This window comes from Vipera ursinii (assembly GCF_947247035.1).
Source record: "Vipera ursinii genome assembly, chromosome: 8".
Lineage (NCBI taxonomy): Eukaryota > Metazoa > Chordata > Lepidosauria > Squamata > Viperidae > Vipera > Vipera ursinii.
In genome coordinates, this window is record NC_139519.1 from 4,030,134 (window position 1) to 4,101,120 (window position 70,987).

The 70,987-nt window shown below is 47.2% G+C and overlaps 1 protein-coding gene across 2 annotated transcripts; it reads left to right on the top strand.

Annotated features, from left to right (window-relative positions):
* The first annotated feature begins 1,496 nt into the window (after nt 1-1,496).
* RASSF2 (Ras association domain family member 2) lies at nt 1,497-41,914 on the top strand. Of its 2 annotated transcripts, none has more exons than XM_083368352.1 (11): nt 1,497-1,542; nt 17,438-17,523; nt 19,496-19,571; nt 20,046-20,197; nt 23,740-23,828; nt 34,828-34,988; nt 35,776-35,877; nt 37,494-37,545; nt 39,328-39,449; nt 40,752-40,849; nt 41,457-41,914. In XM_083368352.1, exons 2-11 carry the CDS (start codon nt 17,465-17,467, stop codon nt 41,524-41,526), a joined length of 981 nt encoding a protein of 326 aa, XP_083224478.1. In that variant the 5' UTR covers nt 1,497-1,542; nt 17,438-17,464; the 3' UTR covers nt 41,527-41,914. The 2 variants fall into 2 exon arrangements, with proteins under 2 accessions (XP_083224478.1, XP_083224477.1); XM_083368351.1 differs by lacking the exon at nt 1,497-1,542 and adding an exon at nt 16,229-16,375.
* Nucleotides 41,915-70,987: the final 29,073 nt, after the last annotated feature.

A 70,987-nucleotide genomic window follows, 5' to 3' on the forward strand; every position in this document is an offset into this window, starting at 1 on the left:
TGCATCTGGCTTCCCCATTGACTTTGCTTGCCAGAAGGTCACAAAAGGTGAACGTGTGACCTCTGCAACCGTCGTAAGTACCTGACAGTGGCCAAGTGTCCAAATCTGATCATGTGACCATGGGGATGCTGCAAGTCATAAGTCACTTTTTTCAGTGCCGTTGTAACTTTGAACAGTCACTAAACAAATGCTTGTTAAGTCGAGGGCTTCCTGTATATCCTGCCTCTTTGTCAAGAGCAAAAGGCAGCACACGCAAGTTCTTCCTGTCTTCATCCTTTAGAACAGGGTTAGGCAACCTTGGCTCTTTTATGACTCGTGGACTTCAACTCCCAGAATTCCTGAGCCAGCCATGCTGAGGGGAAAGGGAGAGGTTTCCAAGCTGAGCCATGCCGGCTCAGGGATTCTGGGAGTTGAAGTCCACGAGTCATAAAAGCCAAGGTTGCCTACCCCTGGCCTAGGCCGCTTTATGACTCATGGACTTCAACTCCCAGAATTCCTGAGCCAGCCATGCTGAGGGGAAAGGGAGAGGTTTCCAAGCTGAGCCATGCTGGCTCAGGAATTCTGGGAATTGAAGTCCACGAGTCATGAGGGGGCCATAGTTCCACCATGCTGGCTCAGGGATTCTGGGAGTTGAAGTCCACGAGTCATAAAAGAGCCAAGGTTGCCTACCTCTGCTTTAGAACACGGACAAGAGAGCGACTACCTCTCCGCCTACCTAGGTTTCATTTTAACTACATTTTAACTTCAGACGCTATGCGAAGCTGATCCCCGTCATTCATTTCTTGTCATCGGTTTTTGCCTCATTTGCTTTTTCACTCTCTTCGCTGCACCTCAACCCAGAGCCGGGCTTGCCAGAGAGAAATTTGCTAAATGGGTAAAGGCATCAGCGGCCTTTCTATCTTACGTCCTGAAAACGGCTGGCGGAATTGAGTAAAAAACGGGACACTCGCAGACTTGCAAGTCCGAGGATCGGCCTCCCCAGGTAGGCTGGGCAAGGAACGGAGCGAATGAGCTCCCACTCCCCGACCGCACAGCCGCCTTCCCGGAATCGGGGACGGCTCCGTTTCCTTCACAAAGGGAGGACCGGGACCGGTGTGCGTGTGTGTGTGGGGGGGGGGGGTGTCAGCCGATGGCCAAGCGCCTCCGAAGGCCGGCCGAGAGAAGCGCGGGGCGCGGGCCAGCCCCGGAGCGGCAGGCGCGGCTGGCGGAGGGCCTCCCCCCGAAACGAAACGGCCGGAGCCCCGGGGGGAGCCTGCAGGTCCCGGGCGGGAGGAGGGAGGACCCCCCCCTCGCCAGCCGGCCGCTCTTTCCCCCCCCCCCGCCGGCAGAACAGCGGAGCCCGCGCCCCCCCGCCCCCCCCCGACCGCGCCGGCGCCAATCAGCGAGCGGGAGGCCGAGGGGGCGCGCGGCCATTGGCGGGCCGGGCGCGGAGGAGGGGCGCGAGGCCATCGGGGGCCGCCCCGCCGCCTTATCGGCCTCGGCCGCCGCCCGCGCCGGACCGCATCGCGGAGCGCAGCCCGGAGCCGGATCGCTCGCCTCCCGGTAAGCGCTCGCTCGGTGCCGGCCGCTCGCCGCTCTCCCGCGCCTGGGCGGAGCCGCTGCCTGTGGCCCCTGCGCCCCTCGCCGCCGCAGCCCGAAGACGCGGCGCCCCCGAGAGCCTGCCGCCGAGGGGCGAAGGGCCCAGTGGTTAGAGCCCGGTGGCCCTCCGGCCGCGTCTCCCGGCCGCCCTGCCAAGAAGCCCGCGCCCGTCGAGAAGCGCTAACTCGGGTCCGGGCTTCAGAGTTGGGGCAGGCGAGGTCGTGGGGACTGGCCTCCCACCCGCCCATCCCTCCCAGCAGGGGCGCTTGAGCGCCATTCCCGCCCGGCGTGGCCCGAGTTTGTCTGGGGTGGCGGACCCGGCTTTCGGGGACGCGTTCAGACGTCCGCTGTTCTCGCTTTTTTGCTCAGCGTACTCGAGACATCTTGGCTCGCTGAAAGAAAAGCCGGCTTAGACGGGGTCCGAGCGCAGCCCGGGAGTTCAGAAGCCGGCAAGGGTGATGCGCAGGGCAGGTGGAGGTCTCGTCTCTTCCGCCCTGGATCCGCTGCCTTTGGGGCCGGGAGGAGAGACCCGGCTTGGTTCGGCTCTCGGCCCGGGTTGCTGATCTCAGGAGCCGGAAGAAGCGGGCTGGAAGGGAGGAAGGTGGAAAGAGGAAGCTGGGCTGGCGGCCGTCTGCGGGGTTGCCTTCCTTCCGCGCTGCCTGGGCGCCTCAGGCGGGGTGCTGTCCGTTCCTCTGGGACAGGGGTAGGCAACCTCGGCTCTTTTAGGACTCGTGGACTTCAACTCCCAGAATTCCTGAGTCAGCACAGCTGACTCAGGAATTCTGGGAGTTGAAGTCCACGAGTCCTAAAAGAGCCGAGGTTGCCTACCCCTGCAGCAGGGCAACACTGAGCAAAGACTCCTGTAGCCATGACGTCTGGCAGCTTATCGAGTAAGCCTAGGCCAGGGGTAGGCAACCTCGGCTCTTTTAGGACTCCTGGACTTCAACTCCCAGAATTCCTGAGTCAGCACAGCTGACTCAGGAATTCTGGGAGTTGAAGTCCACGAGTCCTAAAAGAGCCGAGGTTGCCTACCCCTGCAGCAGGGCAACACTGAGCAAAGACTCCTGTAGCCATGACATCTGGCAGCTTATCGAGTAAGCCTAGGCCAGGTAAGCCTAGGCACAGCTGACTCAGGAATTCTGGGAGTTGAAGTCCACGAGTCCTAAAAGAGCCGAGGTTGCCTACCCCTGCTCTGGGAGAAACGTCCACCGCTGGTGCAAGGAGCATCTGGAGCGTCGTCTTTCAGGAGCCGTGCAGGTGAAATGTGTAAAAAAAAAAGCCATTCCTTCTTCCTAAAATTGCACTAGACCACAGGTCTGCAACCCGCGGCTCCGGAGCTGCATGCGGCTCCTGCGGCTCCCAGTCCTCTGCCATGTGCAGTCCCAAAAAAAAAAGTGGGACTAAAAAAGTTCAACCAATCAATTCAAATATGCAGGGTAGGTGCATATCTCGCCTTGGCTCCACTCTTCAGTCAAACCCTGTTCTGTGCATGTGTGCATGTACGCGCATGTGCACACATTTTTTTGCGGCTCCCAGTTTTTCCTTTTGTGAGGGAACTGGTTCCGAGTGGCTCTTTCATTGTTTCAGGTTGCTGACCCCTGCACTAGACCGTTAGCCTAGTGAACAGTTGTTGTGATTGTGGGTTGTAATGACCGGAGTTGTAGTTGTGAACAAATGGAGAGCAAGCATACTAGGCGTCCTGTATTTATTTTCCTCCTAGTTTGTTCTATTTCCATTTGATTTTTGACCCGAAGATGCAAGTTTTCTTCTGATGCTATTCTACCTGTTGTTTTTCTTTAAGGCTTCATTTTCTGGTTTTGCTTTAAAATAGTTACTAAAATAATTGGAAATGTTTATTTTGCTAGAGGTTTTACCTTGAGAACTGTTCTGTTTTGTGGGCAGCTCTCCTGCAACTTAGGGACACCTTGTATTTCACCAAGTTATGTACTAGAATTTCACCACTCTTTATATGATTAACTTGCTCCATGTCTGAATATTGAGAGTATCATCCAGAAGATCAGGTCTTCAGCACTGAATATTGGGAATTTCCAACTGAGAGGCAGCACATCTACAAGATTCCAGATTGGGGAAGACTTTTATAGTTCCTTACCTGATTTGCAAATTTATTTCAAAACTCTGAAACAGAATGGCTGCTGATTCAAACTGCTGCTCTTCTAACATGTGGTTTCCTTTTGCTCATTAACAGTGAGATGTTTCAACAACTTCTTACTCACAGACCCTTCTACTAATCAGGAAGCTTTGAACCGCTACATAAGGCAGTGCCACCCTGCCTTTTTTCTGTTGCAGAAAAAGGAACAAATAGTTTGCATATCCCCATTCTTTGGTCAAAGCCAGGGGTTTTCAAACTTGGCCCTTTTGTGACTTGTGGACTTCAACTCCCAGAATTCCTCAGTCAGGCACGCTGAAGTCCAGAAGTCATAAAAGGGCCAAGTTTGAAGACCCCCTGGTCTAAGGGGTACGGTATATGAATTGGGTAGAACGGGGGTCTCCTGGCAACTTTAAGACTTGTGGACTTCAACTCCCAGAATCCCCCACGCAAGCGGATGGGATGTGGCTGATCAGGCTAGGCTGAGCCATTGCTGATCACGAAAGAAGGGGTGTGCTTTGCATACAACGGAGTCCAGAGGGGGATCCTGGCAGCTCCTGGTGTGGTCAGAAAATTGGTAGATATCGGGTTAGTTTGGAATATAATGACAAAATCTCTAGGAACCAGAATCTGAGTTGATTTAGCAATAAGGACAATGAAATGGTACCTTCTTTAAATTAGCCTGCTAGGGGGGAAAAAAACACTTAAGCAAGAGGTGCCAGAAGCACTCTCGATTTAGTCTGAAAAGACTTGTAAACCCTCTTCTGGTTCCAATCCCAAATTCCTGAGTGGAGAGACAGCATGTTCGTTCGTTCTTGGCGAATGCCTGCGTCTGAGCCCAGCTTCGCACATTGTTTCACTTGACTGTCCCTGAGAAGTTATTTGAAAACAAAAGTAGATCTGTTCAAGTTCGCTTCCTCCCCACTGCAGATTCTTGGCCTGGGACTAAGTGGAAAGAGGGAGTAAACTGGAGTTTTATTTTATGATCCTGGGAACCGAGAAGGTTTGAATGTTATCCAAACAAAACGAATTTAATGTTCAGAAGTGTTAATATTTATGCTGGTGGCAAAAGCAAATTAGCTAAATGATTCTGCGGAAGAGTAATTTTTTTTAATGATCGTAAATTATAACTTCACACAGTGCTAGGGAAGTTTTTGATAAATGCAACAATTAAACTCTAATTTGGTTTTGCTCAAGGACAATAAAGGCTATTCTGTAGTTGCAAAATATTTATTGAAGAAAGGCAGAACAAAGCAATGATCAAAACACAACAAATGCCTTATTTTTAGTTATCTTTTTTAAGCCACTTTCTTAATTTAGAAAGAGGGGTGGGCAGCAAGCCAGTTCTTCAGATGTCCATGCTCTGGTTTGAAAGAGTCTGACAATATTTGACCTGTAGTGATATCAGTGAGTGTTTACTGACTAATTATTTGAAAATATTTAACTAGTTATTTGGTCCTTCAGTCCAGAGATCAGCCTGATTTTGTCCTGAAATGCTTTGGAGTCAGTAAAATACTTTGCCTGTTTTTTATCTTCAGGTTTTTCCTTCTTGCTGTTTCCAAGCTAATTAGCAACAGTGTCTGTAGAAGGGATAAAAAATGTCAAGATGGCAGCTGTGAACATGTGATCAGAGCCACGCCTACAAGAGGTTGGGGCTTTGCAGCTGCCATCTTGCTTTTTTTTTCATTCCCCTTGCAAATGAACCAGATCATTTTCATGGAATCATCTGCTGTGTCTACAGAGTGGAAGGAAGAATGGACAGAATGAAATTACTAAAGCAAATATGGAATCACTGTTGATCTAAAATAGTGCCAATAAAAGAACAATTGCTAAGTAGTAGAAATTGTAGGGAAATAGTGAAATCCTCAGAAGAGCTTCAATGTGCTCTTCTGAGAACAAAATTTTGGTTCCAAGCTAGATACAGTTTCTCAATTTTTAGCAAGCGAAACACATACTGGAAGTTGTATTCAATATAGTGTTTTTCAGTCTTTTGCAACTTTAAATGCTCAGATTTCAACTCCTAGAATTCCCTGGCGAGCATACTGGCTGGAGAATTCTGAGAGTTGAGGTCTACACATCTTAAAGTTTAAAAAATTCTGCATTGAATGGTAGAGAAAAGCCATCTGGTTTTATAAAAATGCGGCAGACACCCAGATGCCCCCCTGCCCCAAGAATCCTAGGTCCAGCTTTCACCGGCACTGAAATTCTGCAGCATATTTTTCCTGCCCTTTTGAAATGAGTTGAAAATATCAGCCAAATCCTAAATGAGGACTAATGTGGTTTGAAAAGCAATTTTTAGCTTCTTCTTGCAAAAAAATGGGGAATCATCCTAGGAAGATTATGTCCCCCCCCCCCATGCACTGTGCATCATTCTTGCATCCACTGTGCCTTCGCTCGACCCAAAATGTTAAGTGGGCTCGCATCTAGTTCAGGAGAAACAAATCACTGAGGGAAATTAAAAGGGAGAGAAAAGAGGGGAGAAGGTTGATCATCTTGTCCAGGGAAGGGGTGTCATTCTGGCCAGGGTTGCGTGAGGCCAGCAAGGCCCTCTGTCCAGCTGCCAATGAAGAAGAGAGGAGTTCCAGAGGCTGGCATGGAGTGGACAGGGATTGCCAGAATCTGGACCTGCAGAGTTGTAAGTTGGGCACAGGAAGAGGGCAGAGAAGCTGGGATGAATCTATATTTAATCCAAACCCCAAGGTTGTCTAGCGTTTGTGGTTTCTGACCCCCAAAACAGCAAACGCTAGACCCCCTTAAGGTTTGGTGAGGTCAGCTGAGGTCATTATCTGCTGCTGCTGGTTGGGAACCCCAATAATTATGCAGGTAGTCCTCGACTTAACAACAGTTCATTTAGGGACCATTCAAAGGTACAACAGCAATGGGGGAAAAATGACTTGTCCATTTTTCACACTTATCCTCATGGCCAGGTGATCAAAATTCCGATGCTTGGCGCTGACTCATATTTACGACAGTTGCTGCATCCTGGGGTCACGTGATCCCCTTTTGTGACCTTCTGACAAGCTAAGTCAGTGGTGAAGCCAGATTCAGCTAACAACTGTGATACTAATAGCTGCAGTGATTCACTTAGCAAAAGTCATAAAATGGCGCAGAGCTCACTTAACAACTCTATTGCTTAGCAACACAAAACTTGGGCTCTGTTGTGTCACAAGCTGAGGACGACCTGTCTAGACAAAATTCCCCGAATTTATTGGCTGAATTTCCTGAACCAAATTGTCGCAAAGTTTGAGTCGTGGCCATCCTCATTGTCTTGGCCAGGGGTGGGCAACCTTGGCTCGTCTATGACTCGTGGATTTCAACTCCCAGAATTCCTGAGCCTGCTATGCTATCCTATGCTATGCTATGCTATATGCTATGCTATGCTGGCTCAGGAATTCTGGGAGTTGAAGTCCACGAGTCATAGACGAGCGAAGTTTGCCTACCTCTGGTCTTGGCTGATCAGCTCTGCCCTCCCCTGCTCCTGGGGGGCCTGTTTGTAGGTCGGGTTGTGCCGAGGGAGGATTATGCAGACAAGGGTTCTCTAGCTTTTACTGAACCTTGACTTTTGCTGTCGACAAAGGAGGTCCTGCTTGGAAAGATGTAGGCTGCACCTGCTCCTGCCTCGGGAGCTAAAGTGGGCCGGGCCCCACTTTTGGTGGCTGGGCTTGCCACCTTCCACCATCCGTAGCCCTCCCTGTGGCAGACGGTCCCCAGTCAAAAGCAGGATGACTTTGCACTGTGGGCGGAAGTGCCGGGTTGGCTGAGCTGCACCAGGCGCCTCTGCTGGAACCCTAACCCTCTTTTCTCAGAAGCGTGGGGCTGTGGTGCTTTACTGCACCTGTTGCTCCGTGTCTCTGTGTGTGGGGGGGGAGGAGAGAGAGTGGGAGCAATGGGTGGGACCGAAGAGGGGTCCAGGCACCCCACTAATTGGAAGCTGCAGGAAGGAGAAGGGGAGAGGTATCCCTCAGGTCTCCCCCACCAGTGAACTCACCTGAAAGATTCCTGGCCAAAGACACGACAACAGCACAGTTCTTGGATCAGTCTACTCCAAAGATAGGACTGGTTCACACATTCATCTGGAAGCTGTTGAGTGCGGCGCCCGGTGCACAGGCATGTGTGAACCAGATCCAAGGGTTAAAGTGTGCAGAGGGCGTGAAAGGAGGAGCAGCTCCGCTTTTGCTAGGGCAGGGGTGTCAAACTCAATTTCATTGAGGGCCACATCAGCATTGTGGTTGCCCTTGGGGGGGCCAAGTGGGTATGGCCAGGGTGGGCGCGGCCTACTGGGTGGGCGTGGCTGGAGTGCGTATGGCCTACTGGGTGGGCATGGGCAGCTCTACATCGTTGGCATCAAGGGTGCCCATGGGGGGGCCTGGGCAGGAATGGGACAGGTCTGAGGGTCTCTGGCAGGAGGAGGGTCTCTGGGCCAGGGCCAAGGCAGTGGGGGCAGTTCCCTCACTGTTTCCAGGATGGCTTTGGGGGCCACATGAAACCACTTTGCGGGCCGGATCTGCCCCCCAGGCCTTGTGTTTGACATGTCTGTGCTAGGGGATCGATGGTCAGGAGTTTATTTCCCCAGTCTGGTCCTCCAGAAATGAGTTGACTGGAGGGTACGTGTCCGTGAGGAAGGATATTGGCTGGGCACGATGGGATCTGTGGTCCAACTCCCCCAGACCATTTCACATTGAGGAAAACCTGCTCGGTGCCCTGCAGGGCAAGAGATGAAATCTTAAGCAGTCAGTTATACTTGCACCTCTGTCTTGAGAAGTAGGATTTTGTAGATCAGGGGTCTTCAAACTTGGCCCTTTTATGACTTGTGGACTTCAACTCCCAGAATTCCTCAGCCAGCAAAGCTGGCTGAGGAATTCTGGGAGTTGAAGTCCACAAGTCATAAAAGGGCCAGGTTTGAAGACCCCTGTTGTAGATAGTCGAGCAAAAGCTATCAGAAGAAAAACATCCTAAAGACGACTTTAATCTGACCCCAAGGCTGTTTCATGCCAGCAGCGGCTGCCGTTCTGCAGGGCAGTGGGGCGACTTCTTCTGAGGCAGGAAATGGCTTTCGAGTTATTTCTAGTTCAGCTTGCAGCTTTCAAGGGATCCTCTGAATTGGAAGTAAAGAAATGCTCGGCTCTGGTGCCTTTGGGCCTGCTGCTCTAGTGCACGTTGATGATCAAGTTGGTGGTTTCCAAATTTGACATCTCCGTGTGAAGAATGGGATTCCTTTTTAATCTGGATCGTGCCCAATTCCATGCACCTGCTTTCTACCACCACAGATTGATGGCGCTTTCGGTGCCGTGGCCTTGCCCAAATGTTTACTGGATGTTGGCAGTAGGTAATAGCAGGAGGCTGTGGTAATTTATGGTGAAAGACTGAAGTATCAAATGCAAAACAAATAGGAGATTAACATAAGCAAGAAAAGAAAAGTAAGAAGTCAATAACATGAGCATCAGCTCATCAGGCAGCAGAAGTTCAGCCTGTAGATATTTTCAGGGTTAAACCAGAGTCTTCCTGAAGTAAGCAAACCAAGCAAATTGTGGCAACTCTCCTAGGTATTTCTAGTGTCAACCCTTTAAGGTAGACCAGATGAGAAAACAGACTTCACTTTATTGAGATAGGCTACAATAAGAGTCTTGCAAGCTTGTCCGTCCCTTCCCTTTCCTCCCCTCCCCTCCTTGTAATTGTATTCTTGCAACCACTGAAAGTAGCAGGTTTCTTCTGCTCCTAACCTGGATTCCTTCTGCAAGGTCACCTTCTGGCTCCCTACATCTAGAGATTGCCCCACAGGTGAGAAGGAAGGGCTCTCCGAAGGCTTACCAGGGATGTTGGTCATAGTCATCTCAGAGTCTTCCATGGGAATAATCAGGAACTTGGCTTCTCCGTGAATCCAGCTCCAGGGCTTGGTGCTTTGTCTCTGATGTGGCTCTGCCAAGTTGCATCATCATCATCATCATCATCAAAATGGAGGCTGAGAGGCTACAATAATTTAAATTCAGAACTCTGCTCTTTTTCCAGAAGAAACAGCGAATAAGTGGGCCAGCGATCCTCCTGTAAGGCAAGGTTTACCCTGAACTGGCAGATTCCCTATCCGGCCTCTACAGACGCCAAGGCCAAGCTCTGCTGAAAAAGAGCATTTCACCCACAGCAGGAACACAAAACTATCTTCTGGCTAATTTAAATTGAACTTAGTGTTCTGATAGACACAAAATTGTGCGCTCTGAAGCAAAACTCTCCATTGTCCAAAATCAGTTCTTCTTACTTCTATTTTAAAATGACGCTCTTTAGATCTTTGCCGTCCCTGACCTGCTCAGGGTGAGGGCTATTTATTTCTAAGCCGGGAAGGCAATTAGAGAATGAAGCCATTTTTCTCTGGAGTAGTTGAGGCTCAGTTTTCCTTTGCTGCGGAATCCTGACCGGACTGCCTGCCTCAGAGGTAGCTCCTTCTGTCCCCAAGGCAGACAAGTGTAAATTCTGGGAGTTGAAGTGCACAAGTCCTAAAAGAGCCAAGGTTGCCTACCCCTGGCCTAAACCGTCTCAGATAAGCGACTGTCCAGCCTCTTCTTAAAAACCTCCAGTGATGGAGCGCAGACCCACAATCCACTTTTGGAGAGAGGTGGAGCCATAGAATGATTGTAAAGCTTTAAAAGAAGAGGAACGTTCACCCTTAATTTTTAAAGTGGACATAGAGGCAGAAAGTGTCGTCTCCAACCCAGCATCAGAATAACAGCATTGCAGTTATCAGCAGAAACGCCAGCTTCCCACAGCATCGCAAAGGGTGATTGCAAGTGAACAGCTGTCTGCAGGAGTATAAATCTTTCCATTCCCCACCACCCAGTCAGAGCTGAAGAAGCTTCTTGGATGAGAAAGGAAGTGTCTTCAAAGGAAAACAAGAAAGTCCAGTTGCCTCGTGGAAAAGCATCTTTGGGATAACTATGACCTGGATGACTGAGAATCTCTATAGGCATTTTCCCACAGCATCGCACTAGGCCAGAGGAGGGGAACTATGGCCCTTTCATGTCTTGTGGACTTCAACTCCCAGAATTCCTTAGCCAGCAGGTTTGTTGTCCACAAGTCATCAAAGGGCCATAATTCCTCACTCCTGCACTAGGCCTTGGATCAAAAGCTGCTTCCATGTAGAGGTCCTTCATCTGCCAGAATTCCTTTCTGTCAAGAGATGCAGCCCAGGACAGTGTCTGGTCCTGAACCTGTTTGTTACTCACAAGACACATTAACTTCAATTTCCCGGTCAACCATTTTCCATGCCGATGCCTCAAAATGTCATATATTTATAACATTTGGAAGATTCTCTTGTGGCCTCTCTGGGTCCTGGAAGGAGAGTGACCCGGGCACAGGAATTCCCCAGTTGTAATTAATGTTAACAGTTCTGAAAAAAAGCCACTTTTCCATTTTTTTAAGTGTACAATAACTTGAGAGGTCTCAGAGGCGGTGTACTCAGTGAACTCAACTTGTGTGGTTAGCTGATGATTCACAATTTGCATTCAAGCAAGCAGTTTCATTTAGTTATTGAATTCGTTCTTTCGGGAACGAGGAGGATCTTGGAGCATAAACTAATCAAGCAATGTGGGACACAATAAAAAAACGAAACATAAAAATAACCAAGTTTAGCTCTTGTGCCAATATAGGCATTACATCTTTAACTGTCCTTGATCTAGTGTGTTGTGCAAGCCCAAAATACCTGATTTAATAGACCATGATTCAGTTAAATCAGGGGTCTCCAAAACTTGGCAACTTTTTTTTTTTTAAAAAAATTCCATTTATATCCCGCCCTTCTCCGAAGACTCAGGGCGGCTTACAATCTAAGAAGCACAAATCAGCCTTTCCCCAAATTTTTATATATCTATTTGAGACAGAGTCAAGGCCATGGTCTTCCCAGTTGCAATGTATGGCTGTGAAAGTTGGACTATAAGAAAGGCTGAGCGCCAAAGAATTGAAGCCTTTGAACTATGGTGCTGGAGAAGACTCCTGCGAGTCCCTTGGACTGCAAGGCGATCAAACCGGTCAGTCCTAGAGGAGATCAACCCTGACTGCTCTTTAGAAGGCCAGATCCTGAAGCTAAAACTCAAATACTTTGGCCACCTAATGAGAAGGAAGGACTCACTGGAGAAGAGCCTCATGCTGGGAAAGGTTGAGGGCAAGAGAAGAAGAGAACGACAGAGAATGAGGTGGCTGGATGGAGTCACTGAAGCAGTAGGCGTGAGCTTAGATGGACTTCAGAAGATGGTAGAGGACAGGAAGGCCTGGAGGAACGTTGTCCATGGGGTCACGATGGGTCGGACACGACTTCGCAGCTAATAACAAATTTGAGACAGAATGGATTATTCAACTGCTAGATCAAGATTTCTGATTTTTTAAACAATGAAAAACAACTTCTAGTGTTTGTCATGCCCAGTATACTGCAACCAATTTTGGTCACCATACTACAAAAAAGATGTTGAGACCTTGGAAAAAGTTCAGAGAAGAGCAGCTAAGACGATCCAAGGCCTGGAGACTAAAACATATGAAGAACGGCTGCAGGACTCGGGTTTGGCTAGTCTAAAAAGAAGAAGAAACGGGCGACATGATAGCAGTGTTCCAGTATTTGAGGGAAGAGAAGAGGGCATGAAACTATTCTCCAAAGCACCAGAGGGCAGGGTAAGAAACTGGTTGGAAACTGACCAAAGAGAGAAGAAACCTGGAATTAAGGAGAAAGTTCCTAACAGTGAGGACAATTAACCACTGGAACAGAAGTTGCCTCCAGAAATCGTGGACGCTCCATCACTGGAGGTTTTTAAGAAGAGACTGGACAGCCACTTGTCTGAAATGGTATAGGGCAGGGGTCGGCAACCTCGGCTCTTTTATGACTCATGGACTTCAACTCCCAGAATTCCTGAGTCAGCATAGCAGGACTAGAAGACCTCCAAGGTCCCTTCCAGCTCTTATTATTGGAGGTCTTCTAGTCCAGCCCTCAGCTCAAGCAGGAGAGCCTATACCAGGGGTAGGCAACCTTGGCTCTTTTATGACTCGTGGACTTCAACTCCCAGAATTCCTGAGCCAGCCATGCTGAGGGGAAAGGGAGAGGTTTCCAAGCTGAGCCATGCTGGCTCAGGAATTCTGGGAGTTGAAGTCCATGAGTCATAAAAGAGCCGAGGTTGCCTACCCCTGGTATAGGCTCTCCTGCTTGAGCAGAGGGCTGGACTAGAAGACCTCCAAGGTCCCTTCTAGCTCTTATTTCTATTCTAAGGTGTGAGTGTGGGCCAGTGAGCTATGTGCCTACCAAAAGGGCCAGAATTAGGTCTTGCTGATGAGGAATTTCACTCTTTTTTGCCTTCATGTCCTTCACTAATTAGGGTTTATTGCGGCAGATGGCAAAGCTTTTGAAAGTATGAGAACGACATAAATTATACAAAGCAAAGCAAAGAAAGAGAGACGTAGGCTGTAATTTAGTCTGAAAGTCATCTTTGCTGGATTTCCCAGACAAAATTCCCAATGTTGTTCAGTGGTATATTGGAAACGTCTTGTTCCATGTCAGGGAAGGCACTGAGGTGACTCTGGTTTTAAGGATGGGAATGGGGGCGTTGTTGGGGTTGCCATTCTCATGATCTTATCAACCGGCAACCTTCGCATCAGGGGCTGAGCTAACCCTCCAGGCAGAATATAGGACAATGAGTCATTGCAAGAATTGTCTATCTAGCAAAGCATATCTCAGTGATGTGTGAACTGGTTGCTGTGTTCTGTAATCGTGGTGTATAGTAGAGATCCCCAACCTTTTGGGACGGGTGAGCAGGTAGGTTGAAAGCATGTTTTACAATCCTATTACGGCTCCCACAGAGCCAAAATGCAAATATGTAGATCCCTCATCTCTGCTTCGTGGCTTATGAAGAAGGAAGCCCAGGCTGGCTGAGGCTTCTAGGGATTGTTGTCCAGGTAAGACTAGAGGTTTTGGACTTTGCATGTACAAAGACCATTAGTTAAGTGGAAGATGCTGCTAAAGTCCAGTTTGCAAACTTGGGCAAGCTGGAAGGAGCCAAACTTTTCTGGCCTCCCTGGAGCCCTTTCATAGATGAGCCTCATTGGCTGCAGCCTCCCAAAATTAAGACATAGCTCAGGACAATGACGGGGAGGTTGTGGGGTGGAGTCATGAACACAACTATTGTGGCCATCAACTTTTTTTTACTGAGCCTGGTTGCCATGCTTGGAAGGTCACCTTGATCTTGAGAAGCCATCTGTGACTCTTTTACCTTTCCAAGAACTCTCCATCCCACCTTGTGTCTCTTTTAGGCCTCGAGGACAAACCACTTGATGTTTGCAAGGAGCTTCTGCCCTCCATGCTTCTGTGTTTCTCAGTATTGTTGGGAACTGTTAGAAGAACAACCAAATAACAGAATAATAGAGTTGAAAGGGACCCTGGAGGTCTTCTAGTCCAACCCCCTGCTCAGGCAGGAGAGCCTATACCATTTCAGACAAGCGGCTGTCCAGTCTCTCCTTAAAAGCCTCCAGTGATGAGGCACCTACAACTTCTGGAGGCAGGTTGTTCCACTGGTTTATTGTTCTCACTGTTAGGAAGTTTTTCCTTAGTTCCAGGTTGCTTCTCTCCTTGGTTAGTTTCCAACCATTGTTTCTCATCCTTCCCTCTGGTGCTTTGGAGAATAATTTGACCCCCTCTTCTCTGTGGCAGCCCCTCAAATATTGGGGCACTGCTATCATGTCCCCCCTAGTCCTTCTTTTCTCTACATTAGACCTACCCAGTTCCTGCAACCGTTCTTTATATGTTTTAACCTTCACTCCCCCAGTCATCTTTTGCTTCACAGCCGTTTCCCAGTGCTCTGGAAACATTTCCCTGCAAAATCTTGGGGAGTTTGGCATGGGGAGAACCCCTGGCATGCTGAGCTGTCTGCTTGTGAAGGACAAAGGCTGCCTCACTCGGAGGCTGAGCAGCTGCTTTCCTTGCACGTGATGCGCCTGCATTTCTCACAGGGGTTTTGTGTGTGTCGTGAATAATAGTGCAACTTGGCATTCTCTTTGCAGGCCGGCCCCTTGTTCTTAATTCCTGCCATGACACTGAATGGTGATTTCGCGGTTGCATGTAAATGATTTGCAAAGGATGCCATGGCCACCAACTTGGTGTTTCCTTGGCAAAAATTAGGGTGCCTCAGACGCTTCTGCCTGATTTTCTGCCTGCCTCCTCTAGTGTGGGGCGCAGGGAAGGGCCTTGGCTGTCCCTTGGGCAGACCTTTCCCCAAGGCCCCCAGTGGTGAGGAGGAGCTCCTGCAACTCTTAAGGGGAAGAGGAGATGATGGGGGGGGGTCCCAGCAGGGGCTTTGTGACCTCTTGAATGACAGATGACATCATTTGCATCGTTTCCTCAAAGATGCTACAAAGCTGGCGATGCCCTTTGCCCCTTTGCAGATGCCAGGCAGAGGAGCCCAGGGGGATGGCAAGGGCCCACATGGCCCTTTCGCGTAGTGAGGACTCTGTTCTGGCCCGGCACCCGTTCCCCCCCCCCCGAATTCTCCAGACAGCATGCTTGGCCGCTTAAAGTTGCCAAGGGTGAGAAACACTGCATTGTAAAATACAGATAGTAGTTGGATACAGTGGTATTTATGTAGTATAAACAAGAAATTCAGCCCGTCCAGAGTCTGAATTTTGCTGCGTCTTTAAATGTTTATAGTGCTCATTGCAGAAGCATCTAGCAAACCCTGGAAGAAATGTCCAATTTCTGGGAACTGTTTCTTCTTTCACAGTCCCTTGGGAGAGAGGAGTTGTGTTTTGAAGGATGCAAGAGAAGGCAGAGTTTTGTCTCTTTTCCAGGCTCTGATCCTCAATCTTCCACCATAAATGCAAAAGGGCGCTTTTGGCAACTGCTTCGGTGGTTCCAGGATCGGGGATTATGGAATTGAAGGCCAACCCAATTGGGGGGGGGGGGGAGAGGAGGAACCAGACTGGACAAGGAAAGCCAGCTTATTGTAATCTGAGAACAAACATCTGGATCAAACAAGATTCTTTGCTTGGGAAAGCAAATTCCCCTATACAAATGTCTTATGCAGCTGCTGGCTGTTTTATTATTATTATTATTTTTGTTCGTAGCAAAGTCAGCCAGATGTTTCGACCGGATTTGGCATTTTTACCCATCCATTGACTCCACTACCAACCCAGTTTGCTTCTGCATATGGAATTTGGACAGGGGGGTACCCCCTTTTTCATGGGCTTCTGGGCTCCAGACCCTTCATCTGGCTCTGATGCCCCCAGGGACACCCCCTTCTCCTGGAAGCGTGTATTCAGGCTCCCCAAAAGGTCCGGTGGAGCCTCCTGGCCACGACCTGGGCCTTGTTGTGCTACTTATGAGATCCGGCAGGAAATGCGGAGTGGAGACAGCTGCCTTGCTGGGGCCTTGCGGTATTATTAGTACTTCTGCTTCCTTTGTCTCCTGCCCGCCCCCCTCCGGAAAAACAATGTCTTTGCGGATGCAATGCTGGCCTTACGCTGCCCCGCTTCCTGCTTTAGGGGTTTTGCAACTAGTGAGTCTCTGTCTCGTGGACAACTGTGAATAACAGAGGCCAGACGGAAGAACTGCAAGGAGTTGCGCCAAGAAGGTTTTGGGTGTTGCAGAACCGGGGAGGTGCCTAGGAAAGCGATTCCTCACTTTAGAACTTTGCCTTTTTAACTTTAAAAATCGGTTTCAAGCTCTTAAAGCCAGCAAAGGTATGCTTGAAATTTTAGAAGCCAGATAGAAAAGTCCGAATAAGTCCTCCAATGCTTTTGGACTCAGTCGCTGATGGGCTCATAAGTCTGAGAAATTCACTACTTCTGTAGGTAAATCTTCCCAGGCCAGATCCTGAAGCTAAAACTCAAATACTTTGGCCACCCAATGAGAAGGAAGGACTCACTGGAGAAGAGCCTCATGCTGGGAAAGGTTGAGGGCAAGAGAAGAAGGGGACGACAGAGAATGAGGTGGCTGGATGGAGTCACTGAAGCAGTAGGCGTGAGCCTAAATGGACTCCAGAAGATGGTAGAGGACAGGAAGGCCTGGAGGAATGTTGTCCATGGGGTTGTGATGGGTCGGACACGACTTCGCAGCTAACAACAACCACATTGCTTGGTTACCATCTGCATGTTTTCCTTGGCACAGAATTCCTCTGCAGGAGGACTGGAGATTGCGTGCCCCTGCAGATCTCCCCTGCTAGGCAATCCAGAATCTGGGTCAAGCAGAGCAGATGCAAGTTGCCCATCAATTTCCTTTGTAGTTTAATTTTGGATCTGGCTATTGTAGGTTCTGGATTTGCCTCTTCTGGATTTATATCTACTTGTGTGCCCTGGAAGGTTGCAGGCTGCCTTGCTTTCTTTTTTTTTTCCTGGACAGAAAGTGGGGTTGCTAGGCAGATGCAACGTGGACCACTCTTAGCCTGGCAGATGATCTTCTCTGTAGAATTCCAGCTGGCTGGCTGGGGAATTCTGGGAGTTGAAGTCCACCCATCTTAAAGCTGTCAAGGTTGAGAAAGACTTGTCTGTAAAGCAAAAGCAGCTTGGAGAGCTCACATCTTGCCACCTGCCAGTTTTAGGAATAAAAAGCTACCGCTGACACTCCACTCGTCCCTTGGTTCTTAAACACTCTTCTCCTGCACTTTTGGATATTTCGCTGTTGATCAACACACACCAGACAGAATTTGCAGTTTATCGTTGCATTAAGTAACTTCTGGGCACTGAGATTCTTTGCCTCTATTTAAGTCAGAGATAAACTGAGTCTTTTCTTTTCTTCACATCCAGGCTTGTGTTCCTCATGCTATTCCCAGGATGGAGTTTGACAGCGAGACCTCTCTGGTCCCTTGTGGGCAAGACAAATACATCTCAAAGTAAGCCATTCCTCGGTTGTCTCTCTGTGCGAGTCTGTGGTAGGCGCTTAGAGAAAAGAGCGCCGGGGGGACAGCAGGCGAGGTGGGTCAAAGGAGGCAAGATGGCAAGCTTAGGAGGGTGAGCGGAATCTTCTGAGCATGTGCAAATGGGCAGGGCTTTAATCATGCTGCCATATGCACCATCTTGCCTTTTCTGACCCCCACATCCCCTCTCCCCGCCATTAATTGATGGGTGCATTTCCTGGAACAGAAAGGATGCGCAATGCATTGAAGGACTAAAAACATCAGCTATGTGTGCAGGAAGGGGTCAAAAAAGTCAACATGGCAGCCACAACCACACAGTTGAAACCCACCTCCTTTTTTGCACACATTGTGGGTCTCAGTGCATGTAAAAGAGGGCTGGGGGTTTCAATTGCCCGGGTCTGGCTGCCAGGTTGACTGTCTTGAGACACGCTTACCCCGTGGACATGTCTTATTTTTGTGATGTGGCAGCCTCTTTCCACTTGCCTGAAGATACACAACAGACTTTCCATCCCCAGACAGGGGTTTCCATGTAAGGTATTTGAAAATCACTGGCTGAAGGTCAGAGAAATAAAACCAAACTATAGAATGTAATAGAAAAAGGCTGTTACTTTAAAACACTGTGTTTATAACCAGGCACATATCCCAGTCTCAAAGATTAAGATAAATTGGCTTAGTACTAACCGTTTTTACCTTGCCAAAAAGGCTGAGTATTTTTTTTCTCTAGCTTCTGATCATTGCAGGCATGTCTGAATGATATTTGGTGAATTGCAGTTGCAGTTGGTGTAAGCAAAATGCTTTTGGGGCCCCAGATCAGTGTTTGTCAACCTTGGCATTTTTAAGATTTGTGGACTTCAACTCCCAGTTTTTTGGGAGTTGAAGTCCACAGATCTTAAAAGTTGTTAAGTTTGAGAAATATTGCCCTGGTTGATTTCCTTAGGCAAGTGTCCCTAAGTTTTTTTATTTTTATTTTTATTTTAATTCCATTTATATCCCGCCCTTCTCCGAAGACTCAGGGCGGCTTACAAGCTTAGCAGTAGCCTGTTCAAGTTGCCTGTCCATTTAAAGCGAACGTGGCTTTAACGTTAAAATTCGGGGTGATATTGGGTCTATTGCCATGGGAAGGGTTTGGACTAGAAGACCTCTAAGGTCCCTTCCTGCCCTAGGATCCCATGGCTGGCTATTTTTGCAGATTCTTTTAATAAAAATCTATTCAGGAGGAGGCTGGCATCCTGTAAAGTGAGCCAGCATTTCTAGTATGATTTGCATCAGTGTTTGGACTATAAGATCTGCCATCGGGTCCCAGAGACCATTTTGGTGAAATGTAGGCACTGCAGCCAGCATGGCAGAACCTCATGCTGTGTTGGCTAGAAGGTTCTTGGTCCCTGCCGTCAAAGCCTGGGTTGTGCCACTAGCTCTTGCAGGCAGTTGGCGAAGAGGGTCCCTGTCTGTGGTTACAGAAATTGTGCCCCCCCCCAACTGAACAGGTAATCCTCAACTTACAGCAGTTCATTTAGTGATGGTTGAAAGTTACAACAGCGCTGGAAAAAGTGACTTTAGGACCCTTTTTCGCACTTACAACCACCGCAGCATCCCTGTGGTCACGTGATCGGAATTCAGCCGCTCGGCAAGTGACTCATATTTACGACGGTCACCGTGTCTCGGGGTCACGGGATCCCCTTTTGCCACCTTTTGACAAGCAAGGTCAATGGGGGAAACCAGATTCACTCACTAGTCACGTGGCTAACTTAATAGGTGTATTGATTCACTTAACAACGGTGGCAAGAAAGGTGGTAAAAATGGGGCAAAACCCATTTAACAACTGTCTCCCTTAGCAACAGAAATTTGGGGCTGAACTGCGGTTGTAAGTCAAGGACTACCTGCATTTGCCTTTGACTTCCCCAGGGTCCCTGTCTTCTTCTAACTCCTCCTGCCCCTCCCCCCCTTCCAGGAACGAGCTCCTGCTACACTTGAAGACATACAACCTCTACTACGAGGGCCACAATTTACAGCTTCGGCATCGAGAGGTAGGAAAAGGACTCGGTCCCCAGATGCACAAAGGGTGAGAAATCAGGAGCCAAGGAAACTTCGCTGCCTGAGGAAGGCAGAGCAGTTCTGGCCTTAGGCTCCTTTTCCTCCAGCCAATAATATTAATAGTAATAGTAATAATAATAATAATTCTCCTCCTTCTCTTCTCCTCCTCTTCCTCCTCCTCCTCCTCCTCCTCCTTCTTCTTTTCTCCTCCTCCTCCTCCTCCTTCTTCTTTTCTCCTCCTCCTCCTCCTCCTCCTCCTCCTCCTCCTCCTCCTCCTCCTCCTCCTTCTTCTATAAATTGTGGTCTATATACCATAAAGTATGAAGGTTTCCTCTTTGCTCATACCATATTTTGGGTGGCACGTTGAGGGTCACACTTCAAAACGAGGTGGACCACACTCCTATTGGCAGAGCTGTGGGGAGGTCGGTAGAACAAAGTGCTCATCCCCTTGCTCTCCCTCCCCGCAGGAAGAAGGCGAGTTCATCGTGGAGGGCCTGCTGAACATCTCCTGGGGTCTCTGCAGGCCCATCCGCTTGCAGATGCAGGACGACAACCAGCGCCTGCGCCCGCCTCCTTCCTCCTCCTCCTGGCACTCTGGCTGCAACCTGGGCGCCCACGGGTCAGTACACGTCCCTGCGGGGGAGGCATGTGTGCGCGCGCATGTGTGCACATTCGTATTAGTCATGGCTTGTGCCTGGAGAGAAAGGCTAATGGCCGGTTGCAGGCAAATGTCTGCCACCCACTTCCGATGGCTCTTTTGTTCAGAGAGGAGATGCGAGCGAGTAGCTTTTCTCTGCACCAGATTCCGCCCCCCAAGCTCTGAATGGGCTTTTCTCAGAGGTAAAGGTGCTCGTATAGCCTGCTTGGGGGGGGGATTTGGGACTTTGGGGAGGACAGGAAGCCCCTTTGGAACTCTGGCCTCACCCCCCACCTTTCTCACCTGATCAGATTATTTTTTCCAAGGTTTCTCTGTTTTTCTATACATATGAGCCTTGGTGGAGCAGTGGGCTAATGCCTCCAAGTAACACCAGCTGCCTGCAATTAGTGCAGGTTCGAGTCCCACCAGGCTCAAGGTTGACTCAGCCTTCCATCCTTCCGAGGTAGGTAAAATGAGGACCCAGATTGTTGGGGGCAATTAAGCTGACTTTGTAATAATGCCGCTTGGGGGTGTGTGAAAGCCCTAATAAGCAGGCATATACATAGAATGAAGGCTACTGCTAAGCTTGTAAGCCGCCCTGAGTCTTTGGAGAAGGGCGGGATATAAATGGAATTAAAAAAAAATATCCTACTTTGATTGCTTTTCTAAATAAGGCAATGACCACGTCCTCCTCTTGTTTTCCCCACAAACCGTGCACCTGTTTGCTGGAGTGATTGGCCCAAAGCCACCCAGCCAGTTTTTGTGTCCAAGGCGGGACTGGAACTCAGCGTCTCCTGGTTTCTGTCCTGATACCTTAACACAAGACCAGGGGTAGGCAACCGTGGCTCTTTTATGACGCATGGACTTCATCTCCCAGAATTCCTGAGCCAGCCTGACTCAGCTTGGAAACCTCTCCCTTTCCCCTCAGCATGGCTAGCTCAGGAATTCTGGGAGTTGAAGTCCATGAGTCATAAAGCGGCCTAGGCCTAAGCCAGGGGTAGGCAACCTCGGCTCTTTTATGACTCATGGACTTCAACTCCCAGAATTCCTGAGCCAGCATGAGGGAACTATAGCCCCCTTATGACTCGTGGACTTCAACTCCCAGAATTCCTGAGCCAGCCTGGCTCAGCTTGGAAACCTCTCCCTTTCCCCTCAGCGTGGCTGGCTCAGGAATTCTGGGAGTTGAAGTCCATGAGTCATAAAAGAGCCAAGGTTGCCTTACCCCTGCACTAGACCAAACTGGCTCTTTTGGTCTTTTGATCCAAGACTAATGAGGGATTCCTAGCACAATCCTGGGAGGATTTGCTGTGGGGCTTAGCCCGGGTTCCACAATGCAGCCTGGCTGTTTTGGAAGGGCAGAGTTTTGCACGGAAAATTCCTCAAACCTGCAGTCATGATCCTTTGTGTGATAACATATAATTCTTTTTTGCCTGTTTTGATTTTCCTGTTTTGGTTTCAAGATGACTCTCTGTAATCTTTGACTTAAATAAAGGTTTGGACTGGAGGGGAAGGCTGACCTAAATATGAAAATACCATCGGATGAGAATTTCAATTCCTGGAATATTTTTTTTATTTTTAATTATTTTATCCTGTCTTTTTAGTTTTATAAATATCTCAAGGTGACAAACGTGCTGAATACTCCTTCCTTCTGCTCTGTGAGGTGAGCTGGGATGAGAGAGCAAGCGACTGGCCCAGGGCCAGCCAGCCGGCCTTCATGTCTAAGGCGGGACTAGAACTCACCGTCTCCTGGTTTCAACCCTGGTGCCTGAACTACTAGGCCAAACAGCCTCTCTCTCACCCACACCCACATCACAGGGCTGTTCTTGTGGGGAGTATTATGTACGTTCACTGCTTTGAGTTTTTATTCATAAGATAAATGAATTATTTATTATAAAATAACAGAATACTACTATAATATGATATGATATATAACATAACAATATAATCTGTTTCAATTGACGTTATTTGATTGGAGTGGAAATTGGATTTTGTCTAGGAGGTTCAGCTCATTTGGCTTTGATACCTTTTTGAATGAAATTGGGTTTATTGAGAGTTCTTTCTTTCTTTCTTTCTTTCTTTCTTTCTTTCTTTCTTTCTTTCTTTCTTTCTTTCCCTCCCTCCCTCCCTCCCTCCCTCCCTCCTTTCTTTCTTTCTTTCTTTCTTTCTTTCTTTCTTTCTTTCTTTCTTTCTTTCTTTCTTTCTTTCTTTCTTTCTTTCTTTCTTTCTTTCTTTCTTTCTTTCTTTCTTTCTTTCTTTCCCCAAACAAAATTCATGCAGGCACAAAGGCTGCTTCATCTATGCCTGCAGTTACCCAGATTATAGCTTTACATCCTAACCAGCTGCACTATTGTAGGATGGTTTTTTTCCTCTAGCTTGGTTTCCATGATGCTGTCATCCAAATGAGCACAGGTTCCTTGGAAATTGACAGCTCAACAATGGGAAGGCCTTCTCAGAGGCTTTTTGCTGCAGAGAAGCAAAAAGTTTTGGCCCCAATAAGTCAGTGGATTGAAGACCTGATCTTGTTACTTGGTACCTGTGGATGAGTTATTCACAATGTAGATGCAAGTTCCTTCAGAATCCCCCCAAAAGTTGCTATGTTGAGATTTTGATAATGTGAAAGTACATATATCAGTTTAAAGATGGATTGTCAAGATTGCCTTCAATTCAAGTTTGTAATATTTATTTGTTTAACCAATTTACATGGCTGCCCATCTTGCAATAGTGACATCCTGGATTAATGGTTCCCCAATCTTCCAAGGGATGGAACTCCCATGACTGCAGGATGCAGGTTGCTTTATTGTTTCATAATTCTCACAATCAGGAAGTTCCTTTCAGCAGAGGAGACCTCAATTCATGGATCCAATTAAACTCCCTGTCCTGTCTTTCTGAAATTTGGTGCCCTTGTTGGAAATCTGGAGCTCAGCTTGACTATCTAAATGACCCTTTTTGCAGGACCCATGTGAGATGGCAGAGCAGCCTGTAGTAAACGTTTTACAGTCCTGTGAAAAGGGGGTCCCCAGGACTGGGCTGCGGCCCGTTCAGAACGGTCTGTGTTTGCAGCCGCCGCGCATGCTTGCCTGTGCAGTTCCATTTGCGCAAGCAATGGGCACTCGCGCATGCATGTGCTCACTGCTTGTGCAAATGGAGCTGCGTGTGCAAGTGCGTGCCTGCCACTCACACATGACCATTTCTTCTCCCCCTTCACCCGCCAGTCCGCAAAGCCGGAAAGGTTGGGGACCACCCCTGTAAAACAGCAGACTGGGTTCCATCCCGCGTTTCTTTCTCCTTCCCTTTCCCCTCGGAGGACTGAGTGTTGTCCTCCTTGTAGACCTGTGGCCAGCTGTGCAGGGCTTCCATAATGGAACTCCCTTCCTTCTTCCCACCTTCAACCCCAACCGATGGACTAAACGTCCTTTGATGGTTGGCACCTTAATGAGAATTGCTCGCTTCATAAAGCTTGACAAAGCCCTGTTGGCTATTCCTACCCCCTTGGGTGTTGACGTCTTCCTCTCTTTCATCCCAAGGTCTGTCATTAAGCCCACCACCTTGCCTGATATTCAGGTCACAGAGGCCGAGCCCGCATCCGAAGGGGACGCAACAGATGGGAAAACAGGTAAGACTGGAAAGGAAGCAACTGCCTACCAAGGGGTGGGTGAAAGAAAGAAGAAAGAAAGAAGCTCTTTTTCATGAATTTCCACCAGTGGGATCTCCTTGTATGGTTTCAGAAAGAATAAAAAATAATATTTATACATGAATTTGTTAGATTTATATCCTGCCTTTAATTTAAGGCATAGACCCTCCTCCTCTTTTTCCCTAATTGATCAATTATGTGCCATCAAGTCATTTTCATTTCCTAGTGACCACTTAGAGAAACCTTCTTCATCTGCTCTATCCTGGTCCGTCAGGTTTTCTATGGCACCCCAGTTGAATCTGAGTCCATCTCCCTCCCTCCCTCCCTCCCTCCCTTCCTATCTTTCTCCTTCCTTCCTTCCTTCCTTCCTTCCTTCCTTCCTTCCTTCCTTCCTTCCTTCCTTTCTCCTACCTTGCTTCCTTCCTTCCTTCCTTCCTTCCTTCCTCCTACCTTCCTTCCTTCCTCCTTCCTATCTTTCATTTTCCTTCCTTGCTTCTTCCTTCTTCCTTCCTTCCTATCTTTCTTCTTCCTTCCTTCCTCCTTACTATATTTCTTCTTCCTTCCTTCCTTCCTTCCTTCCTTCCTTCCTTCCTTCCTTCCTTCCTTCCTTCCTTCCTCCTTCCTTCCTTCCTTCCTTCCTTCCTTCCTTCCTATCTTTCTTTTTCCTTCCTTCCTTCTTCCTATCTTCTTTCTTCCTTCCTTCCTTCCTTCCTTCCTTCCTTCCTTCCTTCCTTCCTCCCTCCCTCCCTCCCTCCCTCCCTCCCTCCCTTCCAAGGTTGCAATGTATGTTTCATTTCAGGATTAGGAATGATCATCTCTGCTCAACTCTGGGGATAAATTGCTATAAAAGAGTTTCCAGGTTGGATGACTTTAAAAATAGAGAGCATTATGGCCAACAGAACTGTGATTGCTTGGCCCTGAATTATGTGCCCGAATATGCTGTCAGTTGGGAAATAACAATAGGAGAATGGCTTCGCAAGCATGCACACATGCGTACACATGTACATATGGACAGATTCCTGCCTGTGGGATTGTGGCATCTGTGGAGAATGAAATCCCCATAGATCTTTGATGTGATCTAGCAGAGCTCCACGGCTTAGGAATTTGCAAGACCAGCACTAGAAACTAAGCTTGTACATATACGCACACACACATCTGGCACCCAGGGATGTGAAGGAATCAGCTTGGCTTCTCTTCCCCTTGGCAACACAAACCATTGTTCCTCTGAGTTGCCATGGCTGTCCTTCCTGTTTGAGAAAACAGGAGCGCTGTTGATGGGCTGCGAGGCTGAGAAAGGCTGGGATTACTTTGCCATCAGAATTACAGTCAATAAGCCAGCAGCTTATTGTAGCTCATAGATGAAACGCACTTTTCTGAACGTGAAGCAGCCTTCTCTCTCTCTGCCTCTCTCTCTCTCTTTGTCTCTCTCTCTCCCTTCCTCCCTGTGTGTGTGTATGTGTGCACACGTACATGTGCAGAAAACCTATTGTGCATTCATCTCCCAATGAGTCCTTCTTATCCCAGAAAATGGTCTTCTGTTCCCAGGAAAGCAGCCAACCTCCCTCTGGACTCTTGGGAACCCTTCCCTCCATCCCCTAGTTCAGGGGTAGGCAACCTCGGCTCTTTTATGACTCATGGACTGCAGCTCCCAGAATCCCTGAGCCAGCTGACTCAGGAATTCTGGGAGTTGAAGTCCACGAGTCATAAAAGAGCCGAGGTTGCCTACCCCTGCCCTAGTTGCTCTGGTTAGCATTTGCAAAACGTAAGCAGAGCATTTTGCTCTTTTGCTTCCTCCTCCCAGGCAGAGTTTTGGCGCCAACCACGGTGCGGTCACGGGATGAATGATGCTGGGCTGTGCATGATTTGGAAAGGGCATCTTTGCCCTCTGTCTTCCATGGGGTCAGAGCAGCTGTGCTTGGCCCTACACAAATAGGGGGGAAGCTGAGGCTGCTGTGCAGCATTCGCTTATCTTGCCATCGACTGACGGTGGCTGATAACTTCCTCTTCTTACTTCCTCCATTAACTGCAGGAGTCCTGCAGCCAAAGAGCTGTTGACAAAACATCGAATGCAGGAAGGGGCGAATCGCAGATGGCAGCTTAAGTTGCACCCGGCTTTCATCATCAGAGAACAGTGTGACAATCCAATCTAAGCCAATTCATGTTTAACCCTCCTCCCCCCTCATTCTCAGAGGGCTTCCCCCCCATTTTGTTAAATGAGGGACCAACAAAGGAGGATATTTGTAGGGATCGTTGCTGCTAGCTGAGCTTGTTGGTTTTCTGGCCGACGTTTCATGACCCAAAGTTAAGCGACATCATCAGTGCTAGTTCAGCAAGGAAAAACAAGCGGCTTTTCTACCCTTTTGCAATGTTGAAAAAGGTGCCGGTTCTGGAACAAGTGGCCCTACAGCGGGGGTGGAGAGCTGCCTTTTTCCAGCCAGTTGTGTGCAGTGCAAGCGGCACTGGTGAGAGATGCAGGAATGTCACTGGAAGAAAAGAGCAAGCCAAAAGCTAAACGGGTCAAACCATGCTAGGATTTGTTCCCTGTCTGTCCTTTGAGGTAGGCCAGGTCAAATGACAGGCACGATGGGGATGCCCAAAATATTCTTTACGGTAGCGAAGTAGAATAAATCTTGGAAGCTTCTCCCAAACTTTCCCATAAAGTCAAATGGCCCTTGCGAATCTCATACACTTTCTCCTCTTTTGGGGCTGAACAATGGCAGAGGGATGTTCTTCTGCATTTGCTCAGCATCACGCAACTCACAGCCACACCTCAGCCTGCCAGGCCTGAAAGAGGGAGATCCAATCGACTCTAGCTCTTCCTTTGCTTATACTTCCGAGACAGACTCTCGCCAGACTAAAGCTACAACCTAACCCAGGGGTAGGCCACCTTGGCTCTTTTATGACTCCTGGACTTCAACTCCCAGAATTCCTTAGCCAGCATAGCTGAGGGAAAAGGGAGAGGTTTCCATGCTGAGCCATGCTGGCTCAGGAATTCTGGGAGTTGAAGTCCAGGAGTCATAAAAGAGCCAAGGTGGCCTACCCCTGGCCTAGGCCCCTTCATGACTTGTGGACTTCAACTCCCAGAATTCCTTAGCCAGCATAGCTGAGGGAAAAGGGAGAGGTTTCCATGCTGATCCATACTGGCTCAGGAATTCTGGGAGTTGAAGTCCATGAGTCATAAAAGAGCCAAGGTGGCCTACCCCTGGCCTAGGCCTAGGCCCCTTCATGACTTGTGGACTTCAACTCCCAGAATTCCTGAGCCAGCATAGCTGAGGGAAAAGGGAAAGGTTTCCATGCTGAGCCATGCTGGCTCAGGAATTCTGGGAGTTGAAGTCCACGAGTCATAAAAGAGCCAAGGTGGCCTACCCCTGGCCTAGGCCCCTTCATGACTTGTGGACTTCAACTCCCAGAATTCCTGAGCCAGCATAGCTGAGGGAAAAGGGAGAGGTTTCCATGCTGAGCCGTGCTGGCTCAGGAATTCTGGGAGTTGAAGTTCACGAGTCATAAAAGAGCCAAGGTGGCCTACCCCTGACCCAACCTAATATGGGTAGTTTTCAACTTACAACCACAATTGAGGCTCAAAATCTCCATGGCCAAGCAAGACAGTTATTTAAGTGAGTTTTGCCCTATTTTATGACCTTTCTTGCCACTGTGTTAAGTGAATCACTGCAGTCGTTAAGTTGGAACGCAGGTGTGGCTTCCTCAGTGAGTTTGCTTGTCAGGTTGCAAAAGGGGATCACGTGACCCCGGGGCACTGCAACCGTCATAAATTACATGCCGGTTGCCAAGCATTTGAATTTTCATCGTGTGACCAGGGGGATGCTGCCACAGTCATAAGTCTGAAAACTGGTCACAAGTTATTTTTCCACCTGAATGCCATTGTAACTCTGAGTGTTCACTAAACAAGCAGTTGTAAGTTGAGAACTACCTACTGTATAGATCTACCCTGGTAGATTCTAGGCTACCCTGAACTTTTTCTCTCTCTCCACGCCCCCCCCCCCCCAAAATCCATTTCAGGGCTGTGCAGCCTCTTGTCTTGATTCCTCCTGGAATCTGCTGCCTGGGAAGCTGGGGTGCTACTACTGATATTTCCCCCCCCCCAAGCTCCTTCTCCAGCTGCACAACCCATCAGAGACCCCAACCTCTCCGCTCCAGTTTTGTAGCCTGACATCCAACAGGTCTTCCCATCTGCACACAGAACCTGCGGGAGTGGACCATGGGCTCTAGAACTTTTTTTGTCGAAGACTTCCTGGATCACCCTGTATCAGAAGAGAAAGGAAGTCATGGGGGTGACCCACACTTTCCCTGTGCATTTTTTTTCCTTCTGCTACCAGGGGGCAGAAAAGAGGGTCCTGCTTTGAGCGGGGTGATCTGGGACGTGCTTTCCCCTTCCTGGGGCATGGAGGATAGAAGCCAACAGGATAAAACGGAGAAATCTCCTTCCAGGGTTTGGGCAAGGGTGCCTCTGACGGGACCCAGAGATGCCTGGTACCCTCTTAGGGATGATGCCTTGGGAAAGGAGGCTTTGGCTCACCTTGCAGGTCCAACAGAGGCCCTGGAAGCACCTGAGGCTTGAAGATTGCTTTAGTCCCAAATCTGAGTGTGGTCAACCTCCAGTTGCTGGTCGTATCCCCCATTTCAATCTTCTTGGTGGTATAGAGAGTGACACTTCCTGGTGCCTAGGCCTTGGCTCTTTTATGACTCGTGGACTTCAACTCCCAGAATTCCTCAGCCAGCATGGCTCAGTTTGGAAACCTCTCCCTTTCCCCTCAGCATGGCTGGCTCAGGAATTCTGGGAGTTAAAGAGCCAAGGTGGGGTTAAAGAATTTTTTTTAAGCATTGAGAAACAAGATACAAGTGGTCCTCGACTTATGAACATTTACTTAGTGTCCATTTGAAGTTATAATGGCACTGAAAAAAATGACTTATGACTGTTTTTCACCCTTGTGACCATTGTAGCACCAACGGTCAAAACTCAGACGCTTGGTAACTGACTCCTATTTATGAGACAGTTGCAGTGTCCCAGGACATATTATAATCCCCTTCTGACAAGCAAAGTCAAGGGAGAAGCCAGATTCATTTAACAACCGTGTTACTGGGACTTCCGGTGGCGACGCGACGCCGAAGACAGCCGTTTTCGGGCTGCCCGCTCCGCAGCTGTGTTTTTCCATCGTAAACAGCGCCGATCAGCTGTTTAGATGGATTTGAAGCCCCCTCCTCAGGAGAAGAGGAGGGGGTGAGGCCCCAGGTAGGGGTTGAGCTCTCTGGGGCCGCCTGAGCTGAGAGCTTGGGCGGCTGAAGGATGAGCCCCCCCGAAGCCTGGGTTGCTCCGAGCCTCTGCTCTGGGATTATTGGAGCAGAGCCAGGCGTTAGCAACCACCCCTGCCAAATGGAAATACTTTTGATTATCAAGAAGCAGGCAGAGCGGTACAGGAGGTCAAGGTGAAGTGGACTCTTTATTTTTACTTTCTAGCTCAATGGATTTTATAGCTTCAAAGTGAAAGTGAGTAATAAGTGAAAGTGGGGGAAGATGGCGGCTAAAACTTCTAAAGCTCTTCGGAATGTGGGGTCTTCCCTGGTGCAACAGACCTCATTGCAAGCTTTGCTTCCTCCTGCATCTCCCCCGGCATTAACGCTTAAGGATTTACAAGACGCTTTTGGAAAGCATGTACAATTGATGTCTGATATGATGGATGAAAAGTTGAAAAAGCTGGAGGAGAAAATGGAGGAGAAAATGGAGAAATTGGAGAAGAAGATAGAAGAGAAGCTGAGAGCAATGAGGGTGGACATTTTGTCTAAGGTTGAATCCGTAGCTGAATGTGTGCTACAGCTGGATATAAAAGTGGAGGATCTCAGTCAAAAGAACTCTATATTAGAAGCAAAGGTATTAGAAAATGAAAATATAAGGGATAAAATGGACGAAGAATTGAGCCTTGTTCAGTATAATCAGATGCAGTATGCTATTAGAATTAGGGGTTTAAAGGAGAATGGTAAAGAAGATTTAAAGCAGCTGATTTCTGAGGCTCTGGAAGGGGTACTGGGCCAGTCAGCATCTGAAATTGAGGGAAATATGGAAAAAGTTTTTGGTGTAAATTCATGGATTGCAAGACAGAGGAAGTTACCCAGAGATGTGGTGGTCTATTTTACAAAGAGAGCAATGAGAGATGAAGTTATTCAAGCTGCTTATGATACTAATTTGGTAGTGGCTGAGCAAGAAGTTTTGGTTTTAAAAGAGATCCCTCCGAAGATTCTAAGGAGAAGGAAAGATTTTGCATTTCTGGTACAGGAACTTAAGAAACGTGATATTAAGTTTAGATGGGAGATTCCAGTTGGATTGGTGGCGATGTATGAAGGTAAAAGACATCGTTTGGTTACTGTGGCTCAGGCACGTGATTTTTATAGTAATGTGTTAAAAGCAACCCCCCTATCATTTTTGGAAGTTGCAAAAGGATACGGTGGGGGAAAGCCTCAAGATGTTATAGATAGACAGACAGAGGACAATGGTGTTGGAGGGGATCAAGTCACAGTTTCATCGGTTGCTGCAGGAGGCCAGAAGATGACGCGTGCCGCCCTAAGAAGAGCGAGACGAGAGCAAGAGCAAGATCAGCAGAAAGTTATGGAATCTCCAAAGCGTGCTTACAGTGAAGATGTGAGAGAGGAGCGGTCTAAAGAAGTTTTGGGGGTCATGACAGAGGTGCTCCAAAAGTTTTGGGGCGTTAAGATTGCTGATTAATTTTTAGATTAGAATGTCAATGGAGTAAAATTATTATAGAGGAGAAAGAAGGGTTTTTTTCTTTTTTTTTTCTTTTTGTTAATATTTTACACAATTTAAGATTGCTTGCTAGAAAAGTATATTAGGGTAATGGATTTAAAGTATGTGTTGAACTAAGAATGGGTATGTAAGCTCCTAATTAATAACAAGTTGTCTTAGAGATTGCCTAAATCTTTTTTTTATATATATTCTTTGTATTTGAACTTTTATTTGAATTTAAGGATGATTTGGAACTGTGAGACATTTGGTGTGATACATGCAAGAACTATTTTTGATCGTAGTTTAGTTTGGTTGGAGATTATTAAGACTAACAGAGATAGGCGCTTTTGGCGTGTAACTGAGAAATTGTTTGGAAATTAGAGAAAGGTGGGAGAATGCAAATAGCAGGTGAAAGTTTTTTTGTTTTTTTCTTTTCTTTTTTCTTTTTCTTTTTTTTTTGAAATTAATATGAATAAGGACTGGGATTAAGAAAATTTATTTTGAGCAAAGCTTTTTTTCTGTTTTCCTCTTTTTTTCCCCTCTACTTTATTTGTAATGTTAATATTGTTTGTATTCATTTTATATGAGCTAGAGAGAGATAGAATTTATAGTTTATTGTTGATAACATAAGGGTGTCTATGTTTGTTTTTTGATTTTATGCCCTGTATTTAGCTCTGGGAAGTTGGGGGGGGGAGGGAGTGGGGGGGGATAGGGAGGGTTGGATAGGGGTGGGGGAGGGGGGGATTAAAGTTAAAATGTATTGTAAAACTTTTTAAATAAAAAAAACAACAACCGTGTTACTGACTTAACATCTGCAGTGATTCACTTAACAACATGGCAAAAAAAATGGGGCAAGACGCACTTATCCATTTTCTTGCTTAGCAACATAAATTTTGGATTCAGTTGTGGTCATAAGGCAAGGACTACCTATAGTATTGGGAAGTGACTCGGGCAGATTTCTGGGGCGTAAGGGTGGGAGGTGGGGCGGGGGAAAACGCAGCACAGTCAGATTTGCACAATTCTCTTCCCACAGCCAAGCTCCAGAAAGGCAGTTTTAGCCTTCCAACCAAGCTGATTATAAACCGGCGGGGCTGGAAAGGGACAATTGCTGGGGACTCAGTCCTGCTCTGCGGTCTGAAGTGGAGCTTCCCAGGCCCATCACCATCTCCCATCAAAAGCCAAGGCTGAAGGAGGAGGCAATTAAAAATTGATCAGCAGGAATTTCAGTATATTGGGGAGCTGCACCAGAAATCCCACGGGAGCGCCACAAAAGCTCTCCAGGGAATAACTCTAAAAACTGTTGAATTGGAGTCCCACCCCCGGTTGAGTCAGGAGGGGGCCCAGCCAGTCGGTATTGCAGAAGCAGAAGCTCCCTTTTTGGATGGGGGGAAGGGGGGGGGTCCTCTGCTGCCCCAGGAGCTGAATCCTCAAAACAGACCCAGCTGAGCCAATTTATTTGCATCAATAACATTGAGCGTGGTCGTATTAACAGGGTGGGGTGATGTGAAGGGTGTCGTATGGGCACTGGGGAGCCCCAAGAAAACTTTAATTCCCCTTGAGGATATCATGGGAGGAAGGAACAAATCTCCAGTTAGCTTTCAGGTCTTGCAGGGTGGTTGTGCGTACAAATAAGGGGGAGCACTGCAAACGCTGCCTTGGCAGGTTTGAACGGAAGGAGGGATAAAAAAGAAGGCAAATATGTCAACAGTGTTCTTCTTATTTTCCTCTTTTCTTTCTTTAATTTCTCATACTTTCGTTGTATTCTAACGGAAATATTGAGAAGAGCCTTGGTGGAGCAGTGGGCTAATGCCTCCTTCAGTAACACCAGCTGCCTGCAATTAGTGCAGGTTCGCATCCCTCAAGGTTGACTCAGCCTTCCATCCTTCCCAGGTAGGTAAAATGAGGACCCAGATTGTTGGGGGCAATTAAGCTGACTTTGTAATAATGCCGCTTGGGGTGTGTGTGAAAGCCCTAATAAGCAGGCATATACATAGAATGAAGGCTACTGCTAAGCTTGTAAGCCGCCCTGAGTCTTCGGAGAAGGGCGGGATATAAATGGAATTAAAATAAATAAAATAAAATAATAAAATAAAATAAAAACAAATATGTAAGCAAAATAATTTTGGGAAGGCGCGACCAAGGCTGGGCAGTTGCAGGAGGCTTCTGGGCTCAAACTGAGCTCCTTATTAGGAGCCACTATCCCAACGCCCCCCTCCCTCCCGTTTTTTTTTAAATTCAGTGATTAGAAAACAATCGACCAATAATTCCAGGAGCTGCGCGCAGCCTTCCCACAGATGTCACTGACAAAGCCCCAGGCTGTAAAATTGCAAGGGAAGCATGGAGTGGCTTGAAAAGCCAAAGCAGGACAGCCAGCGAAGCCAAGGCCTTTTTCGGGCTTCTGCAGAAATCGGACAACGGCCGAGCTTTGCCGTCTGGTTGCCAGAACGGCATCTGTGAATTCCCTCTCACAATAGTGGCACTGCTCCAGGCCACAAAAGGAGAGCGAGACGTTGGCCTCAGAGCCTCTTTGGGGATGGTCTGGGAGCCACAAGGAGATTTTCGTGGGCCTGATGAATTTCAGCACAATTTCCACTGAAGTTAGTTCTGGTTAATTTCTGCCTGCTGTTCCCCCTCTCCCCTTAACAGTGAAATTAAGATTCCAGAGAGGGCCTTCCTTTTGCAGATTGCACACACAATTCTCTGCGCACATAACGTGATCTTTGTTGGGTGTGGAAAGCCTCTTTTTATTTCTTGGTGTAACAGTGAAGAGCTGGCTCCAGTCTGTAAAAGGCGTCATTCATCAGACAGCTCTCCCTGCTCCAGACAGGCCTTGAAATGTTTCTCTTCCTAGCAGAGGAAAACAAGTGAATATTGTCTGTCTTCTTACATCTAAATTTGTGTGTGTGTGTGTGTGTGTGTGTTCCACAATTTAAAGTATCCTCTATTTGACAGAGGTGTTGGAGTGGGGTTGTATAGATCAGGGGTAGGCAACCTTGGCTGTTTCATGACTTGTGGACTCCCAACTCCCAGAATTCCTGAGCCAGATAACCAGGAATTCTGGGAGTTGAAGTCCGTGAGTCATAAAAGAGCAATGGTTGCCTACCCCTGGTGTAGATGATGAAGTTGATAATCATAATTTATTAAGTTATAAGGGATTTAGTTTAATCTTTTTTAATTGCTCTTAATTTTTGTATTGATGTTTTATATACCCTGTAAACCGCCCTGAGTCCTACGGGAAAGGGCGGTATATAAATTCAATAAAATTCAAATTCGAAATTATACAGGTAGTCCTTGACTCACAACCATAATTGCTAAGCCACACAGTTGTGAAGGACGTTTTGCCCCACTTTATGACCTTCCATGCCACAGTTGTTAAGGGAATGACTGCAGTTATTAAGTTAGTAAAATGGTTGTTAAGTGAATCTGGCTTCCCCATTGACTTCGCTTGTCAGAAGGTCGCAAAAGGGGGTTACATAAATGAATCGTGTGGTCATTAAGCAAATCCAGCTTCCCCCATTGCTTTTGCCTGCTGGAAGCCAGCTGAGAAGGTCACAAATGACAATCACAAGACCCTGGGAGGCTGTGCCTGTCATAAGTCAGTTGTCAGTTGCCAAGCATCTGCGTTGTGATCGCATGACCACGGAGATGCTGCAATGATTGTAAGTGTGACAAATGACCGTAAGTCACTTTTTCCGGCGGTGCGTGACTTTGAATGGTCACTAAATGAGTGGCTGCACGAGCCCTGGGGGCGCAGGGGTTAGAATGCAGCACTGCAGGCTAATTCTGCTGAGTGCCAGCAGTTCGGCAGTTCGATGACGACTGGCTCAAGATTGACTCAGCCTTCCGTTCTTCCAAGGTCGGTAAAATGAGGAACCAGATTGTTTCGAGGGGGGCAATATGCGGACTCTGTAAACTGCTTAGGGCTGTAAAGCACTGCGAAGCGGTAGATAAGTCGAAGTGCTGTTGCTTTTGCTGTTGTAAATCAAAGGCTACCTGTGTGCGTCTCAGCGACTCTTGCAGAGTGGCCACATCATGACAGACACCACACACAAACACACAGAGCCGTTTTACAGGCATTGGTCACATCTAGGAGAGGGGTGGAACGTGCACCACGGGGGGGGGGGGTGCAGCAGCCCTGGTAGCCTTCCTTTGAGGGATGCCTCCAGTCCTCTGGATGCTTCTGAGATCCACCTCCCTTGGGTAACGGCCCTCTGCTTTGCTCCGTTTCAGAGGACGGAGAATTCCAAGCTCAACTGGAAGAGACGCCCCAACTGATGCGGACGCGGAGCGACGTGGGGGTGCGCCGCAGGGGGAACCTTCGCACCCCCAGTGAACAGCGGCGGATCAAGCGCCACCGCTTCTCCATCAACGGGCATTTCTACAATCACAAAGTGAGGCTCCCGGGGGAGGGGGGGTTGGCCGGGGGTGGTGGTGGTGGGGAGAAGCCTCTTCAGCAAAGCAAGCCAGAAGGTCCTGAGAGAATGAACGGAGCTCCTCGGGAGCCGGTCTTAAAAGAAGCCACAAAAGTTCCCCCTTCCCCCTTTTATCGTTTTAAACTGCATACAAGCAGTCCTCGATTCACGACTGGTCGCTTAGGGATTGCTTGAAGGTACGACGGACCTCCCCCAAAAGCACTTACACCACCGGTTCCAAAGTTCCTGTAGCTCCTAAGTTCCATCTTTTTGATCCTGTTCTTCTTTCAGTGAATTATGGCCAACCGCCCATCAGCTGCATTCAACCTGTGCCCTGGTGGACTCAGGGAATTTGTGGGAACTCAACGGTGATGCCGCCAGGTTGTGTGAACTGAGCCAGTTGCATGGAAACGTAACAAAGAGCGTGAACTGCGGACATTGCCTTGGTGTTTGGTTAACCTAGTCCAGGGGTCTTCAAACTTGGCCCTTTTATGACTTGTGGACTTCAACTCTCAGAATTCCTCAGCCAGCAAAGCTGGCTGAGGAATTCTGGGAGTTGAAGTCCACAAGTCATAAAAGGGCCAAGTTTGAAGACCCCTGACCTAGTCAATCCTATAATGGGAACTCAGTCTGTTAATCTAACCTGGTCCTTGCCCCCATCGTAGGTGGCCTGCAGCAGCTTCCTTCTCCCCTAACGAAAGTCTCCAGCTGCCCTTGCCCGATTCTTCTCACGAAGCCTGCTCTCTCCCTCTGCTTCCTCCCTCAGACATCGGTGTTCACGCCAGCGTACGGCTCCGTCACGAATGTCCGTATCAACAGCACCATGACCACACCGCAAGTTCTGAAGCTGCTCCTCAACAAATTCAAGGCATGTTTTGTTCTGATTGCTTTCTGCTGCAGGTGAGGTCAGGGCTGGGCCGACTTTCTGGCTTAGGGTGCAAATACCAAATCTTAGCTTCTCTCTCTTAATGATTCCTTCCCCTACTCTGTATACCAAGCAAATCCTGTTTTTCATTCCGGGGACATTCGAAGGGTTTCCCCTTGCTCGATCAAGAGCGCAAGGAGCTTTTCGCCTCCCCTGCTATCCCTAGCGTTCCTTCAAACTGGCCTCCAGTCTCCTGGCTTCATCAGGGGCAGGATTTTCTACAGAGCAACGAAAGCAACTCAACGCTGTCAAGTTATATTTTTGTCCCAACAACTGATGGGTTTACTTGTTAGCTTTTATTAGTGTTTATATATAACTCAAAGGGACGCGGTGGCTCAGTGGGTTAGGACGCTGAGCTTGTTGATCAGAAGGTTGGCAGTTTGGCGGGTCGAATCCCGAGTGCTGTGTAGCAGAGTGAGCGCCTGTTACTCGTCCCAGCTTCTGCCAACCTAGCAGTTCGAAAGCACGTAAAAATGCAAGTAGAAAAATAGGGACCACTCCGGTGGGAAGGTAACAGCGTTCCGTGCACCTTTGGCATCTAGTCATGCCGGGCCACATGACCACGGAGACGTCCTCGGACGAGCGCTGGCTCTTCGGCTTTGAAACGGAGATGAGCACCGGCCCCTAGAGTTGGAAATGACTAGCACGCATGTGCGGGGGAACCTTTACCTTTACCTATATAACTCAAGGTGACAAACATGCCTAATACTGAGGAGTCCTTTGGTGCTCTCTGAGCTTGGTGGCTTTCTTCCAGAGTTTCATTACCCAAACCAGGTAATACCAGTGCAGCACTGATGATGTTAACTAGTTTGGGCCATGAAACCTCTGCAAGGAAAGCACCCAGCTCAGAGAGCATCAAGGACCCCACAGACCTCCTCCTCTCACCTCCTTCTCCCCCACCTCCTCCTCCTCTCTGAAAGCCCCCCTCCCTTCTAGCACTGATGCCGTTCCCTAGTTTGGATCATGAAACCTCTGCAAAAAAACCACCAAGCTCAAAAGACACCAAGGACCAGACAGACCACCACCCACCACTACCTCTTCCTCCTCTTCCTCTTCCTCCTCCCCCCCTCCTCTCTGAAAACCCCATTCCTTTCTAGCACTGATGCTGTTACCTACTGGGGTCATGAAATATCTGCAAGAAAACAACCAAACGTTGAGAGCATCAAGGATCCTTCATTTCGACCCTCAGCTAGAAATACTCTCCTTTTATCAATACCTAATACTCCTTCCTCCTCCTGTTTTTCCCACAACAACAACTTTGTCTTCCCCAAGAGAGGACTAGAACTCACAGTTTTTTGGTGATACACACAAAGTCACCTAGCCAGGTCTTGTGCCCAAAACGGGACTAGAACTCTCACCTTTTTGGTTTCTAGCTTGCTACTTTAACTTAGTAGCTAAGTTTCAACTGAAGTCACGGTATCAGGCCATGTTGATCTGGACATCTGGAACTCCTTAGCAAAGGGACTCAATCTTGGCCTGTTTGGAACAAGAAGCGCTTGGGGAGCTGGATAAGGGCTGCAAGCATGGAGAACCAATGCTCTTTTTTTTCCTGTTTTCAGATTGAAAACTCAGCAGAAGAATTTGCTTTGTACATTGTGCACACCAGTGGAGGTGAGAAGGATATTGTTGTGTCTTGCAGTGGTAGGGCTTCTGGGCAAGCTTTTTTTTGACCCAAGGTCCTCTCTTGGGCCTCACTCCAGTGAGCAGCTGGATAGAGTCAGGATAAAGACGTTTGTAGGGGCAGAACAAATATGAACATGAAATCCATTGCTCTACTTGCCTATTTTGTTATGAGCATTTCTCAGCCTCAGCAACTTTAAGATGTGTGAACTTGCTGGCTGGGGAGGTCTGGGAGTTGAAATCCACACATTTTAAAGTTGCCAAAGTTGGAAAACAATGGTTTACATAATTGTCCCCCTATTCTGCCATATTAATGAACACAATTTAATCACAACATTTTGAGGTATAGTGGTGGAGGCCTCATATGATAATTTCTGAGGCTGCTGTGAATATCTGTCAAAGGCATATTAAAAGGAAAAGCTAATCTTTACCCAAGCAAAAGACATATAAAGATACAAAGAACTATGCTTGGCACTCGGCATGACCCTAGATTTCTTTTTTACTTTTCATCTTGGACAGCAGACCATCTGCTTTTAAAACTCCTGTGATTTCCCAGAGTGTGCCCAGAAGATGGGGTGGAGGTGGTGGTGTTTGTCTTCTTCTGAAAACTGCCGCAAGTGTTGGTAGAGCAGGTGACCCAGCTCTGTGAAGCCACTTCCTCTAGGACTACATTTTAAAAAAAGACCAACTAGCTCCATTTTTCTCTGCAAGGTGGTCCACAGGCCACCATTGCATAGCTTGCAGAGATGGTCCAGGTGTGTCCCCCAGTCAAATTGGCAAAACGAAACATTGGCAAGAGCCCTGGTGGCCCAGTGGTTAGAATGCCAACTGCCAGGAGCTCGATTCTGACCTGCTTAAGACTGACTCAGCCTTCCAACCTTCCAAGGTCGGTAAAATGAGGACTGAGATAGTTGGGAGAGCAATATGCTGGTTCTGTAAACCGTTCAGAGGGGCCTGTAAAGCACTGTGAATCGGTATATAAATCTAAGTGCTACGTATTGCTATGAGATTCCAGAAGACCTTGAGAATCAGTGGGTTAGAACGCTGAGCTTGTCGATCAGAAGGTCGGCAGTTTGGCGGGTCGAATTCCGAGTGCCGCGTAGCAGAGTGAGCGCCTGTTACTCGTCCCAGCTTCTGCCAACCTAGCAGTTCGAAAGCATGTAAAAATGCAAGTAGAAAAATAGGGACCACTATGGTGGGAGGGTAACAGCGTTCCGTGCATCTTTGGCATCTAGTCATGCCAGCCACATGACCACGGAGACGTCCTCGGACAAGCGCTGGCTCTTCAACTTTGAAACGGAGATGAGCACTGGCCTGTAGAGTTGGAAACGACTAGCACACATATGCAGAAAAAGAAACATAGATCATTTCATGAGATTTCATTGAGATATTTTGATTGAAGAAGACCATAAAAGAAAAAAGTCCATGAAAAGTGGAAGGAAAAAGAAGAGGACAACCTCTAGTAAGGTGGATGAACTTAAATACACTGCAATTTTGGAGGACCAGATTGGGGATAGATCATTCTGGAGAAGGTCTACCTATGTGATCACTAGGAATTGACATCAACCAGGGTGGGGTGGGGGGCACAGTCACCCTGGCTGTAGAAAGACTTTGGACACTTCCTGGGAATCCAATAGGTGCATCCTGTGTAAACCGGAAGAGGTTTCTTGATTTGTGTTTTAGAGGAGGTCATTTTCTTTCTCCTGTTGGTAAACATGAGGTGTTCTTGAGGTCTGGATCCCGACCCTTGTCCTTGTTCTCTATTTCCTGCAGAGAAGCAGAAGCTGAAGGTCACAGATTACCCACTGATTGCCCGGATTCTGCAGGGGCCGTGTGAAGAGGTTTCCAAGGTTTTTTTGATGGAGAAGGACCAGGTGGAAGAAGTCACATATGACGTGAGTGATTGTGTGGTGGGAATCCATTCTTTGCTTATCACGTAGAGGTGCTTCCTCAATCTCCAACATCTTGGAGGAGGAACACGCTAGGCCCGGCCATTAAAATCTCTCCTGGGCTTTCGTTCCAAAATCCCCACGTCTTCAGGAGACAGCTCCTCACTTATTTGTGTAATTATTTCTCATTATCTGTATTAATAATTTGTCTTGCTTATAAATCATTGAGAACTATTTTGAGTACTTGCTGCTACATTTATTTCAGGGGTTGCATATTCTTATTTTTTTTTTCTCCAGGCCCATAAAACCTACTCATTCAAACCTGAAAGAAATGGGTAGTTAACTATTATCTTAGCACAATCCACCCCATTTGTTTGTTGTGGGAAAAGAGCGGAGACGTGACACTGTCTCTAACCTTTTGGGTTCTGGAGGAAAGGTGAGACGGTTCACATAGGCGCTTTGTTACCCCAAGTGCAGAGGGAGACAAGTGCTTCAGAAATAGCACCGAGGGATGAAATTGTTCTGTACCAGCCTGCTACCGGCCCTGCAGAAAAGACAGGGACAACCCCTTTTACAAGAAGGCAAGAGGCTGGAACTAAGCCTGCCAAATTTATTAACATAAAAACATAAACAGAGCAAAGAGAGCAAACACGAACCATGAAACAGGAGCTATTCAAGCGGTTGCCTTCAGCAAACCAGCCCTCCCACGCATTCCCCTTTTATACAGTTCAGGGCGTGGCTTCTCTCTGCCTCCTTCCGAGGTGCCCCATTGCCTTCCTCTGTTTACTCCTGATTGACTGCCTCCTGCGTCGGGCGTCCTTGAACAGGGCCAGCTGTGGGTCATCTTCATCCACGCTGTCAGGCTCACACAGCTGGGTCTCCGTCGTGACCAGGTGGGAGGGGCCTGGCTGAGGGCTCTCATCAGCAAGCTCTCCAACCCCCTCAGCAAGCTCTTCAACACCCCCCTCCTCCTCTGAGTCGTCCGACCCAAATGCCGAACCCACAGGCTGACCCTGAATCACAACAGAAATGGGCCTCCATTTCCCCATTATTAGCCTTACCTTGTTCCTAAACGGCTCAGAGAACAGTGCTTCTCAACCTTGCTGGCTGGGGAATTCTGGGTGTTGAAGTCCACCCATCTTAAAGTTGCTAGCGCTGAGAAACTGCAACAGGGAGCAAGGAGCTTTTCTCGGCTCCTAGACAAAAATAACCCACCACACTGATTCGTGGCAGTCCATGAGGTTTGCAAAAACTGGGCGTTCCCAAACCCATCTGCTTCACTTTTCCGTACTTTGTGTGTCTGTGCAGGTTGCTCAGTATATTAAATTTGAAATGCCTGTTCTAAAGAGCTTTATCCAAAAACTTGAAGAGGAGGAAGACCGGGAAGTGAAGAAATTAAGGCACAAGTAAGTTTTTCCTTTCCAGGGAACCAGCAACAGGAAAAAAAAATTCTGGTAATCTTCTAATCTCTAGATTAAAGGTAGTCCTTGATTTACAACAATTCGCTTAGTGGTCAGTGGCACTGAAAAAAGAGACTTGTGGCCATTTTTCACCGTAACCGTAGGAGACTATCCATGGTCCACATGATCAGAAACCCGGCCACTGACACATATTTATTGCAGTGTCCCGGGGGATTCTGTGATCCCCTTTTGTGACCTTCTGACCAGCAAAGTCAATGGGGAGGGCAGATTCACTTAACAACCGTGCTGCTAACTTGACAATCACAGCGAGTCGTTTAACAAGTGCGGCAAGAAAGTTTGTAAAATGGGGCAAGATTCGCTTAAGAAACGTCTTGCTTAGCAACAGGAATGTTGGGCTCGGTTGTGGCCGTAAGTTGAGGACTACCTGTAAAAGGTCTGGATGACAAGATGCCGCTTTTGGAGATGCTTCCCAAAACCTTGTTGTGTTATTCAGGGAAGGACGTCACATACGTCCCCTTCTCCTCCTGGTTCAGCAGTCCCTTCCTTTTAGCAGCTGTCAATTGATGACTCTTCTATTCTGGATCCCTTTCAGGTATTCGGTGCTACGTATAATGATCGCGCAGCGATTAGAAGAAATCTCCGAAGGTCCAGCAACAATGTAAAGGCTCGGTTTGAAAGACTGCAGCCTCCTGGCCCTGCCAGTCCCCGGCCAGGCATCCTGGAGGCAGATTTCCTCCGGAAGACTTTCTTACTTGCTCTTGTGGACAAGGATGTTTCTTCTCCCAGGAAAGGAATTTGAACAAGAGTCGCTCTGAGCACCTTCTTTGCTCCTTCTCCCTTTAACCACAGCGAACTCGGTAGAGAATCTGGGAAGATGGGGAGGATGCCTCTCAGCACCAAGTGTTGAAAACAGGACATCTCCTTGTCCGTTCCTTCTGAGCTGATGCTGGTACTGGTACTGGATGATCATCCTTGGAACCCGGCCTTCTGGATGAGAAGTCTCCAGGAGCCACCCATAGGTTTCCTCCACCGAGCAGTTCTTTCCTTCTCAAACCCTTTTTTAAAAAGTGTTGGGGGAGGGTGGTTTTGGGAGGGTGGGGAGAAAAGAGATGCTTAATGGAAAACTTGAGTTTTCCCTAAACTTGACTTCTGCAGCTTAGCGGTAGTAAATATGGATTTTTTTGTGGAGTCAAAAGTATTAAAATGCTTTGGAATTTCCCCGGGCAGCTCCACCTTCTCTACCCCTCCTCACCCAACCATCCATGTCTGGCCTTCCTGTTCATTTCCTCCTCCCACCGTGCTCATTGCCATGTTTGCAGTGGCTGTGTTGGGTCTGGCCCAACTCCTGACCTGGCCCCAGCCTTCTTGGGTCTTCTTCTGAACTGAGCCTTGCCTTCTGTCCACCTCTCCTGCTTGGCCCCCAAGTTCTCTAAAGCAACCTCAAGAGATGAGGTTGCCTGCCCTACATGGGAAATCTGCTCAGTGTTTTTTTTTGGGGGGGTCCATCAGTCAAGACTTCCCAGATGGGCACAGAACGTAGAGCCTCCAGAGATCAAAAATGGCGCTACGACTTATACAGGGCTCCATAGAGTGTTACAGCACTGTCTAAGTGGTTTACAGAGTCAGCATATTGCCCTCAACAATGTGGGTCCTTATTTTATTGACCCTGGAAGGATGGAAAGCTGAATCAAAAATACTTCCTTGCGCTTCCTTTTTTGCCTCTCCCTTTCTCCAAGTAGCTGTTTCCTCTCTCCACATTCGCTTGCTGTTCCTCGATACTTTAATTCTGATATGGTACTCCTTTTTGTCCCCGGTTTGTGAATTCCTACCTAGACTACATGGGTGGCGTTGGCTGCTGGCAGCTGGGCTCAGGAACTTTTACCCTTTGCAAATCCTTTTGCAGAGGGGGCTTCTGGCAAGAGCATGGCTCTTCTGCATCCCTGCGTCTCATAAATCCCAAAGCAGTGTGGTGGCTTCTCGGCCCAGCAGGAGCCCTTAAGTTTCTGCTGACTTTGGTCAGGTCTCTGGATACTCTCTGCTGCCACGGACTTTGAAAACCGTTGGCAGGGACAATGATGTGGAATAATAGATAAGCAAGCACGGTTGGTCCTGGCCTTTTGAAAATGCCCCCTCCACCTTAAATACCACCTAGGCCAGGGGTAGGCAACCTAGGTCGCTTTTTGACTGGTGGACTTCAACTCCCAGAATTCCTGAACCAGCCATGCTGAGGGGAAAGGGAGAGGTTTCCAAGCTGAGCCATGCTGGCTCAGGTATTCTGGGAGTTGAAGTCCACGAGTCATAAAAGAGCCAAGGTTGCCTGCCCCTGACCTTGGGGTTAATCTCAGGGATGCCAGAGTTCAGCACAAGGGCTGTCTTTGCACAAAATGCCGAGCGAGGCTCACTGGCTAGGTTGCTTGTGCTTCAACTTGTGAGAACCCAGCCATTGTCTTGTGAGCGAAACCACGACCTGTCGCCATAAGAGGGTTTATATTTTGGGGGCACTGCGTGAGATACAAATTAATATTTCTTTTGACCTGGATTTAGTGTTGTGTGTGTGAATTAAGCTATTGAGTGACCGGTGATTCTCACTGAGCATTTCCCCAAATGACTTGGACTAATTTTTGTGAACACAGGATGCCATCTTCCACTAAGTTACTGCACAGATATTTGGTGGAGATCATCAGCGCCGGCTTGCTGGCAGCCCTCCAGAGAGCTGGGATCTTTCAGATCCGCCTGGAGACCCCACAGATTAACCTTCTCTTTGCAAAGCAGGTGCATCCAAGTGCTGGCCGTGCCAGATGAGATAAAGAACGTTGTGGTCCAACACCTTGAAGTGCATCAGTTTTATAAAGGCCATATGGAACACGGGAAAGGGGGAGTGGGGGAAATTCGATACGCAACTCCCATTAATTGATTGTTAAAAAGATACTTGATTGCACTTAAAACGATGAGCTGCAATAGGTAGCAAAACAACAGATGCTTTAGAAATTATCTTACTCATCCTCCTGTGGGACTTCACTTTGCTCTTCACTGAGATCCGAGTTAGGCTTGCCACCTGACATGCATCCCAAGTAAAGGTTTTTCCAGGAGCATTATTTTTAAAGCCCTCTCCCAGCGTTAATCCCAGGGCTATTGCACAGACACCACAGAATTCTACAGTGGCATCCTCAGGGTAGTAATGAAAAAGAGAAAGGCCTGTTCCCATTTTTCCCTCTGAGAAGCTCTTTGGGCTGCTCGGAAGCACGTAGCTTGGAGCAGAGAAGGAAAGAAGAGCAAATTTCTCTCATTTGCTACTTTCTGCACTCTCTCCTGATAATTTGCTTTCCTTTCAAGGACAGGAGAGTTTAAAGACCTAGCTGTGCATTCAGGGTTTCAGCTGGGAGGCTGCTGGGGGGAAAAAATGGGAGCAAAAGCAGACAAGGGAAGAACACTCCTGGCCCTCTTCTCCCCTCTCCACCGCTTTGTGCCAACAAAAGTTTTGTTCCTCCTGATTACGTGCGAAGGAGAATCACAGCTTCGGTTTAGACATTTTTGAGGGCAAGATTCCTGCATACGCCTTTCAGTGTTTAGACCAGCGTTTCTCAAACTTGGCAACTCTTTAAGACATGTGGACTTCGGCTCCCAGGAATTCTAGGAGCTGAAGTCCGCCTCTCTTAAAGTTGCCAAGTTTGAGGAAAAATGGCTTAAGAGTCCAGGGGTAGGCAAGCTTGGCTCTTTTATGACTCGTGGACTTCAACTCCCAGAATTCCTGAGCCAGCATGGCTCAGCTTGGAAACCTCTCCCTTTCCCCTCAGCATGGCTGGCTCAGGAATTCTGGGAGTTGAAGTCCACGAGTCATAAAAGAGCCAAGCTTGCCCATTCCTCTGGAATGAATCTCACTGAAAGGGGTGACATTTTTTTTAAAGTCTGCAATATTATCCAGGATAAATTTACCAGGAAATTTATCCAAGGGATGTCTGTGGAGTGTGTGTTTGTGTCAAAAGGAGGCACAATGTTGTGGCTTCAGATTTTTTGTAACTCCACCCTCCTGAGAGTCCCACAGAAGCCACGAGACCCTTGCCCAGATAAAGGCACGTCTCTCTTTCTACTAGCTCACCTTCTAACATCACTTTACTCCTAAATTGCACTAGACTGTGGAAACTTCAGAAAAAACCCCAATCTTTTCTATCCATTCCTCTTCTAACTAACCTCCTCACATCACTGTACTCCTAAATTTCACTTGATCGATTGGGAAATGTCTAAAACCCCTACATCAGGGGTGTCAAACTCAATTTCATTGAGGGCCGCATCAGCATTGTGGTTGCCCTCAGGGGGCCGGGTGGGCGTGGCCAGGGTGGGCATGGCCTACTGGGTGGGCGTGGCTAGAGTGCGTATGGCCTACTGGGTGGGCGTGGCCAGCTCTACATCGTTCGCAACAAGGGTGCCTATGGGGGCCTGGGCAGGAGTGGGACAGGTCTGAGGGTCTCTGGCAGAAGGAGGGTCTCTGGGCCAGGGCCAAGGCAGTGGGGGCCGTTCCCTCACTGTTTCCAGGATGGCTTCGCGGGCCACATGAAACCACTTCGCGGGCCAGATCCGGGCCCCGGGCCTTGTGTTTGACATGTCTGCCCTACATAGATAAATCTAGTGAAATTCAGGAGTGGAATGATGTTAGGAGTAAAACGATATAGATATACTGTATATGCCAAATATCACATGCACAGGAAAGTTACAGCAATAATTTATACAGAAATGTTTTTCCCCCCCTTTATTTGAAGAGATTTAAGAACAAAGCAGCACAAACAAAATTCAGCATCTTTCAAGGAAATGGTTTGGAAGCGACTCCAGACATGCCTTCAGGGGCTGAATAGCACAAAGTTAGTTGTAGCCAGTTGTGATCTGCGTGCTCCTCGTAGTCCGAATGTACCCTTGTGTCCTTTGTTTCGTTTAGGTCTGGAGATAATGTGTATTGGGCAATGGGGTCAGCATTTCTTTTTTCTAATAAAATATGTGTTGTCTGGTGTATGAAGAAAACAATTGTGTCTCGAATTCTTAATAAAATGACAATTTGGCAGGGTAAAGCTGGCTCTGGATTCTTTGAACAATGGATTTCGTGCATAACTCAGAGGGTGCCATGTCGAATGACTGTCCAGGCTGTGGATTCTCTTTGCGAGTCTTTTCTTGGAGGCAGCTCAAGGTTGTGGTACAATATGTGTGAGAACTGCACTGCTCTAATTCTGCGGTTGCCAAGTGATAAAGCAGGAAAGTAGGGGCTGTTATCTTTTTTCTGAAGCTCTGATGGTTCTGTTCCTGCTGGAAATTCAGCCCTTGATGGAGAGGGTTGGGTGCAAATGTGTGAAAAGAGCTGGCAGAATCAGCTATGCTGCTCCCAGCGTTTTAATTTATTGTAAAAACAGAGAAAACAATTCTTTTCCCTAGAAAAGAATTACTTTGTAGGAAAGTATGAAGTCTGGAATTAATTCAGAAATACAACTTTTAGTGCAGTGTTTTTAAAATGTGGCAGTTTTAAAGATGTGTAGGGCTCGTTGCCTTGGAAGAGTGAGGAAGATTCTCAGGGACGACTCACACCCTGGACGGTATCTCTTTACTCTCCTACCATCCGGTAGGAGATATAGGAATATAGCCAGCCGTACCAACAGGCTGAAAAATAGCTTTTATCCGTGGGCTGTTAGGCTTTTAAATGGGACATAATCTTATGCAGAATTGACTTGGGAGGCCGGTGTGTGGTGTTGTTGGTTCACACGGTGTGGTGGGATGGAGGGTTTGTTGTCACTGGGTGTTGGGGGGAGAGAGCACGGGGGGGGGGGGCTCAGTTAATCTCAATGTACACATGTTGTACTTTGACAATAAAGGTTTATTATTATTTATTCAACCCCCAGAATTCCCCAGCCAGTCTTCTTTTGTCTCATACACTGATTAGCCTGAAACAATTAATGAAGATTTAAATCCAGCCATTTATTTGAAGAACTCCTGAGGTGAATTTTCTGACCCAGTTTGCCCACCTGCTAAGCCCACCTGTGTGTAGGGGGCTAAAAGGATGGCACACATCCAGGGCAATCTGAGATTTATTAAAGTCATCCTGGTTGGTCAAACACGGAACCATCCCTACATCTGAACTACACCAGTGTGGATTTGCAACCAGGGATTATTGTCGGGGATAGCTTTCTGACTGACTTGTAAAACTCCAGAAGGCCAATATTTATTAATTTATTTTAGAAACATGGTTTTGGGGGAGGTGTATTTCCACTAATTGGTCATAAATCAAGTCACCAGACGACTAAATCTGATTTTACCCCAATTTTTACGGTAGTTGTAAATTGAGTCACCGCAGTTAAGTGAACCACATGGTTGTAATGAAAATCCAGATTAATCAATGTTGGTTTTACCATTTGTTTGTAAATTACAGTCATGTAGCTGCAGGATGCTGCAATGGATCGTAAATTGCCAAGTGCCCGAATTTCAATCAGATGAAATTGTGTATGTGTGAAGATTTGTGACAATCTTAAGTGCAAATTTAGATCATAAATTGCTTTTTTTAAGCCAGTCATATTATACCAGGGGTGTCAAACTGCCGGCCCGAAGGCCAGAGTGTCACGGAGAAACCATGCCCATCCCATTGCAGGCAATGGGAAAAAGTTCCGATACATCGCGCGACGTCACGTGACATCATGAGTTTGACATGTCTGTATTATACAGAATAACTGTTGAAAGGGCCTTGGAGGTCATTTAGTCCAACCCCCTGCTCAGGCGGGAAACCCTATAGCATTTCAGACAAATGGTTGTCCAGTCTCTTCTAAAATCTTCCAGTGTTGCAGCATTCACAACTTCTGGAGGTAAGCTGTTCCACTGATTAATTCTTCTAACTGTCAGGAAATTTCTCCTTAGTTCTAAGCTGCTTCTCTCTTTAGTTAGTTTCCATCCATTGCTTCTTGTCCTGCCTTCAGGTGCTTTGGAGAATAGCTTGATTCCCTCTTCTTTGTGGTAGCCCCTGAGATACTGGAACACTGCTATCACGTCCCCCCTCGTCCTTCTCTTCATTAAACTAGACAGACCCAATTCCATCAACCGTTCCTCATATGTTTTAACCTCCAGTCCCCTAATCCTCTTTGTTGCTCCTCTCTGTACTATTTCTAGAGTCTCAACATCTTTTTTACATCCTGGCGACCAAAACTGGATGCCGTATTCCAAGTGTGGCCTTACCAAGGCATTGTAAAGTATTAATACTTCACGTGATCTTGATTCTGTCCCTCTTATTAATGGCACCAAGGCTTGCATTGGCTTTTTTGGCAGTTGCAACACATATTTAACTGATTAAAGATTCCAAGATCCCTCTCAGTTTTCGAACTGTCGTTAAGCAAACAGTCATAAGTTGAAGACTACTTGCAATTCATAAAGTGCCAGCAATAATCCTTGGAAATTCTTTGTTATATTCACGGGGTGCCACACATGCTCATTTCACCATTTGGAAGAGGTCACAGTTGAGACTCCTGGCTTGTGGTGGCTTGCTTCTCAATTCTTTCCCCGCAAGATTGGAAGATTGATTTTATCCATGGCAACCACAGCAAGATTCCTGGACCTACAATGAAGGAAGACTAGTGAAATTCTTACAGTGGGGAATGAATTGTGAAAATGTCAGAATTGGCAGAAATGGTTAACAGATGAGGAAAAACATCAGTTACAAGAGTTGGGGGGAAAAAACACCCCTATGAAACAATAGGACTTTAAAATCAGGACTAATGAATGTTTCACTGAATCCCATCTCCAAATCAGCAGCATTTATCTGAAAGAAAATAATTAAAGCAAAGCCTGACAGCTTGTGGTCATTACAGCTCCCACTTTCTATGCCGGTCACTAAGAGCTGATGTTCTCACTCTGGAGGATCCACCTCCATTGAATTGTGGGCTGTTTTTCCAAGTCCTGTGACCTCTATTGAAACTGGGGATACCCAGGCCAGCTATGCAAGAGAGCTGAGCTTGCTTTACCAAACAGACAGAGGATGGTGAAGCGTTGATTTCGTACAGATGTCCCGACATGTCCTTAGACAACGTGGTCTTCAATAATCTCCAGGGGCCTCTCACTGATGGTTAATCCAGGGAGACAGTAAGTGAGTAAGTGATGGGCAGTTGAGCTTGCAAGTTTTCTGGCTTTCTTTGCGGTGTCTTTACAACATTTCACCCTGATTTCAAAATCTTTGCCTTTCTTCCTTCTTTCTGCTTTAAGATGAGCCCAGTTCTCACAAAATTTGCTCTGCTCTTTCTTTCAACTTATAGGAAATGCGCAGTACTGTTTTGATTTTCTTCAAGCTCCTATAAAAGTTCTTTCACGAGTAGGCTTTCCCCAGATTCTTCTCTTTGCTGAAGCAAAATCTCAGTGGTTAAAGATAAGCCCACCAGGAAAAAGCAGGACGCAATCCATTAATCTGCTTTAACAGATCAAATTAACTCATCTTGTTCAGAGCAGATTCAATTATCTTCCTGGGTGGGATAAAGCTCATGCCAGTTTCACCAGCTGGTCTTGGGGAGAATTGTCTTGGAGAAAAACCAAACAATTAGAAAGAGGGATGTTTGGGCATCCCTCCAGTACTGACTTCTCCAATTTAATGCCCCAAATATCTTGCTAACGTATTATTGGATTGCAATGTCCGTCAATGCAAAAGGCAGCAGGTTGAGGAAAGTTGCTTTAATAAGATGAAGGCAGAATATGAGAGCCGAACCATTTTTTAGTTCAAATCCTGCCTTTAGTGTCTTAAATAAGAGTCCTTAATCCCAGTAAGGCTGCATTTCTTCTTAAACTTTGAAGGTTTTAGGTTGAAGACTGACGGAAGACCCACAGAGAGTTTCCTCCCATTTTAATTAATTCAAGGGCTCTCAAAAAATGGTCTCTGCAGGGAGGTTGGTGCGTTTGTGTGTGTCAGAAAAAGTCAAGATAGTGGTTGCAACTGCCTCTGGCTGATCTCTAGATGCTTCTCTGTACTGTGTGCTTACTGTACAAGATGATTCTCCACTATCCATTTGCAGAAGACAGGACTGCATGACATGGTCCTCAGCCTACCGCCAGCCCCTCACAAAGACCACAGCTGACCTCCTTTTCTTGAGGTCTGCAGCAAAACAGCCCCATAGCACAGCAATAGCTCTGAGACTTATATACTGCTTCATGGTGCTTTACAGCCCTCTCTAAGCAGTTTACAGAGTCGGCATATGGCCTCCAACAATCTCAGTCCTCATTTTACTGACCTCGGAAGGATGGAAGGCTGAGAACCTTGAGCCAGTGAGAATCAAACTGCCAAGCTGCAGGCAGCCGGCAATCAGCAGAAGTAGCCTGCAGTATGGCATTCTAACCACTGTGCCACCACTTCACTCCCATTGAAGTGTTCCTATTGGGTAGTACACCTTCTGGAGTCTGCCCAATGGTTTTCCAGACGACGCATCTTTCAGCTCTCTCCTTGGGGACCTGCATTCCATACCCAACCTTTTGGGGCATCCCAGGGCTCAGAATATGCCTCTTGAACGTTATTGTTTCTTTGTCACAGTCTATAAGTGTTCAGGGGTGCTTGGAATTTATTTTATTTCAACAGATTTTAACTGGCTGGGAGAAGAGTGAACACGTCCAGCATTTGGGCTCCAGACCTCTTGCAGTTTTGCTGTGGGCACAGTGGAAAGATTTTGTATCCCAAACTCAGGGGCCCTTCCCGGCTCTCTGTAGCAGCTGCTGCAAATGGGTTTTTGTTGTGTAGACAGGCGTTGGGTAAAGCAGTCATGTGAGGGACACAAGGGGATGTGCTGAGGTGTGTGTGGAGTGATGGATGAGTGCACACCATTCTCCATCCCTTTGTGTTCCCAGTTCCCAGAAGATTCGGCTCTGCTGTGTCCTCAGCCTGAATTCTGCTTAGCAAGACCCTTCCATCGTGAAAGGACTGGCTGGGTAATTCTTGATTAGCAAATCAGCCATCTGTTTATTTTTGAAATCAAAATAGTGTTTATTCGGCCAAGGAGTAGCAACATTTGATCAAATACAGCCCCAAAGTAAAATCAAATAGATGAGATTAAGATAGTAGCATAACAAAGATAAAATAAATAAAAATGTAACCTACTAAGGTGATGTATTAATTACCTTTGCAAATACAGATTTAATATATTTTAAAGAAGAAGCGCTGATCAGCTGGAATGTTGCAGCATCTCCAGGGTCTTGTGATTTACATTCAGATGCTTGGCAACTGATTCATATTTATGACGGTCACAGTGTCCCAGGATCATGTGAAGTGACCAAAACCTGCTGCAACCACCCAGCAGATGTGGGGGGGGGAAATAAAAATCAAACTCACCCGACCCCACCCCCTCTGCCAATCCTCAACAGAAATGCTCACAACAATGAAAACCTCGGAGAGGAGGAAGAGCGCCGCTGGGCGGGCAGGCAGATGTCTTGCTCAGCTTTGGCTTGGGGGGGCACTTTTTTCAGTGCCATTGTAACTTTGAACAGTCATTAAGTGAACTGTTGGAAGTCAAGGACTACCTGTACTTCATCACTTTTTTCCTTTTTTTTTTTTTGGTCATCAAGTTTTTGACCCCTTGCTGGGCGACTGGTGGTACTCGGATGTTGCCCTATCCTAAAAGTGGTACAGTGGGTGAAAAGGTTGAAAAGCCCTGGGTTAGAGAACAGACCAGATTTTAGCCCACAACTTCAAACAGGGCAATATTGATGCACGATACGTAAAGTCCTGCAAGTTCGCCTCTCTTCATGTCAGGATGTGAGGTTGCTCAGAAGCGTCCAGGTGCTTCTGCCACCTCAGTGCTGCTGGCCGAGAAGCCAGCTTGCTCGCTTGCTCTTTCTGTTCCAGGAGAAACACCATGAGGTACGGCTGGATGACCTGCTGCTGCATCGTGCTACTGCTGCTCGTCCTTTTCAGCGGAGCGGCCTCTTCCCGCAGGGCAGGTAGAAGAGGAGGCTCCAACAAAGGGCCGCCATCACAGGGAGAGGCTCACTCCAAGCCGAAAAGCAGCAGCAACCAACAGAGCCAAGCCGGAGGCGGCCACGGTGCAAAAATGGCAGGGCTGGCCGCAGCAGGCGCGGCGATGGGATACGGCTTGAATTCTCTCAGCAAGTCCCAGAGAGGGCGTAGCTCTTCTTTGGCTGGGAGAGAGAAGGGCCTCAGTTCCTCGGCTGTGGTGGCGAAAGGCCACAGCCAGGCCTTGAAGGGGCCCGGCCTCCTGGCCTTCTCCCTGCTGCTGTGTGGCCTCGTCACATCCCTCTTCTAGAACTAAAGACGGGTTGTGGGGCATCAGCCTAGCCAGGGGTTGAGGAGAAGACCTCTTATGCATCTGTCCCTGGATTTGTTTTGCAGCGGTGAAGCTATCTCCCTTTGTGGCTTTTAGTGTTGGAGTGGAAACGCCGACAACTTTAAAGCAACCCAAATATAACACAACTGTGTCTGAGTGCAGTTCAAGGCTGAATGGGTAGATAATAAATATTTATTTTTTCTTGCCTCAAGTGTCAGCTCAAGTGTGAGATCCCTTCTCCCTGTATACCTCAACAGTAGCCTTGTGGGTTAGGTTGGGCCAGGGGTAGGCAACCTTGGCTCTTTTATGACTCGTGGACTTCAACTCCCAGAATTCCTGAGCCAGCCATGCTGAGGGGAAAGGGAGAGGTTTCCAAGCTGAGCCATGCGGGCTCAGGAATTCTGGGAGTTGAAGTCCACGAGTCATAAAAGAGCCAAGGTTGCCTAGCCCTGGGTTGGGTTGAATGGAAGCGGCTTGTCCCAAACCACCTTCAATCCAAGTTCTGCTTCAAATCTTAATCCTTACCTTGGCAGGCATATCTAAGAAAATAGCATTTCCTGGGCTGGAAAAAAAGATCGAGGTTCTGCCCTCAAAGGACACTTGGCCCTGGATTCTGGCTTGTGGGGGAGGGGGGCAAAGCAAGCAATGTTTCTCACATGGATGGAAGGCATTTGGAGATCTGTATAGAATTGGGATTCCACACTTTGTGGATAGTGTCACCCACTTGGAAGATGTCAAGCTTGGGAAAACATTGCCTGGGATATATGTAGGCTCAAGGTCCAAAATACCTGCACATACCTGGTTCTATCTTGCCCTCCTGTTTATTCTCCAAAGGTTCACACATTTCAGGAATTACAGCTACACCTTAACTTAATAGAACGATAATAATAACAACAAGGTGGATAAAAATCCAGTCTAAACATCTGGCTGACTATGTGAACAGCAATAATAGCAGCCATAATATTACCAATAGTGATAGGGTGCAATCCCAAAACATCTGGAGCACCACTTAAACACTATCAGCATTGACAAAAATCACCATCAGTCAACTGCAAAAGACAGCGTTATTTGAAACAGCTTATCTTCCTGTGACAATATCTGTAACACCTTCAAACAATAACATCTGCCTATCCCGGGTCCTTGGGAAGGACTCATTAGAAGATGGATAAAAATGCCAAATCCCATCTAAACATGCAACAACATTAAAATAGAAATTCCGTGTCTAAGCAGTAGTAATATTAATAGTATGGATTTTTAATTATTCTCTGACTTTGGCCTCAATATTTTTTTTACAGATGGGCCACAAAATGTTAGGAGGCAAGGAAAATATTAGTAAATGTTTGTATCTGGCAGTATATTTTGTTTTGCTGTTTTAAAAGACATAAATAGCTTGGTGTGAAAAAAAACCCCCCACAATAATAAAAAGTTCTGTTTGCTCTGGTGTTTGCAGTTATTGTGTAAGGACTTCTTCCTTCCTGTATGTATAAACTATTCTCTTCCATTGCCAGTCCAAATTCAGCATTTAATTAGTGCATGTTAGTAGTGCATTTTATTCCCAGAGGTGGAGAACAAAATCCATCAATGCACACCCACATCTGATCACAACAGTGAATTTAAAGCAGTTCTTATGTAAAAGCATGTTCTGAAGGCAAGGGGCATATTGACCAACTACTGCACAGTGTCTGTGTTATAAGCACCGAGTTTCAACTTTGGGGGAGCAAAGAATTCAGATGGTTTGCAGGCAAATGATCGCTACAAGGTTGTCCTCTGAAGGCAGAGTTAGGTAGAAGTCTACAAGTGCACATTCAAGAGCAGGTTAATGTTTTTGTGGCCAGCTGTTGACTATTGTGGAAATTATTTCCAAAGCGAGTTCAGAGGAATTAGCTGTTTCCTTAACAAAAAGTTCCTTAGATGGTTCCAGAAACTGGTGCACATATCCAAAGTCTGTCATAGGATAAAGTCCTGGTTTTCAGCCATTTTGGACTTGGGTAACAGGGTTAGTCACAAATCATGGTTAAGTTACAGCATGTGACTGTTAACAGAGATGATGTATGAACCTAGCCATTGAATTGCTTCTCTGAAGTCAACATCATTTGGAACATATCTCTTAGTACGAAGTTTAGAAGCCTTAAGAGAGCCAAGAATTGATTAGAATTGGTCTATGAGAGGACAATGTAGCTGAGTTTAATCATTCCCCCCCACACTTTTGCCATTTTTCAGCACTGGCAGATGTCTCAGTTGATGACTCAGTTGAAAGTCTGCCATAACATTTTCTGGGAAACATTGGTATCCTACAAGAAATGACATGTAGACTTCATACGGACAAGGGATCTCTTGGTCTTCTCTGTCCCCTGTTGCCCCAGCTGTCTTTAGAATTGTTAACATAGCGATTGCCTGGGATTTTAGGACTTGTCCTCAATAGATGGAAATCATATGTTGGAGAAGACTTGCATGAAGATTTAATTCCCATCGTTGTCTACATTATATCCCACAACACTATTTAAGCCTACTGATTGGGCCCATCCTGAAAACAGTCTCGAAGTGCCCCCTTTGGGTCTACAGCAATAGAACTTCAGAGATGACTATAGCTGTGAGCCTCTTTCCTCTTGAACCTTGGCAACATCTGGGTAAGAATAACTTGTTTTAATAGCCAAGGTTCTGCAATTCTTGGGAAATGCTTACTTGTTTACTAGACAGCAATGTAAGCTTCCATTATGCTAATCCAGGGGGTCTCCAAACTTGGTAACTTTAAGACTTGTAAACTTCAACTCCCAGAATTCCCCAACCACTCATGCTGTCTGGGGAATTCTGGGAGTTGAAGTCCACAAGTCCACAAGTCTTAAAGTTGCCAAAGTTGGAAACCCCTGTACTAATATTTGGCCCTTTCTCACTTTGAGTTAACCACAGACCTGACTGGTATTAAGGGGGACTGTTATTAAACTTTATTTATTTAATGTGTTTGTGTATGTGTGTGTGTATAAGGGACACGGTGGCTCAGTGGGTTAGGACGCTGAGCTTGTTGATCAGATGGTCGGCAGTTTGGCGGGTCGAATCCCGAGTGCCGCGTAACAGAGTGAGCGCCTGTTACTCGTCCCAGCTTCTGCCAACCTAGCAGTTCGAAAGCACGTAAAAATGCAAGTAGAAAAATAGGGACCACTACGGTGGGAAGGTAACAGCGTTCCGTGCGCCTTTGGCATCTAGTCATGCCGGCCACATGACCACAGAGACGTCCTCGGACAAGCCCTGGCTCTTCGGCTTTGAAACGGAGATGAGCACCGGCCCCTAGAGTCGGAAATGACTAGCACGCATATGCGGGGGAACCTTTACCTTTACCTATGTGTGTGTGTGTGTGTAGAGAGAGAGAAAGAGACTCATTTTGTATCAGATTCTGTTTTATTAGAATTTTGTACTTAGTTGCATAAGGCATTTAGTATTTTGATTAGTAATTATTTAGTATTCAAAGTCATAGGCACAAGCTATCTGTAATCTTTTAAGCTTTGTCACTCGTTATCTCTGAGGGGATTGGCAGCGACTGGGAACAGAGGTAACGAAAGCAGGACAGGGATTAGCAATGGGACAGCAAGTATCACTGCAGTATAGTTTCTGAGGAAAGAATTATGAAATTTACTTCATTGGTATGCTGACATCATGACGTGCCTTTGCTTCCTTCTACCCCTGCTCTCCATGGATGCCCATCAATCCAGGTTTCTGCGTGGAAGGATAGGAGATGAAAGGAGGAAAAGTAAGAAAACATCGTCATGCGTGCATGGCCTGGAATCATCCGAATCCAGATACCTTCTCAGCAAGTTCTTGGGTCCTTCACTACTGCTGCCTGCTAAAGAGCTTTTGGGGTTTCTCCTGATTTTCCTGAGATCATCACCACCTTCTGATGCTATCCCTTACTATAACTCAGGTTTTTGTCATTTATTTTAAGTGCTGTCCCGTTTTGCTTTGATCAGTCATACCGGTATGTGGCAATGACTTGGGAGAAAGAGAACAGAACGAAAGGCCAGGAATTCTAGACAAGGGCAATGCAGCCTCAGGCAGACAAAAGGGAGGCATGATGAAGAGGCAAAGGCTTGAGGAAGTAATTACGAAAGGCTTTAAGGGAAAGGCAGCTGACCCCCCCACTTAGCACCTCCATTCTCTGTGCTAGGATAATGGCAAGATGTAGGATGGATCTCATAGCTCAGTGTTTCTCAACCATGGCAACTTGGAAATAGGTGGACATCAACTCCCAGAATTCCCCAGCCAGCACTGATTCTCCATGGTCAAGTGATCTGCTTTCGGATACTTGACAACTGACTCATATTTATGACGGTTGCCGTGTCCCGGGGTCACGTGATCCCCTTTTGTGACTTGGCAAGCAAAGTCCATGGGAGAGCCAGATTCACTTAATTGAACAACGGCGGTGATTCGCTTAACAAATGCGGCAAAAAAAAGATGTGAAATGGGGCAAAACTCACTTAACAAATTTCTCATTTAACAACATAAATTTTGGGCTCAGTTGTGGTTGTAAGTTGAGGACTACCTCTAGCTAGCAAGGGGCTCCTCGTCCCATTCTTTAGCCCCCCCCAGGTGTATGCAGAGTTGGAGCCCTATCAGTGCCTCAAGGCAGCCACACTTTTCTGCTCTAGCGACCTCCAGGTAAGGCAGATAACCGCACACACATCATTACGTCACCGTCCAAATCATGCCCTAACCCCAGTTGTGCAACTAATACCAAGTGTGTAATAATTTCCCTCCTGTGCAATGGCATGAGTGATCTTATTGTGCCCCGAGATTCACTCCTGAAAAATGGCCAAACTTCAACTGCATGCAGTTTTGGAGGGAGTTTAATAATCAAAATACAAGAAGATGCGATCACCAATAGTTGAATTCTCTGCTCATCCATGTGAATGTGGCCTGGAAACCCCTTCCAGTAATATATTTGCATATGCGGACAAGAAGGTGCTTTCCCCACTAAAGCCACCTGTGCGACAGGTGTCAATGGATCGTGGCTTTATAGCGGGAGGGAGGTGACTCAGCTGTCCTACACACAGGCATGCTGCCTGAACACGGAATATTAATGACAGGAAAAGACCGCTCATTCCAATATCTATTGCGTATTGTGCCTTCCAACACAGGGATCCCTCATCAAGAAGAAATTAGTGACTGATGTTGGGCAGCCATTTATTTTGAGACTTTGGATGTCTTCCAACCATCAACTCCATTGTGGACCCAGGAATTAGTGCTGGTATCTGCTAGATGTGTTGGATAAAGTTTAACAAGTAGTGAGATGATTTTGCCGGCTCTGAACTATGGGAATTCCTGTCCAGCGTTATCTGAAAAGCAGCAGAATGTGTGTGTTATGGTTCCAATAGATGAGAATTTGGCTGGGTGTATATGTGTGTGTGTGTGTGTGTGTGTGTAAGTTGAAAGTTGAAACTCAAATCCTTTGGCCACCTAATGAGAAGGAAGGACTCACTGGAGAAGAGCCTCATGCTGGGAAAGGTTGAGGGCAATAGAAGAAGGGGACGACAGAGAATGAGGTGGCTGGATGGAGTCACTGAAGCAGTAGGTGTGAGCCTAAATGAACTCCAGAAGATGGTAGAGGACAGGAAGGCCTGGAGGAACGTTGTCCATAGGGTTGCGATAGGTCGGACACAACTTTGCAACTAACAACAACGTGTGTGTGTGTGTGTGTGTGTGTGTGTGTAAGCCTGTAGCTACAGATAAGTGTTCCTGGATGACCTTGTACATCCCGAGATTTTAATTGTATCTGGCTGCAATTAACCTTGTCCACTACTCACCTAAGTGTAGAAGACAGGAATGTGTTTGCAGAGGACATTAATTGTGGTTCCCAAGTTTGAACGATCCACCTGGGATGTAAGGAATTCTTCTTCTTGTGCTTGCTCCTTCCCCTTTGGCATGAGATGCATGATGGACAACTTGGTCTACAAGAGAAGACAACATAGTTGGACCTCCCCTTTCCTTTTGCTGAAAAGAAGAAAAGCTAACTGGCATGACTTCACAGGCTTCTGCTCAGGATTTTGTGGGACAATAGTTATCTTTTCCTCACTGCAAACTAACTGAGTTTCTCTCCATTAACGCTGATGTTTGCCATGTTGTCCTGGAACCTTTTTTCACTTATCAAAGCCCCATCCTTACCTGGAATTCTTGGAGGAGAGTGTCTACTCCTTGGACATTTTCCTTATCCATCCTGGTAATGTAACAGGCTTTTTGATGTTCAGGTTTGTAGCCAATCAGCAGCTGTGAACAAGGCATTGGGATTCATTTAAACTCAGTTTACACCTTGAAGTACATTTCTGCAACACGTACACCAATTGTAAAAGTTCAACATTAAATTTGCCCAGATGTTAAACTGCCCTTGATAAAATGTTTACTTGCTTCTTTTTAGCATCTAATATTACAATGCTGCCTTTTGTGAGAGCTGCAGTGTATCTGCTACTAAAAGGTGTCTAATATTCCTTGGTGGGAATTTAGCAGACTGTGGTGGAGTCTGAAAACGAGAATCCTGGAAACAAGTCCCCAGATCAGGTCACCTTCTAGGTCACAGGGATAGGCAACCTTGGCTCTTTTATGACTCTTGGACTTCACCTCCCAGAATTCCTGAGCCAGCATGGCTCAGCTTGGAAACCTCTCCCTTTCTCCTCAGCATGGCTGGCTCAGGAATTCTGGGAGTTGAAGTCCACGAGTCATAAAAGAGCCAAGGTTGCCTACCCCTGTTCTAGGACATGGTCAGGACTCTAACTAAATTTTATGAAATTATAGATTTAGGTCTTATGAGTCGGGGGGTGGGGTGGGGAGTGACACCACAAATGTCATCACACAATGATGCAAATGATGTATTAGCCTCTGCATCATTTGTATAAGGCTACGTAAAAAACTACAAAAATGCCAGCAATTTATTTATAAAGGCTTGATCAGTTTCATAACCTTCAGCCATGTATTCTTAGCCATAGACTACATATAGCTTAGTCTTAGTTCAGCAGACTTTGGGTGATTTGTTTGTAAAAAAAATAATTGCCTGACTCCAGTGGATTTATTGATCTGCCCTGTCTATCCTAAATTATTGGCTGTTCTGTGAACATTTGTCTATTAGCCACATCGTCACTGAACATTTATTTGTGCCTTGCGGGGGGGGGGGGAATCAGGGTTTCTCTGCATGTCCCAGTAGCCACATTGTGCTTGCCCACCTTACGGGCACCTCGTCAGAACTGCCACGTCATGCCTGCCCTCCGCAACTGCATGGGGACCAGTCTGGCGTGAGCCCTGGGGGGAGGGTGGGGAGAGAGAGCAGGATGGGGGTGCTCGGAGGGAAAGTGAAAATTAAGAAAGTGAAGGTGAAAAAAGTAACTTGTGACCACTTTTCACAATTATGACAGTTGCGGCATCCCCATGGTCATGTGATCAAAACTCAGGCCCTTGGCAACTGACTTGTATTTATGACGGTTGCAGTGTCCTGGGGTCACATGATCTCCTTTTGCCACCTTTGAACAAGCAAGGTCAATGGGGAAGCCACATGGAGAGAAGTAAGCAGTGGGGTACGACAAGGCTCCATCTTAGGCCCAGGACTCTTCAATATCTCCACTAACGATTTAGATGAGGGACCTGAAGGGGAATTCATCAAATCTGCAGATGACGCCAAACTGGCAGGAGTAGCCAACACCCCAGAGGACAAGCTCAGGATCCAAAAAGATCTTTCTTGAAAAACTTGAACAATGGGCCCTATCCAACAAAATGAGTTTCAATGTGGAGAAAAGCAAACTTTTACATTTAGGCAGGAAAAATCAAAAGTAGAAGTACAGATTGGGCAAGACCTGGCTCAAAAACTGCAACTGTGAGAGGAACCTTGGAGTCCTAGTGGACGATCACTTGACTATGAGCCAGCAGTGTGCAGCAGCAGCCAAAAAAGCTAATACAATCCTGGGTTGCATAAACAGAGGCATAGAATCAAGATCACGCAAAGTATTAGTACTGCTTTATAAAACCCTAGTAAGGCCACACCTGGAATACTGCAACCAATTTTGGTCACCATACTACAAAAAAGATGTTGAGAGTTTGGAAAAAGTTCAGAGAAGAGCAGTTAAGATCATCCAAGGCCTGGAGACTAAAACATACGAAGAACGACTGTGGGACTTGGGTCTGGCTAGTCTAAAGAAAAGAAGAAATAGGGGTGACATGATAGCAGTATTCCAGTATTTGAGAGGCTACCACAAAATAGAGGGGGTCAAATTATTCTCCAAAGCACCAGAGGGCAAGACAAGAAACAATGGTTGGAAACTGATCAAAGAGAGAAGCAACCTGGAATTAAGGAGAAAGGTCCTAACAATGAGGACAGTTAACCAGTGGAACAGCTTTCCACCAGAAATTGTGTTCCATCACTGGAGGTTTTTAAGAAGAGACTGGACAGCCACTTGTCTGAAATGGTATAGGTCCTCCTGCTTAAGTGGTGGGTGGTGGGGGGCTGGGCTAGAATAGAATAGAGCTGGAAGGGACCTTGGAGGTCTTCTAGTCCATCCCCCTGCTCAAGCAGGAGACTAGACGACCTCCAAGGTCCCTTCCAGCTCTATTCTGTTTTGTTCTGTTCACAACTTCATTGATTCACTTAACAAATGAGGCAAGAAATATCGTAAAATGTGGCAAAACTCACTTAACAAATGTCTCACTTAACATCAGAAATTTTGGGCTCAGTTGTGGCCATAAGTCAAGGACTACCTGTATTTCACTTGGCTTCTACAGTAGTAAATCATACCTTTCTCAACCGATGGTGTTAAGGATCGTTTTTACTTAGAAGCTGAAGCTGAGGCAGGTCTGACAGAGTTTTGATTGAAATGTAGGATGTCCTTGCAACTGCGAATAGCATTTAGGTCTGCCTCACAGCTGCTAGATGACGAGAATTCTTAGTTTACTCTTGCCTTAGTTAAACGTTCAAGGAAGAATTTCACATTCAAGGCACAAGTGGACTTTTTTAAAATGTCAAAGTTCAGGGCTACAGTGGGAAATGGTGTGCATTTGGAAAATCTAGGAATAGTTCTTTTGGTCAGGGCCAATCTGTACTCAGAATCTTCTTAGCCTTCCACGGCTCACCCTAAGTGATGCACTTTGGCTTCTAGTGTGCAGAATAAACCTGAGCATTCCTCCATCCAGGTAATACCTGGGTTTCTTTCTTTCCCAGCTGCCACTCACCTTGGCAAAATCATAAATGATTGTGGCTGGGTTGTGGATCCCGTCATCCACATAGTAAGTGGCTACTTCTTCCTTATCTATGGCGAACTTCAGCTGGGATTCTTCTCCGTCCAACTCGTCAATGGTCATGTGCAGAAGCTGCATGGAGTAGAAAAGAGATCCCTTTCGGCTTGCTTGCAGCAACAATTACTAGAGCATTGATTTTACTAGAGGTGATTTGAGACTGGCCAGGACCCATCTCTAGTGGTGCCCAGTTTCCTCTTGGCAGCCTCTCCAGTGGAAGAGCTGCTAAAGCTTAATAGCCCGGAAGATTGGAAACTTAGATAAACTTAATTATTGCTGCTGTTATACTAATTATTTCAGGTTTTTTAAGGAACCAACTGGATGGAGAGCACTTTGTACACGTATCTGAACCTTCATAACAGGAGCATCCGGGGAGGTGGTGGTAAATGCTGAAGAACCAGCTCCGTCATGTCTCTGCACTGCTAGCTTTGGAAGGTTGGAGCATCGTGGCCCAGCTCTGCTCTTAAACCGCTCCTAAATCCCTGAACATTTACCCACCAGCTCTCAGGATTCGGTGCAAGGCAGTCCCAGAATGCATCTGGGTCTTCCTGCTCCTGGAGCTTTCCCCCCCCCTGCCGGCTTCAGACCCAGGCCAAAGAGCCTCTCTCCACCCAGCCCAGTCTCCCGGGGCACAGCGCTCCCCTACTTACGGCCTCCGTGTGCACCTGGGTGATGTGCAGCCCCATCAGAAGCGCCCCCACGACAACCAGCACCACCAGGCCAACAACCACCAGGACGATCAGGAACCTTTTGATGTTTACCGGGCAGCCAACTAGTTTGGGCAGTTGGCACAGCAGGCGTGGGAGGAAGCAGCACAGCTGGCAGCAGCAGTCGCAGCTGGGGGGGCAGCAGCAGTCGCAGCAACAGCAGTTGGGGCAGGAGTCACAGCTGGGACAGGAGTCACAACCACAGCAGGGGCAGCAGCAGCAACCTGGACAGGAGCCGCATCCCGGACAGGAGCCGCATCCTGGACAGGAGCCACAGCCAGGACAGGAGCCGCATCCCGGACAGGAGCCACAGCCAGGACAGGAGCCACAGCCAGGACAGGAGCCACAGCCACAGCCAGGACAGAGATCACAGCAACCCCCGGGCTCTGGCTCCAGGGCATGGTAGGCCTATGGAGGTAGATGAAAGGGGAGGGAGGAAGAGAGAGAGATTATGGGAGATGCACGGGAGGGAGAAGAAGAATGGTCTCTGGCACTGCAGGAGTGAAATGGGCCAGGAAGGATCCTTCTGGGGACTCTGCTCTGTCCTCCCGCCCTGGTCTCTGCCACCTGTGCCACACAGCCAGGCTCCGCGCCCTTTCCGTTAACCTGGTTGATAGCAAGCTGACTTCCTCCCCCAGTCCATGGCTCCATCACCCCTCCTTGCCTTTTGCCCCCACCACCTGTGGCTGCTCTTCTCCGAGCCCCCCTCCTGCTAGGCTACGGGGCCTTTGATGCATGTCCAGTGATTTATAAATTGATTTAAGGAATATATAAGCTGCCCAAGTCCATCGCTACTCTGGGTGGCATACAGCAGGGCATGGAAAGTGGGAAGCTTTATCACGCTGATTATCCAGTGCAAACAATCTGAAATGATAAACAGAATACTAAGAAATCATAGAAGCAGAAATACCAAGAAGAAAAACACTCCTAAACCAGACGCTTGGCCAGGTCTCCCCACCACCCGAGCCTTGGCATTAAGGGCTCCTTTCAAGAGGGTCAGGATGGAGGTCCTCCAAATCTCTAGGGAGACGTTGAGGCCGAGTGCTGTGTGGGAAAGAGCCACCCAGAGGACATTGCGCCACTGTCGAGGCCCAGAGCTGGGGGGGTCCCAGGAGGTCTGTAGGGGAGGACAATTTGTGTGGCTCTGCTGCTGGATTCTCCTGACATGAGAAGATCCTGCCTGCAGGAATTCCTGAGCCACCTGTGGACCACCCGGAGTTTACTCAGCTCATTGGAAAAGCAGGTGACAGACAGGGGGGTGGGTGGGAAATCATCTCTCTTAAAAAAGCAAATTGAACCGGGCGGGAGATAAGAGGTGAACATCTATCACAGCCACTGCAGTTCAGCACAATATTTGCTTGGTCTGGAGATTTCCAAAGTCCTGGCCTCTATTTCCAAGCTTTAACTCAAGGAATTCCCTTTTAATTATAATTTCTGAGACAGGAACTGTAACTACGAGCCATCATCAAGAAGCACTGAATAACGTTTTGCAGCATCTGGAGAAAGGCAAGCTTTTAATTGGGCTATTAAAAGGCAGATAATTGGGTCTTCTTACAAGTGAACCGGCTTCAAAAGAAGGTCCCAAGTGCTCAGCTAATTCAGGCACTTACTTAAACCTGAACCTCTGCAATTTGGAAAAAGAAAATACCAAGGGAAGGAAGAGTAATCAGGTAGCAATGGGACTCACAGCTGATGGTGCTTTGAGTAGAGTCTCCCTGGTGACAATTTCTATCTTCTCCTCCATCTCCATCACTGGGCTCTCTCCTCAACATGAGGTCTCCCCTCGCCAATTACTGAAGTGGAAAGTCAATGTTACATATATATATACATACACACACAGGAAGTGTACTGTAAAGGAGGGTGGAGTGGTTTCCCCTTCTCTTGGATGGTTAGACGTGAGATCTTGATTCTCCACTGTTCCATCCTTCTCGGCCAAGTTTCTGAGACAGGGCCCACTTATTGTGAAACACACATGGCTAAAGACTTTATCATTCCAAAGGCTCTTAGTGGAGTTAAGTGGACACTTGTCCCCAACTGGATGGTCCTTGTAGTCTACAAAGTGGCAAACATTACACCTGTGATCCTTGCGAGGGGTGCTCCCATCCTTATGATAAGTATACACCCTTGTGGTAAGAAATGGCCTCTCTCTTCCGTCTCCTCAGCTCACTTAGTTTTGTTGCAGGCAATATTATTTTGGGGACAGATAATCTAGTGGGGTCTGCAAGGTGGGCAGGTTTGAAGCAAGCAGAGAGCAGAATAACAAGAGTTTGAAGGGACCTTGGAGGTCTTCTAGTTCAACTGCCTGCTCAAGCAGGAGATCCTATGCCATTCCAGACAAATGGCTATCCAGTCTCTTCTTAAAAGTCTCAAGTGATGGAGCAGCCACAACTTCTGGAGGCAATCCATTTCCTCCGTACCCGTGGGGGTACGGAGCCAATTAGATGGTATCGCCCCAGACGCTTAATGGATCCTGATAGATTCCAAGCGGCGCTGGGGTCCCCACCTGCCTCCATTGCTCACAACTCGGCAGATGCCTTAGTGGAAGCCTGGGAAAGGGCAGCCACTGAGGCACTTGACCAGGTTGTACCCTTGCGGCCCCTGACCCGGTGCAGATCCCAGCAAGCTCCATGGTTCTCCGTGGAGCTCCGGGAGATGAAGCGTCGGAAACGGGGCCTAGAGAGCTGCTGGAGGTCTAGCCGATCTGAATCCGACCGGTTGCGGTTAAGAACCTATGTTAGGTCTTATCTCGCAGCGATGAGGGCGGCGAGGTGTAATTACTTCTCTACCCTCATCGCGTCCGCAGATAATCGCCCGGCCGCCCTGTTTAGGGTGACTCGCTCCCTTCTTAATCAGGAGGTGAGGGAGGATACCTTGCAGGGTCGTGCCGAGGAATTTAGTCAACATCTGTCTGATAAAATCGCTCAGATTCGGACCGGTTTGGACTCCAGCTGGGCAGAGTCTGGCGATCAGGACACGGGCGGTCTTCTCAATGTTATCTGGGAGGAGTTTGATTCTGTGACCCCTGATGAAGTGGACAGGATTATGGGGAGGCTGAGCTCCACCACATGTTTATTGGATCCGTGCACTTCTTGGCTGGTTTATGCAGCTAGGGAGAGGACACGAGGCTGGCTCCAGGCGGTTATATCTGCTTCTTTGAGTGAAGGTTATTTCCCCACCGTCTTGAAGGAGGCGGTGGTGAGACCTCTCCTCAAGAAGCCTGCCTTGGACCCGGCTGTTTTGAACAACTTTCGTCCAGTCTCCAACCTTCACTTTCTTGCGAAGGTTGTTGAGAGTGTGGTGACGCATCAGCTCCCTCTGGTCCTGGATGAAGCGGATTATTTGGACCCTTACCAATCGGGTTTCAGGCCCGGGTACAGCACGGAGACGGCATTGGTCGCTCTGGTGAATGATCTCTGGAGGGCTCGGGATAGGGGATATTCCTCTGTCCTAGTCCTATTAGACCTCTCGGCGGCTTTCGATACCATCGACCATGGTATCTTGCTGCGGCGTCTCAGGGGATTGGGAGTGGGAGGCACAGTTCTTCAGTGGTTCTCCTCCTATCTCCTGGGACACTCGCAGTCGGTGTTGGCAGGGGGGCAGAGATCGGCCCCTAGGTCTCTCGTTTGTGGAGTTCCTCAGGGGTCGGTCCTCTCGCCTCTCCTGTTCAACATCTATATGAAATCGCTGGGTGAGATCATTCGTGGTTTTGGAGTTGGGTATCATCAATACGCCGATGATACCCAACTTTTCATTTCGACCCCAAACCACCCCAGTGATGCCCTTGCTGTGATGTCCCGTTGCCTGGAGGCCGTTCGGGTCTGGATGGGGAGGAACAGACTTCAACTCAACCCTGACAAGACTGAGTGGCTGTACATTCCGGCATCCCAGGACATTCAAAATGTTCCATCGCTTTCTATGGGGGGTGAGCTCTTACCCCCCGTGGATAGGGCTCGCAACTTGGGAGTCCTCCTAGATTCACGATTTACTCTGGAAGATCATATAGTGGCCGTGACTAGGGGGGCTTTCACCCAGGTTCGCCTGGTGCGCCAGTTGCGGCCCTATCTGGACCGGGATGCCCTGTGTACGGTCACTCATGCGCTCGTGACCTCTCACCTAGACTATTGTAATGCTCTCTACATGGGGCTTCCCTTGAAGACTACTCGGAGGCTCCAACTGGTACAGAATGCGGCCGCGAGAGTTCTCTTGGGAGTTTCCCGGTACTCCCATGTTACACCTTTGCTCCGCGAGCTGCATTGGTTACCAGTTGTCTTCTGGGTGAGGTTCAAAGTCTTGGTTATGATCTTTAAGTCCTTACATGGCATGGGTCCGGGATACCTCGAGGACCACCTGCTGCCGGCGTCAACTCCCCTCCGCCCTGTGCATGCCCACAGAGAGGGCCTCCTCAGGGTGCCTCCGGTCAGGGAATGTCGACTGGTGGCCCCCAGGGGGAGGGCCTTCTCTGTGGGTGCTCCGGCATTATGGAACCAACTGCCGGTTGAGCTCCGGATGGCATCGGACCTTCGATCCTTCCGTCGCGGGTTGAAGACCCAATTATTTGAATTATGGCCTGATGGGGGAGTATGGGTTTTTAATTGGTTTTTATTATTCTATCATTGTTGTATTTTAATTGGGCATTGGTTTAATTTTCTTTTAATTTTTGTATAGCTATTTATATATGCCCTGTGAACCGCCCTGAGTCCCTTGGGAGAAGGGCGGTATAGAAATCAAATAAATGAAATGAAATGAAATGAAATTTCACTGATTAATTGTTCTCACTGCCAGGAAATTTCTCCTTAGTTCTAGGTCAGGGGTGTCAAACTGCCGGCCCGTGGGCCGGATGCGTCATGCCAAAACCGCGCCCACCCCATTGCAATAAAAGAAAAAGTTGTGACGTTGCGAGTTTGACACCCCTGTTCTAGGTTGATTCCATCTGTTACTTTTTGCCCTGCCTTCAGGTGCTTTGGTGAAAAGGCCAACTCACTCTTCTCTGTGAAAAGCTCTTTAGATATTGGAAGACTGCTATCTTGTCACCTCTAGCCCTTCTCTTTCTAAAGACTAGACCAGGGGTAGGCAACCTCGGCTCTTTTATGACTCATGGACTTCAACTCCCAGAATTCCTGAGTCAGCTATAGGCAACCTCGGTTCTTTTATGACTCATGGACTTCAACTCCCAGAATTCCTGAGTCAGCTATGCTGACTCAGGAATTCTGGGAGTTGAAGTCCATGAGTCATAAAAGAGCCGAGGTTGCCTACCCCTGGACTAGACATAACCATTTCAGCGTCCAGTCCCCTAATGATCTTTGTTGCTCCTCTCTGCGTTTTTTCTAGAGCCTATATTATAACATATACTAGTATGCTATGTATATTATGCCCACTGTATTTTGCTGATCCACTTCTTTAGTTACAAAAAAAAAAGGCAATGAGGTTTGCCTGGCACGATCTAGTAATCGCCTTGTTCGTTTCTAGGTGCTCGCAAACCCTCCACTAGGTAATCTTTTCCAGGATTTTCCCCAGGTAATTGGTGTCAAGCTGATTGGTCTATAATTTCCTGGATCCATTTTTACCCCCTTTTTGTAGGTCGGAACCACATCAGCTCTGTCTGAGGGTTCCTTCAGAACTCTGGGATGTAAACCATCCATCCAGGTGATTTGTAGTGGTGCAGGGTGATTACTAATAGTTGTCTTACTAAGTCCTTGCTTATTTTGACATGAATACCTATTCTGTCTCCCTTACTGATGCTTTTCGTAGGTTGGGTTGTTTCCTCTTTTTGCGTAAAGGTAGATGCAAAAAGGGAATTAAGCAGTTCTGCTTTCTCCCCCTTCCGATCAGCCAGTTGTCACTGTAGTTTCCTGGCTTCCAAAATAGAAACCTCCTTTCCTGCAGCTGGCTTCCCACCTTCGCATTTCGTTCATCCGTACCAATCACATCATCCAGGCTGGAAGGAACAAACCAGAGGGGTTTTTTTCTTCCTACATTTACCATTGCTCCCATTATCAAACCAATTGTTTCCTTGACTTTCTTCTTGTTCCTTCCATATTGAAAGAAGCTTTTTAAAATTATTTTTGGCATTACTTGTCAGTCTTAGCTTATTCTTGGTCTAAGAGTTGACACTGACCTGCTGGGACATAATTAGTCAGAAAAGTCTGAATGGGCGATTTCTGTGTTTGCTGTTCTGGCTGATTTTTTTACTAAATCTTTGTGGAAATGTTCAGATTATCCCTGTTCTCCTGACCTGATTTTTAAAATAAGTATATCAACTCTTACCTAGAGTTGATATACTTACCTAGAGTTACCTAGAACGACTTGTAAGACTGCAATGTACATATATTCGGTGTCTTCAAGGCAGATTGGAACCAGAAACCCTAAGAAAAGTCATTTTCTAAGTCAGGATTATTTATTAGAAAGAAGGAAGCTGGCATATTACAGCTCTCCAAAATAAGCTGAGATATAATAATAATAATAATAATAATAATAATAATAATAATAATAATAATAATAATAATAATAATAATAATAATAATAATAATAATAATAATAATTTTATTTATATACTGCCCTTCTCCCGAAGGACTCAGGGCGGTGAACAGGGCAAACATATAAAAATACAAAGATACAAAAGTTAAAAAAGAATTAAACACAATGCCCAAACTAAAACAATAAATAGATATATTAAAAACAACAGTAAAATCCCAACCCATCCCCCATCAGGCCAGGCCGGCTTGTTCGAACAAGTGAGTCTTCAGATCGCTTCGGAAGGAGCGAAGGTCGAGCGCCATCCGGAGCTCGACCGGCAACCGATTCCATAAGGCCAGGGCGCCCACAGAGAAGGACCTCCCCCTGGGGGCCACCAGTCGGCACTCTCTGACCGGTGGCACCCTGAGGAGGCCCTCTCTGTGGGAACGCACAGGGCGGAGGGAAGTTGATGCCGGCAGCAGGTGATCCCTGAGGTATTCCAGACCCATGCCATGTAGGGCCTTGAACACCATTACCAGTACCTTGAATCTCACCCAGAAGACAACTGGGAGCCAATGCAGCTCATGGAGCAGAGGTGTAACATGGGAGTATTGGGAGACTCCCAACACAACTCTCGCGGCTGCATTCTGTACCAGTTGGAGCCTCCGAGTGGTCCTCAAGGGCAGCCCCATGTTGCAGTAGTCTAAACGAGAGGTCACGAGCGCATGAGTGACCGTACACAGGGCATCCCGGTCTAGATAGGGCCTCAACTGGGGCACCAGGTGAACCTGGGTGAAGTTAGAAAGGGTAATAAAATAAGAGTTACCAATTCAGGGATGCAGCCAGGAATGAGAGTCTAGCCAGGTTTTCATAACAGATGTAACCATGGCTTACTGCAAAAATTGCAACTTGTTGAGTTAGATACTATCATACATCAAGGTTGGTGGGACACAGTGGTTACATGCACACAACATAAAACATAAACAAGATACCTAGCCTAACAAGCTATATTCCAGCTTAGTACTGATTTGGTTCATTTTGAATCTTGGGCTATTAAGAAAATAGAAACTCTGCTATAGAAAAATACAAAAAAAACCCTCCTATAATATTTGTTATAGTAGATTTTTAAGAGGATTTATAAGAGTAATACACACACACACACACACACACACACACACACATATAAAAGGTAAAGGTTCCCCCGCACATGCGTGCTAGTCGTTTCCGACTCTAGGGGCCGGTGCTCATCTCCGTTTCAAAGCCGAAGAGCCAGCGCTTGTCCGAGGACGTCTCCGTGGTCATGTGGCCGGCATGACTAGACGCCAGAGGCGCACGGAACGCTGTTACCTTCCCACTGTAGTGGTCCCTATTTTTCTACTTGCATTTTTACGTGCTTTCAAACTGCTAGGTTGGCAGAAGCTGGGATGAGTAACAGGCGCTCACTCTGTTACATCTGTGGATGTCAAAGAAGTCAAGAAGAGGGCCTCAACTTCATGATCAAAGCCCCATTAGACATGGGCTAGGCTTCAGTTGTGCCATCAAGGCTACCATCTTGACCTTTTAACACCCACCCCCAATGGCCCTGGTGCTCCCCAGTACTGAATTCTCACATTCATCTTTAATAGCTCAGCAGTCAATTTATTTTCCTCCAAGAGCCTCAAATGGTGGTCTTTTCACAAAGTTCCACCTTGCTTTTTCATCTTCTGCCTTGACAGATATTTTTGATGACCCAACTATTTTGACTCTTTCCCCCTCCATACCTTCTCTCTGTATCCTTGAAACTCCATTTGAAGTCACCCAGAATGGACCTGGTCTTGCCATGGAGAGTTGAATGTGTCCCTTCCACCTTCCACTTCAATCACAAGGATTCGAGTTGAAGTATTTCCTTCCCCAAAGCTGAATACTCAACACATTAGATAATCTTTATTGAGTTGTATTGGTTCATAATTTTCTGGCCAGAAATCTTTTCTTTGCTTTGGATGACTTGTAAGAACTTGAGTTGAATTAGTCTTCAAGGAGACCCTTTTCCAAGAAAAGATCATTATGAAATAAAAGCTGGATCTGCTCCCTCACCTTACCTTGTGGTTTCCCAATGAAGACAAGTGGGAATTGGTCAATCAACTTGCTTATTGTGCCAAAAGTATGCAAGAAAAGAGATGGAGTCCTGAATATGTGCAGAAAGAACACAGAAAGTCCTTAGGCTGAATGTTCCTACTTCTTGAAGGAGTAAGTAGGGGAGGATATAGGGAAAACAGTCATGGTGGCACTCACAACAATACAATTGAAGCATTGCCCCTGTTATGTATGTAGTTTATTGATCACACAATAGTAGCTGTCATAGTAGCTTGATTTTTTGACTTCATCCTGCAGATACCCCAACTCCAGCTATGCTATGACTATTCTTCACTCTGGCCAAGATATAAGAAATGGGCTGTGTT

What these genes read in the sequence shown, in the direction of transcription:
- RASSF2 (XM_083368352.1), top strand. Translation starts at nt 17,465, where the DNA reads ATGGAGTTTGACAGCGAGACCTCTCTGGTCCCTTGTGGGCAAGACAAA. An exon ending in CAAGACAAATACATCTCAAA is followed by an intron (nt 17,524 to 19,495) that starts GTAAGCCATTCC and finishes CCCCCCTTCCAG; the next exon opens with GAACGAGCTCCTGCTACACT. An exon ending in GGCATTTCTACAATCACAAA is followed by an intron (nt 34,989 to 35,775) that starts GTGAGGCTCCCG and finishes TTCCTCCCTCAG; the next exon opens with ACATCGGTGTTCACGCCAGC.